At 43.3% G+C, this 72,089-nt stretch overlaps 1 protein-coding gene and 1 pseudogene across 1 annotated transcript; both read right to left on the minus strand.

The window, feature by feature from the left end:
- Positions 1-34,055: 34,055 nt before the first annotated feature.
- On the minus strand, positions 34,056-34,610 carry LOC144378907 (immunoglobulin heavy variable 3-23 pseudogene; annotated as a pseudogene).
- Positions 34,611-60,075: 25,465 nt separating this feature from the next.
- On the minus strand, positions 60,076-62,313 carry LOC118523873 (disintegrin and metalloproteinase domain-containing protein 21-like). Its single transcript, XM_036073684.2, has one exon. It carries the CDS (start codon positions 62,311-62,313, stop codon positions 60,076-60,078), a length of 2,238 nt encoding a protein of 745 aa, XP_035929577.1.
- Between the last annotated feature and the right edge of the window lie 9,776 nt (positions 62,314-72,089).

Below are 72,089 nucleotides of genomic sequence, written 5' to 3' on the forward strand. Positions count from 1 at the left end.
ACAATTACTTACTGCAAAATAATATAATAATTGCATAATACTTAATGGGATTGCACACTCAAACAGCAATTGAATCATAGGAACACTGGATCAGGGTAGAGAGGGAAATAAGTTAGGATATTCTGAAATACAACACCAGATTTCAGGTCTGAGCTTCGGCATATACTGCAGAAGGAATTTATCACACCCTCTTTGCTATAAGTAAACGAGGGAGGGAGGAAGTGTGATGGTGGAGGAGTAAGGGTCCCTACACTTGTCTCATCCCTGGAACACAGCTAGGTCGTTATCAAGTCATTCTGAGCAACCAAGAAATCAGTCAGAGGTCTGAGAGAACAAAAACTGCAGGTCTACAAATAGAAAATCAACCACCTTTTGGAAAGCAGGAGGTGTGCAGATTTGTCTTGGGGGCGATACAAGTGTGGGGATGACAGCAGGGAAAGAGCGTGCCTCCTGAAGCTGCCGACAATGTATTATAGCAGCAGAGAGCAAAACCTGCACTTTGAGAAGTCCGCTACTGTGGGGATGTGCCTGGAATAAAGGTGCTGAAGTGGCAAAGTGGGGCAGAAAACAGGGTCTGAGGCTCCCCTGAGTCCTAAGAAGAATGTGCGGCACCAACGTGATGCACAGTTACTAGGCATAGGAGCCTGAAACCTGGTCGAACAGTGAGTCTAAGTGCAGGCTTTCTGCTCTGCTTTGCCATAAACGGTGAACCACTGGGTGGTCATGGGACCTCTTCCCTGAGACCTGGAGGCAAAAGGCAAAAAGGCTATGAGACCTTCCCCTGGAGAATAGCATGGGTCCACCCCGTGGTAGTTCCTAGTTTGAAGTTTTGAAACTCAGTCATGTGCCTGAGATGGAGAAGCTCCAACACAGGCAGGGTGAACACCGGGTTCTGATGGAAACCGGGCACAGAAAAGGGTTGATTGCTATTCTGAGGGGTCTCAAGGAAGAGTGCAGCGTGGGAACTTCCAACACCAGTTTAGAGAGCAGATGCCATATTCAACGCACCCAATAGTGCAAAACAGCTCTACCTCTTGGAGGCCAGAGCCGCTTACACCAAGCCCTGCACCGTGCTCCCAAGATGTGCATTTCCACTAGGCCAAAACCCCTGAGAATAATCACAACAGGCACCTCCCTGAGATCAGCAGAATCTATTCCATCTCACCAAGTCTAATGATCATTGAGTGCTATGAAGTTTCAGCTCTAGGGGAACTTACCAGGTACTTTTCACAACAAATGCAGGAGGGAACACCAGAGCATCAGTGCTTGGGTTCATGTGTCATTCATGTCTCAGTCTGTTTGGTCTAGCTTTCTTTCTACTTTTATTCTTAAGTTTTTTATTTTTATTTTTTGATTTATTTTCCAATTCTTCTTTCTTGATATTTATTATTAATTTTTTCTTATATTTTCTTTTTCTTTTTTATTTTTATAAATACACATTTATTTCTTCTATTTTTACTTTATTTTACTTTATATTTATTTTAATTTATGTAGTGACCTATATTCTTTTTTAGAAGCAGACCAAAACAAACCCAGGATCTTCATTTCCTGATTTTTTTACCCTTTTCTTTTTTTATTTTCTGAAAAAGAAAAGAAAGGATGGAAAAGCTTACCCCAGAGGAATGAATAGGATGTAAATCTCATGGCCAGGCTTTTAATCAATACAAATATAAGTATGATGTCTGAACTAGAACTTAAAACAATGATTTTTAGGATACAAACTGGGCTTGAGAAAAGGATAGAAGACATTAGAGAAGCTTTAATTGCAGTGATAAATGAACTAAAATTGAATCAGGCCCAAATTAAAACAAGAACAACAACAACAAAAACCCCACAAACAACTAAATCCAAGATGCAATCTCAAGTGGAGGCCATAAAAAATGAGGAAGGATGAAGCAGAGGAGGAAATCCGTGGTATACAAGATAAAATTATAGAAAATGAGTGAAAAGAAGAGGGAAACCAAGGTAATGGGCCATGAAGGTAGTCTCAGGGAACACAGTGAATTATTAAAACATAATAACATTTGTATCATCAGAGTCACAGAAGATGAAGAGAGTTAAAAAGGGGGATTGGTTTTATTCCATAAAAGAATAGCTGGAAAGTTCCCTACTATGCAGAAGGACACAGACATCAAAATCCAAGTAGTACAGAGAACTCCTATTAAATTCAACAAAAGCTGACTATCTCCAAGCCATACTGTAGTCAAACTCACAATTTACATCACAGACAAGGAAAGAATCCTGAAAGACGCAAGGGAACAAAAGTGCTTAACCTCAGAGCTTTTAGTACAACAAAACTCTGTAACGTGATGATCAGACTCAAATCTCACATGGTGATCACATCCACATCTTCTGGAAGGTTCAAAAAACAGCATCCTTAAATTAAAGTTCCTCATACTCTAGGAAACCCTGAATCCCTTGTACCAAGTTTCTCCCTCTGTGTGTCCACTGTGTCTTTTCACATAGTCCTAGGATAGTCAACTGGATAGTCCTATCTGCAGGAGAGAACATGTGAGAAATCCACCCTTGAACCTCAGTGAAGGAACTTACCAGGTACTTTTCACAACAAATGCAGGAGGGAACACCAGAGCATCAGTGCTTGGGTTCATGTGTCATTAATGTCTCAGTCTGTTTGGTCCAGCTGCTGTAACAATGTACAAGGACTGGGTGGTTTTAAACAACAGACACTCATTTCTCACAGTTCTGGATTGTGGGAAGTCCAGGTCAAGGTGCAGACAGATTTGGTGTCTGGAGGGCACCCACCTCCTAGTGTGTTCTTTCCCTGACACCTCACATGGGGTCAGGGTGCAGGGAGCTTTCGCAGTCCTGTGGTAAAGGACAGAAATCCTGTCATGAGACTGCACCCTCCTGACCTAAATGATTCCCGAAGGCTGGTCCTCCTCGATCCATCACAGTGTCCTTAGGATTCAACCTGTGATGGTCGAGGTCATACACATTGACCTGATATCAGCAACTGAAAGATAAGTAGTTATTCCCTGCAGGTGGAAGGCTCCTCCCATCCAGCACCTCAGCCTGAGATTCTCATGGATCCAGTAGAACCTTCTGGTCTCTGTGTGCACACAGAGAACACAAGAACTTCAGAACCAGTTTGAGACCTTGGGGAGTGGACAGCTTCCACTGCAGACTCGGGTAGAACTCGGTCTACTTCTGTTATTATCTTTTTACTTGTGATGTTTCCGTGGATTATTCTTCTAAATTTCCAACGATTCGTATCATTTTCTACTTAGAATGGCCATTTCTCTCTTTTGTTCTTGCCATTTTCACATGTGTTTAGTTGAATTAGTCATCACAGGGTATCTTTTCATTATTGCCTGTTCGCTCCTTGACCTTCATTCCTCACTCTTCCTGCCTCACAGATGGAAACTCTAACAAGAACACACCAGTTCTGCCTCCTTTGATGCAGGTGGGAGACTGACTCCACACAAGCCCCTCCCATGAGCAGGACCCCATCCCCACCACTGACCCACAGCACACACCCTGAGCCAGTGTCCTTCCTTGGCTCCATCCAAGCAGTTATGACTTGAGGAGAGGCCTGCCCTGCTCTCAACAGACAAGATGGTGAAGGGGATGAAAGTTTTATGTTCTCATGTTTGTATGTTTGTGTGTGTGTGTGTATGATCAACAGACTCTACATCCACACCATGTCCTGGTGGGGTTCCCTCTGTTCCCCACGCTGCCACTGACACTGTTGTGAACATGGTTTAAGAGAGTGAGCCCCACCAGGGATCTTTCTTCTCTGGCTTTGGATTGTTGATGCCACTGTAGCCCCATATCCAGAGGGCACTTCTTGCACGCTTGCACACTGAGCTGGATTCTCCTATGATACACAGCTGAGTGCAGCTGGGACTCGTGAAAGTGTTCAGGGGATTTGCATGGAGATATTTGTAATTCATTCATATTTAGGTCCAGGAACAAGCAAGTGCAAGTAACACTGACTTTTGTGCTTGTTAGTATAGCAGTACTTCAGAGTTTTATTTATGTCAGAGAATGAATAGGTAGCACAGAACTATGTGTGCAGAGAGGCTCCCTGGAGGAAACAGCTTTAATTAGAGAGGAAGCCCCAGATCCTGAGAGGAAACCTGCCATATCCTCCAAATGCACCTGCTCCTGGGGTTTAAAGACAGAATTGGTGAGTAGTGTGCACCCCCTGGTGACCAGATCCCCTTCTACAGTGAGGTTTGTGTCTGGGCTCACACTGACATCCCCTCACTGCGTCCTTTGCACAGTAATACACGGCCGTGTCCTCGTCTCTCAGGCTGTTCATCTGCAGATACAGCGTGTTCTTGCCGTTGTCTCTGGAGATGGTGAATCGGCCCTTCACAGAGTCCGCGTAGTATGTGCTATCACCACTACTGCTAATACTTGCGACCGACTGCAGCCCCTTCCCTGGAGCCTGGTGGACCCAGTACATGTCGTAGCTGCTGAAGGTGAATCCAGAGGCTGCACAGGAGAGTCTCAGGGACCCGCCAGGCTTCACCAGGTCTCCCCCAGACTCCACCAGCTGCACCTCAGACTGGACACCTGCAGACAGTAGACATCCTGGTCAGGAAACTATCACACATATCCACGGTTTCTCTCACTCTTATCCACTCACATACTCAAGGGATTCATGTCTCTTGTTCTCTGTGAATTACCTTTTAAAATAGCAACAAAGAAAACCCAATGAAACACAAACTCCATGGTCAGTTGTCTGTGTTCTGTCCTGATTATGAACGCGAACGCCTGCGAATCCCAAGACTGTGGCTCCTCTGCCAGCCGCAGGTTTAGGGTTGGGCAGTTTTAATCAGCAGAGGGAGGGCCATATTTGCATGTCCTCTGACTAAATAGCCAACTTGTGATCTATGCTGACAGAGAGGGCAATGACCAGAGCAGGTGTGACTGCCTTCGATTTGTTGTTATTGAGAGAATTTGGGAAACTATGTTTTTTATTATACGATATTCCAGATCACAAACTTAGCCTCCATGTGCTACTTTTTTTTACACATGCACAGAAATCTTTAGGTGTAGATTTCATGTGACACCATTAAGATATGTGAACATATACCCGGATTTTAGAGGATTTGTGAGGTGTCCAAGAGCATGTATGGGGTAAGAGTGACCCCGGTATCTGTTCTGTGCTCCTCCCAAAGGACATACAGCATCCCTGAACTTCCTGCAAGACAGAGTGGGCAGGCTCATTAAGAATGTGGAATCCCTCCCATAATGGGGAGAGGATGATTGTGCTTGTTCTCGAGCTTACCTGAAATACAGAGCGAATCAGGTTCATGCAGGTGTATTTTCCAGTTTCTAATATTTCACTATCCCTGCATTCTGCCAGAGTCATCTCTGTGATTATCCCAAATAGCTTTGACGACTGTACTTGACACTCACTGTGTGTGTGGACCTGGACAGAGACCAGCTGACATCATTGCCCACCAGGAATAAAGTATAACAAGTGTGCTTATGTTTTAGAGGGTGCAGGTGGGTTCCTAGGGAGTGCTCATCCCCAGGAACCAAACAACAAGCATGTGGGGCTAACAGGAGTCTGTGATGTTGTGACGTTACCAATGACAACTCTGGCAGGACACTAGGACATGTTCCCCGGGTAGTGCGGGGAGCCATTAGAAAGAGGGTTGCAGGCAAATGTAAGTGCCTTTGAGTGTTTCCAGTAATGAACACATCACGTGGAACCTACCCTCATGACCACAGGACGAGTCACAGGTGCAGATGGGTTTCAAATGGGGACACGGGTTACCAACAGTACAACCAGTGACAGGCACAAACCTCGTGGCAATCAGTACAACACAACTCTGTAAGGTGATGATCAGTCTCAAATCCCACAGGGTGATCACATCCACATCTTCTGGAGAGGCTGAAAAGACAACATCCTTAAAATGAAGGCCCTCAGGGGCGCTTGGGTGGCTCAGTCATTAAGCATCTGCCTTGGGCTGAGGTCATGATCTCAGGGTCCTGGGATCGAGCCCCACATCGGGCTCCCTGCTCGGCGGGAAGCCTGCGTCTTCCCCTCCCACTCCCCCTGCTTGTGTTCCCTCTCTCGCTGTGTCTCTCTCTGTCAAATAAATAAATAAATAAATAAATCTTTAAAAAAAAAAAAAAACATTTAAAAATGAAGGCCCACAGTCTCAGAAACCCTGACTCCTTTGTTTAAAGGTCCTCTTTCTGTGTGTCCACTGTGTCTTTTCACAGAGCCCTAGGATAGTCAACTGGTTAGTCCTATCTGTAGAAGGGAACATGTGAGAAATACACCCTTGAACCTCACTGAAGGAACTTATCAGGTACTTTTCACAACAAATGCAGGAGGGAAACACCAGAGCATCAGGGCTTGGGTTCATGTGTCACTAATGTCTCAGTCTGTTCCAGCTGCTGTAACAATGTACAAGGACTGGGTGGTTTTAAACAACAGACACTCATTTCTCACAGTTCTGGATTGTGGGAAGTCCAGGTCAAGGTGCAGACAGATTTGGTGTCTGGAGGGCACCCACCTCCTAGTGTGTTCTTTCCCTGACACCTCACATGGGGTCAGGGGGCAGGGAGCTTTCCCAGTCCTGTGTATAAGGGCAGTAATCCTGTCATGAGGCTGCACCCTCCTTCCCTAAGTGCTTCCCTCTGGTCCCACAGCCTCCTCCCACCACATTCTCCTTAAGTTTCAACCTGTGATGGTAGAAGTCTTATCCATTGAGATGATATCAGCAACTGAAGATCAATTAGTTACTCCCTGCCGGTGGAAGGCTCCTCCCAACCGGCATCTCAACCTGAAGATTCTCATAGATCCTGCAGAACCTTCTGGTCTCTGCAAGCACCCAGTGAACAGAAGACCTTCAGAACGAGCTGGTGACCTTGGGGAGTGGACAGGTTCCTTCTTAGACACTGGTTAAGCCTTCAGTCCACTTCTATTATCATTTTATAATTTGTGCTTTTCCCCCGTGACATTCTTCTCATTTTCCACGGATTCAGACCATATTCTACTTAGAATGGCCTTTGTCTTTTTTTGTTCTCCAAGTTTTCATATTCTTTAGTGAATTAGTCATCATAACCTATCCTTTGATTATTGCCTGTTAGCTCCTTAACCTCATCCCTCCCTCTTCTCACACCCCACACATGGGAAATCTAAGAAGAACCCCTGTGTTCTCCCTCTTTTGATGAGTGTAGGAGATTGACTTTACACATGACCCTCCGATGAGTGAACGTGATACATTTTTATACTCTTGTGTGTGTGTGAGAGAGAGAGAGAGAGAGAGATTGAGAGAGAGAGAGAGACCATCAGAGTCCACATTCACACATTCACACAACGTCCTGGTGGGTTTTGGTCTGCTTTCACAGGCTGTCAGTGATATTGATGCGGTGACCTTGTTTCCAGACAGTGACCCTCTCCGTGGTCCTTATTCATTTTCCTTGGATTTTTGATGCCCCTGTAGCCCCATGTCCAGCATGCACTTTATGCTGCTTCTAGCAAGCTTGCACATTGAGCTGAGTGGTCCTGTGATGCACAGTGAGTGCAGCTGGGACTCCTGAAAATGTTCAGATGATGTGCATGGAGATATTTGTAACCCATTGATATTTAGGTTCAGAAACAAGCAAGTGCAAGCGACACTGTCTTTGTGCTTGTTAGTACAGTTGATGTCCAATTTTTTTACATCAGAGAGTAAATAGGTAAGCACAGAATCACGTGTGGAGAGAGGCTTCCTGGGGGAAACTGCTGTATGGAGAAGAAACCCCAGAACCTGACAAGAAACCTGCCCATTTCCTCCACCTGCATCTGCTCATGGTGTTTAAAGACAGCATTAGTGAATAGTGTGCACCCGCTGTTGGTCCAGATTCTGGTCTACAGTGTGGTTTGTGTCTGAGCTCACACTGATGTCCCCTCACTCTGTCGCTTTCACAGTATTATACAGCCTCATCCTTGGCTCTCAGGCTGTTCATTTGCAGATACAGCATGTTCCTGCCGTTGTCTCTGGAGATGGTGGATCAGCCCTTCACAGAGTCTAAATAGCTTGTGCTACTTCCAACATCATCAATACTTGAGACCCACTGCAGCCCATTGACTGGAGCCTAGAGGGCCCAGCTCATGTAGTAGCTACTGAAGGTGAATCCAGAATCTGCAAAAGAGAATATCAGGGATCCCCCCACCAGGCTTCGCCAGGTCTCCCCCAGACTCTACCAGCTGCACCTCACACTGGACACCTTCAGACACAAGACATCCTGGTCAGGAAACTGTCACATATACGCTGTTTCTCTGACTCATATCCACTCACATACTCCATGTGTCTTGTTCTCTGTAAATAACCTGTGATGTATGTACCCATTTATCACCATTTTACAGGTGGATAGGTACACATTGCAGCACAGAAGGGCTTTCTGAGTGTCCACACATCAGGTAAGCATGAACCCATGTTTGGCCCTGTGCTCCCCACCATGGGACATGCCTGCCCCCCTGAACCACCTCCAGGTCACTGTTGGTCATATGTAGTGAGGTTTGCAGGCTTCCTGAGTTTCCAGATTACCAAACTGACTGAAGGGTGGAGACCACCAAGTTTCTAAAAAACTTGGAGACACTGAGAATCCTAGAGAGGGTCACAGAATTGATGGAGACACTGCACGTTTTCAGCAACCCAAGGGGCATTTACACATGCTGTCTCTGTACATATCCATGGAAAGCCTCAATAAAAATAAAATGGTGGAATTATTAGCAAACAATGAAACTCTCAACAACTGAGATCAGAACGGATGCTGTTATTTAGGGAAATGTCCTCATCTATGAAATGGAGATCATTGTACTTCTAATCTCACAGCTATTGGCATGATCCTACTAGTTAAATTTTTCCCATAACCTGGTACATCACAAATTTGAGTATTAACATTATGATTATTGATTCAAAGAAAGGAAGACACAACTGTGTTTTGACAGTTTTTCCAAACTGTTTACAGTGTTCACGTCAGGAAGCAGTTTGCAGAGCATGGAGCTGAAAACCCTTGAGTGGAGAGCAGCCCTCAACCAACGTTTTGTCCTGGATCATGAGCTCCATGATTCCTGAGTTCCCCTGGTTGATGTGAGCGCCCCCTGATGGTTCCAGTGCACCTGTTGATGTCACAGACCTCTGGAGAGATACAGGGACACATTTTCTCCCTCCCCATTTATCGAACTGGTAAGGAGAGACCCTCCCATCTTGAGCACTACAGACTCTCCTTTTCAGAGGATGTCTCCTCAACCCATTTCCCATATTTCACCCCTCAGTATGCTCCTTGTCTTTAAAAACTCAGCTATAAATTTCTGTATTCAGAGGCGAGCAGGAATCTTGCATGAAGTCTTCCTTATCAGTTTCAAAGTGTCAGAAGAACTTCTTATTTAATATCAGAGAGAAGAAAAGGAAAGATTGCTGGACTTACAAATTCCACTGGCAGGAAACAGGCTGATAAAATGCTCATCTTTGAACTTGTGCCAGCTTCCAACAAAAAGGAAGGTTTGATCCCAGACAGAAAAACACGCCCAGAAGCTGAAGTCCAAGAAACAACTTTCTCAGGCTCTGAAACCTAATGGAGTTTGTCAAGACAGATAAAAATTGTTTAGGATTGGTGACACCTTTTTAAATTACAGTTTATCTCCTCTAACAAAAATGTCAGTACCTGCCATTATATGCTTGCCCTGCAGCTGTATTTTATGGAAAGAAATGTTTTGTGCTATCACAGGGGTACTGATGAAGAGCTTTTTACCCCAGATGGAAGAACCCCACTCTCTCACTCTACCTGAGTTGTATGTTCAGATTTGGAGATTTAGAGGTGATGATACTTGTGTACATTTTAGACTTGATTTAATGTTTAATAGGTTAATTTTTATTTATTTATTTATTTATTTATTTATTTATTTATTTATTTATTGAGAGAGGGAGAGAGAGTGAGCAAGAGAGAGAACATAAGCAAGGGGGGAGGCACAGCAGGAGTGGGAGAAGCAGACTCCCCACTGAGCAGGGTGCCTGACTCAGGGCTCGATCCCGGGACACCAGGATCATGACCTGACCTGAAGGCAGATGCTTAACTGACTGATCCATCCAGGCATCCCAACAGGTTGAATTTTTGGAGGATGTTTCTGTGTGTAAAAGTCAATGTGATGAGGGATTGAGGTCAATATTTGCAGGTAGGATTGTGTCTTGTGTTCATCTGAGATTTTCCTGAGTCTTGGATGAAATATTATGTATGCAGGGAGGATTTGTCTTGTTTGATTAATATAGACATCTTGATATTACCACCATGTGGTTTAGTCTGGAGCTGGACCTCAGGACAGAAAAGAGCGGTCATGTCATGTCAATCTTGGATCTGCAGACAGGGGGCTCTGAAGACTGAACACATTTAGGAGGTGACACCTTTCAAATCAGAGGATGAAAAGCTAACCACCAAGTGCAGCCACTTTCCTGTATAATATCTGTGATTCCTCCTGGTGGTGAGAGTCTAACTGAACCCTGATGGATACACATGGGTGAACCACACACCCCATGAGGGGCAGAGAGACTTTGCAGGTAACAGCAATGAAAAACACATAGAGGAGGGATTGCCATTGAGAGGGCACACCTGGGCCTGGTGTGCACTCATACTCTGCAGCCTTGATTGGATGATGTAGGACACCAGCCAGTGGAGAGTGGACTCAGCCTACAAGATGGAGTTGGATGCAGCCTCTGTGATGTAAGAGCAGAACCCATGGTCACCCCAAGCCTGAGTGTGATGAGAACCAAGGGGCATGCCACAGGAGGTCCCACACCTGAAGTATTACAAGAAGTTTGCTGCATCTAATTGGTGTCCAAAAGCCTCTGAGGTCTTTCCCTTCAGGGGTAATATTGTCATAGGTTCTATTGTATGGGAAATGTAGCCTCTCTCAGTGAAGTGAGGGTCAACTGCTTCTCCTGGGAATAGTTGTCTTTGTGTCGTTGTCCCTGGTATAAACCTCTGCTCCATCTTCTGAGAGTGAAGGGAAAGGTCCCCTTTCCATGCAGCTAAAATCTGAATTTGTGCCCACAGTTGTTCCCGATTATGTTTAGTGTGAATCCCTAATGAAATTTCCCTTCGTCTGAGAATTCCATTCAGAAGCAGGTAATGGAATTCATGGGTGGTGCCAGGTGGTGAAGACCAGGGGAACAGCACATGGTAAACAGGCATCCTCAGGCTTGGGCTTATTCCCTAGAGAGGACTGGGAGGTGCAAGGGAATGCCAGCTGACCCTTGTCCATGCTTCCTGAGTGCCCAGCAGCATCTTGTGAACCAGCCTGACCCATGATATCAGGAGTACCGCATGCAGGCTGGACATGGAAGGTAATGTATCTTGACAGGCTGCCCAAGAGTTGTGGACACAGATGATCTAGGAAGAACAGCTGTGCTTTTAAGTCTAATCCAAGTGGCACTTCAGTGAGACACATGGCAATTTTATTTTATTTTTTAAAGATTTTATTTATTCATTTGAGAGAAAGTGACAGGGTTAGGGACAGAAATAGTGAGAGAGGGCATGAACTGGAAGGAGAGGGAGAAGCAAGCTCCCACTGAGCAGGGAGCCTGACATGAGGCTTGATCTCATTATCCTAGATCCCAATGGTTATAACCTTTGGAGCCATAATTTCTCCCTTTCTATCTGAATAGCACAAAATCTTAAAATTATGCTGAATATTAAAACATATTTACAAATATTTGATGGTAGATTTTTTATGTCAGTTGTTAAAAATGTTTATTTTTAATAATTTTATTTAAGAAAAAAAAACACCACATGACATGTGGCATCTTAACATTTTTGAAGTGTAAAGCACAGTAGTGTTAAGCATGTGCACTGCATGATTTCACCCTGACCCACCTCCAACGGAGTCTCATTTAGTCCAGGGCACCTGACGTGTGGATCAGCACTTCTGTGCTAGAGTCTCAGGATTGGACTTTACTCCTGCTTCTCATGGGACATTTTCTGCACATTTGAGGGAGCTGCCTGGCATTACTGATTTAATTGAGTAGAGTTGAGACAAGGATAACGTTTTAACACCTACAATTCTTAATTGTTCTTTCCTTCCCTCACATAAAAGGGAATAAACAGAATGTCAATTTAGCAGGATTTAAAATAAAGTAAATTCAAAGTCTAAAAGCCATAATGAAAAAAGTCTATCTGGGGGGAGGGGTTAAGGTGGCAGAGGATTAGGGACCTTAAGCTTGTCTCGACCTTCTCACAAAGCTGGGTAGTTATCAAATCATTCTGCACACCTGAGAAATCAATCAGAGCTTGGAGAAAACAAAACCTACAGTCTACAGGTAGAGAAGTAACCAACTACCTTTTGGAAGGTAGGAGGGGCAGAGAGTTGACTTGGGGAGATATAGCTGTGGATAGAGCAGTGGGGAGGTTGACCATTTATGGAGGCTACCACCAGGTAGTGGAGGACAAAATCTGAAATTTGAGAAGTTGACTACCGTGGGGGACATGCCTGGTTTAAAGGTACTCAGGTGGTGGACAGGGCAGCATTCCAGGGGTGAGAGTGTGGTCTGAGGATCCCCTGGGTTACAAGAAGAACTGGTGGTGCCAACGTGCTGCACTGTTTTCAGGCATAGGTGCAGGGATGTCAGCTGAGAACAGTGAGTCTAGGTTCCAGCTTTCTGGTCTGTGTTGCCCTAAACTGTGTTCTGCTATGGGGTCCTGTGAGCCTGGCCAGCAAATGGCAAAAACTTGGTGAGACCCTCTCTGGGAGAAACAGTGTGTGTCCACACTGCAGGAGTCCCTAAAATTTGGAGTTTTTAGGGTGCCTTGGTGGTGTAGTTGGTTAAGCCTGTCTTTGGGTCAGTCATGATCTCAGGGTCCTGGGATCTATTTCCACATCGGGTTCCCTGCTGAGCAGAGAGTCTGCTTCTCCCTCTGCTCCTCCCCCACCTGTGTTTGTTCTCTCTCTCTTGCAAAAATACATTTAAAAAACTATAAATATTTTTTTTATTTAAATTTTTTTATTGTTATGTTAATCGCCATACATTACATCATTAGTTTTAGATATAGTGTTCCATGATTCATTGTTTGTGCATAACACCCAGTGCTCCATGCAGAACGTGCCCTCCTCAATACCCATCACCAGGCTAACCCATCCTCCCAACCCCCTCCCCTCTAGAACCCTCAGTTTGTTTTTCAGAGTCCATCGTCTCTCATGGTTCTTCTCCCCCTCCGATTTCCCCCCCTTCATTCTTCCCCTCCTGCTACATTCTTCTTCTTCTTTTTTTCTTTCTTAACATATATTGCATTATTTGTTTCAGAGGTACAGATCTGAGATTCAACAGTCTTGCACAATTCACAGCGCTTACCAGAACACATACCCTCCCCAGTGTCCATCACCCAGTCACCCCATCCCTCCCACCCCACCCCCCACTCCAGCAACCCTCAGTTTGTTTCCTGAGATTAAGAATTCCTCATATCAGTGAGGTCATCTGATACATGTCTTTCTCTGTTTGATTTATTTCGCTCAGCATAATACCCTCCAGTTCCATCCACGTCGTTGCAAATGGCAAGATCTCATTCCTTTTGATGGCTGCATAATATTCCATTGTATATATATACCACCTCTTCTTTATCCATTCATCTGTTGATGGACATCTTGGCTCTTTCCACAGGTTGGCTATTGTGGACATTGCTGCTATAAACATCGGGGTGCACGTAGCCTTTCGGGTCCCTACTTTTGTATCTTTGGGGTAAATACCCAGTAGTGCAATTGCTGGATCATATGGTAGCTCTATTTTCAACTTTTTGAGGAACCTCCATACTGTTTTCCAGAGTGGCTGCACCAGCTTGCATTCCCACCAACAGTGTAGGAGGGTTCCCCTTTCTCCACATCCCCGCCAACATCTGTCATTTCCTGACTTGTTAATTTTAGCCATTCTGACTGGTGTGAGGTGGTATCTCATTGAGGTTTTCATTTGGATTTCCCTGATGCCGAGCGATATTGAACACTTTTTCATGTGTCTGTTGGCCATTTGGATGTCTTCTTTGGAGAAATGTCTGTTCATGTCTTCTGCCCATTTCTTGATTGGATTCTTTGTTCTTTTGGTGTTGAGTTTGATGAGTTCTTTATAGATTTTGGATACTAGCCCTTTATCTGATATGTCATTTGCAAATATCTTCTCCCATTCTGTCAGTTGTCTTTTGGTTTTGTTGACTGTTTCCTTTGCTTTGCAAAAGCTTTTTATCTTGATGAAGTCCCAATAGTTCATTTTTGCCCTTGCTTCCCTTGCCTTTGGCAATGTTTCTAGGAAGAAGTTGCTGCGGCTGAGGTCGAAGAGGTTGCTGCCTGTGTTCTCCTTTAGGATTTTGATGGACTCCTGTCTCACATTGAGGTCTTTCAACCATTTGGAGTCTATTTTTGTGTGTGGTGTAAGGAAATGGTCCAGTTTCATTCTTCTGCGTGTGGCTGTCCAATTTTCCCAACAGCATTTGTTGAAGAGACTGTCTTTTTTCCATTGGACATTCTTTCCTGCTTTGTCAAAGATTAGTTGACCATATAGTTGAGGGTCCATTTCTGGGCTCTCTATTCTGTTCCATTGATCTATGTGTCTGTTTTTGTGCCAGTACCATACTGTCTTGATGATGACAGCTTTGTAGTAGAGCTGGAAGTCTGGAATTGTGATGCCGCCAGCTTTGCTTTTCTTTTTCAACATTCCTCTGGCCATGCGGGGTCTTTTCTGGTTCCATACAAATTTGAGGATTATTTGTTCCATTTCTTTGAAGAAAGTGGATGGTATTTTGATGGGGATTGCATTGAATGTGTAGATTGCTCTAGGTAGGATTGACATCTTCACAATATTTGTTCTTCCAATCCATGAGCATGGAACGTTTTTCCATTTCTTTGTGTCTTCCTCAATTTCTTTCATGAGTATTTTATAGTTTTCTGAGTACAGATCCTTTGCCTCTTTGGTTAGATTTATTCCTAGGTATCTTATGGTTTTGGGTGCAATTGTAAATGGGATCGACTCCTTAATTTCTCTTTCTTCTGACTTGTTGTTGGTGTATAGGAATGCCACTGACTTCTGTGCATTGATTTTATATCCTGCCACTTGACTGAATTCCTGTATGAGTTCTAGCAGTTTTGGGGTGGAGTCTTTGGGATTTTCCACATAAAGTATCATATCATCTGCAAAGAGTGAGAGTTTGACTTCTTCTTTGCCAATTTGGATGCCTTTGATTTCTTTTTGTTGTCTGATTGCTGTGGCTAGGACTTCCAATACTATGTTGAATAGCAGTGGTGATAGTGGACATCCCTGCCGCGTTCCTGACCTTAGGGGAAAAGCTCTCAGTTTTTCCCCATTGAGAATGATATTCGCTGTAGGTTTTTCATAGATGGCTTTTATGATATTGAGGTATGTACCCTCTATGCCTATACTCTGAAGAGTTTTGATCAAGAAAGGATGCTGTACTTTGTCAAATGCTTTTTCTGCATCTATTGAGAGGATCATATGATTCTTGTTCTTTCTTTTGTTAATGTATTGTATCACGTTGATTGATTTGCGGATGTTGAACCAACCTTGCAGCCCAGGGATAAATCCGACTTGGTCGTGGTGAATAATCCTTTTAATGTACTGTTGGATCCTATTGACTAGTATTTTGGTGAGAATTTTTGCATCCATGTTCATCAGGGATATTGGTCTGTAATTCTCCTTTTGGATGGGGTCTTTGTCTGGTTTTGGGATCAAGGTAATGCTGGCCTCATAAAATGAGTTTGGAAGTTTTCCTTCCATTTCTATTTTTTGGAACAGTTTCAGAAGAATAGGTATTAATTCTTCTTGAAATGTTTGGTAGAATTCCCCTGGGAAGCCATCTGGCCCTGGGCTTTTGTGTTTTGGGAGATTTTTGATGACTGCTTCTATTTCCTTAGTGGTTATAGGTCTGTTCAGGTTTTCTATTTCTTCCTGGTTCAGTTTTGGTAGTTGATACATCTCTAGGAATGCATCCATTACTTCCAGGTTATCTAATTTGCTGGCATAGAGTTGCTCATAATATGTTCTCATAATTGTTTGTATTTCTTTGGTGTTGGTTGTGATTTCTCCTCTTTCATTCATGATTTTGTTGATTTGGGTCATTTCTCTTTTCTTTTTGATAAGTCTGGCCAGGGGCTTATCAATCTTGTTAATTCTTTTAAAGAACCAGCTCCTAGTTTCGTTGATCTGTTCTACTGTTCTTTTGGTTTCTATTTCATTGATTTCTGCTCTGATCTTTATGATTTCTCTTCTCCTGCTGGGTTTAGGCTTTATTTGCTGTTCTTTCTCCAGCTCCTTTAGGTGTAGGGTTAGGTTGTGTACTTGAGACCTTTCTTGTTTCTTGAGGAAGGCTTGTATTGCTATATACTTTCCTCTTAGGACTGCCTTTGCTGCATCCCAAAGATTTTGAATAGTTGTGTTTTCATTTTCATTGGTTTCCATGAATTTTTTTAATTCTTCTTTAATTTCCTGGTTGACCCATTCATTCTTCAGTAGGATGCTCTTTAGCCTCCATGTATTTGAGTTCTTTCCGACTTTCGTCTTGTGATTGAGTTCTAGTTTCAAAGCATTGTGGTCTGAAAATATGCAGGGGATGATCCCAATCTTCTGGTACCGGTTGAGACCTGATTTATGACTTAGGATGTGATCTATTCTGGAGAATGTTCCATGGGCACTAGAGAAGAATGTGTATTCCGTTGCTTTGGGATGGAATGTTCTGAATATGTCTGTGAAGTCCATTTGGTCCAGTGTGTCATTTAAAGTCTTTATTTCCTTGTTGATCTTTTGCTTAGACGATCTGTCCATTTCAGTGAGAGGGGTGTTAAAGTCCCCCACTATTATTGTATTGTTGTCAATGTGTTTCTTTGCTTTTGTTATTAATTGCCTTATATAATTGGCTGCTCCCATGTTAGGGGCATAGATATTTACAATTGTTAGGTCTTCTTGTTGGATAGACCCTTTAAGTATGATATAGTGTCCTTCCTCATCTCTTATTACAGTCTTTGGTTTAAAATCTAATTTGTCTGATATAAGGATTGCCACCCCAGCTTTCTTTTGGTGTCCATTAGCATGGTAAATGGTTTTCCACCCCCTCACTTTCAATCTGGGGGTGTCTTTGGGTCTAAAATGAGTCTCTTGCAGACAGCATATCGATGGGTCTTGTTTTTTAATCCAATCTGATAGCCTGTGTCTTTTGATTGGGGCATTTAGCCCATTTACATTCAGGGTAACTATTGAAAGATAGGAATTCAGTGCCATTGTATTGCCTGTAAAGTGACTGTTACTGTATATTGTTTGTGTTCCTTTCTGGTCTATGTTGCTTTTAGGCTCTCTCTTTGCTTAGAGGACCCCTTTTAATATTTGTTGTAGGGCTGGTTTCGTGTTTGCAAATTCCTTTAGTTTTTGTTTGTCCTGGAAGCTTTTTATCTCTCCTTCAATTTTCAATGACAGCCTAGCTGGATATAGTATTCTTGGCTGCATATTTTTCTCATTTAGTGCTCTGAATATGTCCTGCCAGTCCTTTCTGGCCTGCCAGGTCTCTGTGGATAAGTCTGTTGCCAATCTAATGTTTCTACCATTGTAGGTTACATATCTCTTCTCCCGAGCTGCTTTCAGGATTTTCTCTTTGTCTCTGAGACTCGTAAGTTTTACTATTAGATGTCTGGGTGTTGACCTATTTTTATTGATTTTGAGAGGGGTTCTCTGTGCTTCCTCGATTTTGATGCCTGTTTCCTTCTCCAAATTAGGGAAGTTCTCTGCTATAATTTGCTCCATTATACCTTCTGCCCCTCTCTCTCTTTCTTCTTCTTCTGGGATCCCAATTATTCTAATGTTGTTTCGTCTTATGGTATCGTTTATCTCTCGAATTCTGCCCTCGTGATCCAGTAGTTGTTTATGTCTCTTTTTCTCAGCTTCTTTATTTTCCATCATTTGGTCTTCTATCTCACTGATTCTTTCTTCTGCCTCATTTTTCCTAGCAGTTAGCGCCCCCATATTTGATTGCACCTCATTGATAGCCTTTTTGATTTCTACTTGGTTAGATTTTAGTTCTTTTACTTCTCCAGAAAGGGTTTCTCTAATAACTTCAATGTTTTTTTCAAGCCCAGCTAGTATCTTTAAAGTGATGATTCTGAACTCTAGATCTGACATCGTACTAATGTCCGTATTGAGTAGGTCCCTGGCAGTCGGTACTACCTCTTGTTCTTTTTGTTGAGGTGATTTTTTCCGTCTTGTCATTTTGTGCAGAGGAGAATAGATTAATGAGAGAACAAAATGCTAGCAGGGTAACAACGTCCCCAGAAAATATACTCTAAACAAATCAGAAAAGACCTGAAGCAGTGGGAAAAGAAAGGGAAAGAGAGAAAAAAGAAAAAGAAAGAAAAAAAGAAAAAAGAAAAAGATAAAGGTAAAAACAAACAAAAGCAGGACAAAACAAAACAAAACAAAAACAGAATGTGATCAAATATGATCAGGCTGGATTATAGATTAGTGCCACACACTGGATTTTGGGTGTATTTTGGTCCGTTAAAAGAAAGTCCCTCCCAAAATTTTAAAGAAAGAAAAACTTATATATGTACAAAAATAAGGGTTGATATGATGAAGGGATGGAATATGACTGTAAAGATGGAAATTATAAAAAATTTATAAAAGGATTTGATAAGTTGTTTGAATAAAGAAAGAAGAGGATTAAAAAAAAAAGAAAGAAAGAAAAAAGGGAGAGAATGTGACAGGCAGGGGAGTAGAAAAAAACCATACACTAGAGATTTAGAGTATATTTTGATCTGTTAGAAGAAATTATCTCAAGATTTTAAAGAGAGAACAACTTATATATATATATGCCAAAAATACAGGTAACTACTATGAAGGGGTAGAATATGACTTTAAAAATGAAAAATAAAAATGTTTTTTTTTTAAAAAGGGATTGATAAGATGTTGGTTGAAAAAGGGAAAAAGAAAAATTCAAAAAAAAAGAAAAAAGAAAAAAGAAAAAAAGACAGTTAAAAAAAATAATTAACTTTGAAAGACTAAAGAATCATGGTAAAAAAGCCATGGATTCTATGTGCAGTGTTCCCCTAGCGCTGGAGTTCTGCCGTTCCCATTGATCGGTAAACTTGGTCTTGGCTGGCTGTTCTCGCTGATCTTCTGGGGGAGGGGCCTGTTGCCGTGGTTCCCAAATGTCTTTGCCGGAGGCGGAATTGCCCCGCCCTTGCCGGTCCGGGCTAAGTCATCTGCTCGGGTTTGCTCTCCGGAGCTTTTGTTCCCTGCGAGCTTTCCGTACAGCTTTGGAGGCGGAGAGTGAAAATGGCGGCCTCCCAGTCTCCGCCCCGGCGGAGCCGAGAACTCGGGGTCCCGCTCCTCAGTGCGCCCCCAGAGAAAAGCTGTCAGTCACTCCCGTCTCCCCGGTCTCCGGCCACACTCCGCGCTCACCCGGCCTGTGACCGCGCCTTTCTATCTGGCACCCGACCCCGGGTGGAGTCTCCAAACCCAGCAGATCCCCGCCGTGCGCTCCCGCCGCTCCTCCCGGGGGAAGAAGGTGAGTCTCCCCAGATCTGCCGCTTGTTGGGTCCCTGCTGGAGGAGCAGTGGCCCGACTGTGCCGCGGATCACGGTTTATAGCAACCCCGAGCTGAGAGCCCCCGCCTGGGCTCCGTCTCTGCAGCCGGCTTCCCCGCTCCGATCCCTGGGAGCTCTGCCGCACTCAGGCACCCCCGGTCTTTCTGTGACCCCGAGGGTCCTGAGACCACACTGTCCCGCGAGGGTTCCACCCCCTGCTTAGCCACTGGAGTGACGTCCCTCAGCAGAGCAGACTCTAAAAGTTCCGATTCTGTGCTCCGCGGCTCTATCACTTGCCAGAAGCGGCCGACGGAGGCCCCTCCCCCGCCGTCTATCCTCCCGAATATCGCCTCGGATTCACTTCTCCGCACGTCCTACCTTCCAGAAAGTGGTTGCTTTTCTGTTCAGAGAGTTGTTGCTATTCTTTTCTTCGATCTCCTGTTGAGTTTGTAGGTGTTCAGAATGGTTTGATCCCTATCCAGCTGAATTCCTGAGAGGAGATGAAATCCAGGTCTCCTACTCCTCCGCCAGCTTGCTCCGCCCCCAAAACTATAAATATTTATTTATTAAAAATAAATAAATAAAATTTGGAGTTTTAAAATAATCACTGCCTGAGATAAAAAAGCTCAGGCACAGGCAGTGTGACGATGAGGCTCTATGGAAACTAGGGAGGCAGAAGTGATTGATACTCTTCTGTGAGGGCTCCCTTAAGAGTTTGGAGCATGAACTTTCAGCTCCAGGGCTAGAGAGTGGGGTCCTGCTTTATTCCTTTCGCCCATCAGTGCTGAAATCCTTTGGGAGCAAACCAGGGCGACCGAGTGTAGGCTGGAGCTGCTCACACCAAGCTTTCTCTCCCTGTGCACTGGGGTGCATTTCCACTAGGGCAAGTCCCCCTGAGAATCAGCACAACAGACCCCTGCTCCAGAAGACAGTACAAAAAACTGCTGTAGAAAATTTACTGATCATAGAGGACTGCAAAGCTTCAGCTCTAGGGGAAATAGGGCCAAGCTTTCTTTTGACATTTCTTTCTTTTTTTTTTTTTTAACTTTTATTCTGTATTTTTAAATTCATTTTCTATTTTCTTCAACTCCATTTTTAATTTTTTATTATCTTTTTTAAAATTTTTATTTTTATGTACATATGCTCTCTCTAGTTACTATTTTATGTTTACTTTCACTTTATTGTTTTATTTTATTTGGTTTTCTTTTTTTTCTTTTTCTTTTTCCTTTCTTCTTTTTTTTTTTTTTTTTTCCTGGATGAAAGGATGAGAAGAGAATTTCATCCCAAATGACACAGAAGGAAGTAGTACTCACAGCCAGGATTTTATTTTTATTTTTTTACAGCATAAAATAAAATATTTATTTTAAGAGCCCATTTGGAAAGCATAAGACACTCTTTTTTTTTTTAAGATTTTATTTATTTATATGACAGAGAGAGACACAGCGAGAGAAGGGAACACAAGCAGAGAGAGTGGGAGAGGGAGAAGCAGGCTTCCCACAGAGCAGGGAGCCCGATGTGGGGCTCGATCCCAGGACCTTGTGATCATGACCTGAGCCGAAGGCAGATGCTTAATGACTGAGCCACCCAGGTGCCCCAACATAAGACACTCTTAAGTATTGGGAAAAAAAAAAATGAGATCTGCCAGATGGGAGGTGGGAGGGAGATGGGACAAATGGATGATGGGCATAAGGAGGGCACCCTATTCAACGAGCACTGGCAGGTTTTTTATTATGTTCAGTTACCCAGCATATAGTACATCATTAGTTTTTTATGTAGTTTTCAATGATTCATTAGTTGCATATAATACATAATCTTATCACAACACATGCCCTCCATAATACCCATCACCTGGTTACCCATCTCCCAACCCCCCTCCATTCTGTAACCCTCAATTTGTTTCCCGTAGTCCAGAGTCTCTCATGGTTTGGCTCCCTCTCTGATTTCTTCCCATTCAGTTTTCCCTCCCTTCCCCTATGGTCCTCTGTGCTATTTCTCATGTTCCACATATCAGTGAAACCATATAATAAATGCCTTTCTCTGTTTGACTTATTTCACATAGCATAATCCCCTCCAGTTCCATCCCTGTCAATGGATATGGTATGTATTCATCCTTTTGGGTGGCTGAGTAATATTCCATTGCATATATGAACCACATCTTCTTTATCCATTCATCTGTTGAAGGGCATCTCAGCTCCTTCCACAGTTTGGCTATTGTGGACATGGCTGCTATGAACATTGGGTGAATATGCCCCTTTTTTTCACTACATCTCTATCTTTGGGGTAAATACTCAGGAGTGCAATTGCTGGGTCATAGGGCAGCTCTATTTTTAATGTCTTGTGGAACCTCCATACTGTCTTCCAGAGTGGCTGTACCAGCTTGCATTCCCACCAACAGTGTAACAGGGTTCCTCTTTCTCCACATACTCGCCAACACTCGTTATTCCCATTTTATTGCCATTATAACTGGTGTAAGGTGGTATCTCATTGTGTTTTTGATTTTTATTTCCCTGATGGCTATTGATGTTGAACATTTTTTTCATGTGTCTATTAGCGATTTGTATGTCTTCTTTGGAGAAGTGTGTCTGTTCATGTCTCCTCCCATTTTTTGACTTGATTATTTGTTTTGGGGGGGTTGTTGGGGTTGAGAAGTTATTTTAGTTCTTCGATATGAGCCCTTTATCAGAAATGTCATTTGTAAATATCATCTCCAATTCCATGGATCACCTCCTAGTTTTGTTGACTATTTCTTTTGCCATGCAAAAGCTTTTTAACTTGATGAAGTCCCAATAGTTCATTTTTGCTTTTCTTTCCCTTACTTTTAGAGATGTGTCTTGCAAGAAGTTCCTGTGGGTGAAGCTGAAGAGGTTACTTCCTGAGTTCTCTTCTAGGATTTTGATGGACTCCTGTCTCATATTTAGGTATTTCCTCCATTTTGGGTTTATCTTTCTGTATAGTTTAAGAGAATTGTCCAGTTTCATTTTTCTGCATGTGGTTGTCCAGTTTTCCCAGCACCATTTATTGAAGAGACTGTCTTTTTGCCATTGGATATATTCTTTACTGCTTTGTCAAAGATTAGTTGACCATAGACTTGAGGATCGATTTCTGGGCTCTTTATTCTGTTCCATTGATCTATGTGTCTGTTTTTGTGCCAATACCATGCGTTCTTGATGATCACAGCTTTGTAATATAACTTGAAGTCTGGCATTGTGATACCTCCACCTTTGGTTTTCATTTTCAACAATCCCCTGGTGATTCAGGGCCCTTTCTGGTTCCATACAAATTTTAGAATTGTTTGTTCCAGCTCTGTGAAATATGTCGATGGTATTTTGATAGGGATTACGTTGTATGTGTAGATTGCTCTGGGCAGCATAGACATTTTAACAATGTTTATTCTTCCAATCCATGAGCATGGAATATATTTCCATCTCTTTGTGTCTTCTTCAATTTCTTTCATAAGGGCTCTGTAGTTTCTAGAGTACAGATACTCTACCCCTTTGGTTAGGTTTATTCCTAGGTGTCTTATGGTTTCTGGTGCAATTGTGAATGTGGCCAATTCCTTAACTTCTCTTTCTCAAATCGCATTTTTACTGTATATAAATGCCACTGACCTCTGTGCATTAATTTTATACCTTGCCACATTGCTAATTTGCTGTACAATTCCAGCAATGTTGGGGTGGCATCTTTTGGATTTTCCACAGAATGTATCATGTCATCTGCAAAGAGAGAGAGTTTGACTACTTCTTTGCCAATTTGAATGCCTTTTATTTCTTTTTGTTGTCTGATTGCTGAGGCTACGACTTCTGGTACTATGATGAACAAAACTGGTGAAAGTGTGCATCCCTGTCATGTTCCTGACCTAAAGGAAAAAGCTCAGTGTTTTTCCCCATTGAGAATGATGTATGCTATGGCCATTTGTAAATGGCTTTTATGATATTGAGGTATGTTCCCTCTATCCCTATATTTTGAAGAGTTTTAATCAGGAAGGGATGCAGTATGATTTCTTCCCATCTGGCCCTGGTCCCTTGTTTGGGATTACTGCTTCAATGTCCTTGCTGGTTGAGTGTCTGTTCATATTTTCGACGTATTCCAGTTTCAGTCTTGGCAGTTTATAAGTTTCCAGGAATGCATCCATTTCTTCCAGATTGCCTAATTTGCTGGCTTATAGTTGATGATAATATATTCTAAAATTGCCTGCATTTCCTTGGTGTTCACCGTCAACAAAAGTAAGAGTAAACCCATGGAATGGGAGAAGATATTTAAAATGACATTACAGATAAAGGGCTGGTATCCAAGATCTATAAAGAAATTCTCAAATTCAACACCCAAAAAACAAATAATCCAGTCAAGAAATGGGAGGAAGACATGAACAGACACTTCTCCAAAGAAGACATACAAATGGCTAAGAGACATGTGAGAAAGTGTTCAACGCCACAAGGCATCAAGGAAATACAAATCAAAACCACAATGAAATACCACGTTACACCAAGTAGAATGGCAAAATTTAGCAAGACAGGGAACAACAAGTGTTGGCAAGTATGTGAAGAAAGGGGAACCATCTTACACTATTGGTGGGAATGCAAGCTGGTATAGTCACTCTGGAGGTTCCTCAAGACATTAAATATAGAGCTACCCTATGACTTTTTTCAAAGTGCTAGAACAAACAATCCTAAAATTTGTATGGAATCGGAAAAGACCATGAATCACCAAGGAAATGTTGAAAAAGAAAAACAAAGCTGGGGGCATCACGTTTCCTGACTTCAAGCTATATTACAAAGCTGTGATCACCAAGACAGCATGGTACTGGCACAAAAACAGACATATAGACCAATGGAACAGAATAGAGAACCCAGATATGGACCCTCAACTCTATGGTCAAATAACCTTCAACAAAGCAGGAAAAAATATGCAATGGAAAAAGGAAAGTCTCTTCCATAAATGGTGCTGGGAAAATTGGACAGCTATATACAAAAGAATGAAAGTCAACCATTCTCTAACACCATACACAAAGATAAACTCAAAATGGATGAAAGACCTCAATGTGAGACAGGAATCCATCAAAATCCTAGAGAACATAGGCAGTAACCTCTTTGACATCACCCACAGCAACTTCTTTCAAGATACATCTCCAAAAGCTAGTGAAACAAAAGCAAAAATGAACTTTTGGGACTTCATCAGATAAAAAGCTTCTGCACAGCAAAGGAAACAGTCAACAAAACAAAGAGGCAACCCACAGAATGGGACAAGATATTTGCAAATGACACTACAGATAAAGGGCTGGTATCCAAGATCTAGAAAGAACTTCTCAAACTCAACACCCAAAAAACAAATAATCAAGTCAAAAAGTGGGCAGAAGATATGAAAAGACACTTCTCTGAAGAAGACATATAAATGGCTAACAGACACATGAAAAAATGTTCATCATCATTAACCATCAGGGAAATTCAAATCAAAACCACATTGAGATACCACCTTACACCAGTTAGAATGGCAAAAATGGACAGGGCAAGAAACAACAAATGTTGGAGAGGTTGTGGAGAAAGGGCAACCCTCTTACACTGTTGGTGGGAATGCAAGTTGGTACAACCACTTTGGAAAACAGTGTGGAGGTTCCTCAAAAATTTTTAAATAGAGCTACCCTATGACCCAGCAATTGCACTCCTGGGTATTTACCCCAAAGACACAGATGTAGTGAAAAGAAGAGCCATATGCACCCCAATGTTCATAGCAGCAATATCTGCAATAGCCAAACTCTGGAAAGAGCCAAGGTGCCCTTCAACAGATGAATGGATAAAGGAGATGTGGTCCGTAGATACAATGGAATATTACTCAGCCATCAGAAAGGATGAATACCCAGCTTTTACATCCACATGGATGGGACTGGAGGAGATTATGCTAAGTGAAATAAATCAAGCAGAAAAAGTCAATTATCATATGGTTTCACTTATTTGTGGACTATAAGGAATAGCATGGAGGACCTTAGGAGAAGGAAGGGAAAAATGAAGGGGGAGAAATCGGAGGGAGAGATCTACCATGAGAGACTAGGGACTCTGAGAAACAAACTGAGGGTTTTAGAGTGGATGGGGGTGGGGGGATTGGTTAGCCCAATGATGGGTATTAAGGTGGGAATGTACTGCATGGAGCACTGGGTGTTATATGAAAACAATGAATCGTGGATCACTACATCAGCAACTAATTATGTATTGTATTGTGACTAACATAACATAATAAATTAAATTAAAAAGAAAAAAAAACAAAAAATAAAACCTCAAAAAAAAAAAAAAATAGAGCTACACTATGACCTAACAATTGCACTAATGGGTATTTACCCAAAGATACAGATGTAGCAAAAAGAAGGGGCACATGCACCTACTGTTCATAGCAGCAATGTCCACAATAGCCAAACTGTGGAAGGAGCCAAGATGTCCTTCAACAGATGAATGGATAAAGAAGATGTGGTTCATATATACAATGGAAGATTATCAGCCTTCAGAAAGGATGAATACCCAACTTTCAAATCAACATGGATGGGACTGCAGGAGATTATGCTAAGTGAAATAAGTCAAGCAGAGAAAGACAATTATCATATGGTTTCACCTATACTTGGAATGTAAGGAATAGCATGGAGGACATTAGGAGAAGGAAGGGAAAAATGAAGGTGGGGAAATTGGAGGGGGAGATGAACCATGAGAGACTATGGACTCTGAGAAACAAACTGAGGGTTATAGAAGGGAGAAGGTTGATGGGATGGGGTATCCAGATGATGGGTATTGAGGATGTCACATGATGTGGTGAGCACTTGTATTATATGCAACTAATGCATCATTGAAAACCATATCAATACCTAATGATGTAGAGTAATTGAATATAAAAAATATAAAATAATAAAATTAAATTAACCACTTAGGAAACAAAAATGTTGGCTGGGTTGCAGAGAAAGGGGAACCCTCTTACATTGTTTGTGAGAATGGAAGTGGTACAGCAACTCTAGAAAACGTATGGATTTCCTCAAGAAGTTAACAATAGAGGTACCTTATGATCCAGCAGTTGCACTACTATGTATTTACCCCAAAGATACAAATGTATTGATGCAAAAGTGCACCTGCACCCCAAAGTTAATAGCAGCAATGTCCACAATAACCAAACTGTGGAAAGAGCAGAGATATCCATGAACAGATGAGCAGAAAAAGATGATGTTGTACATATATATACAATGGAATATTACTCAGCCATCAGAAAGAATGAATACTTATCATTTACATCGATGTCAATGGAATTGGAGGCTATTATGCTGAGAGAAAAATGTGAACAGAGAAAGACATTTATCCTATGTTTTCACTCATATGTGGAATATAAGAAACAGCCCAGAGGATCCTAAGGGAAGGGAGGGAAAACTGAATGGAAAGTCATCAGAGAGGGAGACAAAGCATCAGAGACTCTTTACTGTAGGAAATAAATTGAGGGCTGGTGGAGTGGCAGTGGGTGGGGAGATGGGGTAATTGTGTGATGGGCATTAAGGAGGGCTGGTGATGTGTTGAGCCCTGGTTGTTATATGCAGCTGATGAATTATTGAACACTACATCTGATACTAATGATATACTATATTTTGTATCATTGAATTTAAATTAAAAAAAAACTGTCGGGAAATGGGGATTATAATATCTCTAATGTTAATTCCAAGCAGATTGTTATTTTAAGTTCTTGTGATAATTGATATTGCATAGTAAATTCATATGTTAAATATAAGTATGTGAAGTCTGTTTAGGTTTAAAATATATTATCTGTTTGCAATTAATTTCAATAAAAATTCTGGAAGTAAAAAAATCTAGAGGTATATGGATTTACATGTCTAGTAAATCATCAGAGATTTTCAATAAATGAGTCATACTAAGGATATTAGGGAAAGAAGGACACTAAAATTAGACAATTCCTCACATTTTCTGTCGATGGTTGTATTTTTAAGCAGAACCAAATGTACAAAAACCTTACAAGTAACACAACTGAGCACAGTCTGCTGGTTATGTTCAGTAAAAACTGAGAGACTAGATTCGGGAAAATAAAATAAAATAAAATATCCAAATTCCACAGATGTTAGAATGAATTCCGTGGTGACACAGGTAAGTGAGAGAGTCTGTGAGTGTTTGCACACCTGGGATGCCTTGTCCTGGTTCATCTGGGCCAGTTCACCCAAGGCAAGTCACAGGAAGCAGATACATTAGATTAGTAATTGTTCTTAAAACATTCCTGTAATAGCTGAGATACACGCACAGGACAGCTGCCAACAGACAGTTGGCCCCCCATTGGATTTCCCTCTTCTTGGGAAAGACTATATCAAGAAGCTCCATGCCCAGGTGAGGGGCGGGCCTGACCCTCCACCTACAGGGGCACAGATTCACCCCAGGGACAGAAGATCAATTTTACACAGCTGTCCCTCAGATATTACTAGAATAGAAGGACTCTGAATGGAGGGCCATTCCTGTGACTCCCCTGAGGTCTGGACATTGGTGCTGGATTCATGGAAAATCAAGACAAAAAGCATCCCAGAAGTTATTTATGAATTCTCTAGGGAAACCCAGATCAAACCAATGGGGCAAAAGCAGGGACATGAGAGGAAATGTCAATATTGTCTCATCAGTAGTTGATATATTATTTTTCTTCTGGATCATAGTTTGGGCCATAGATCCCCATTTCAGCCCCCATTCAGGGTCGATTTTCATTATTGAGACTCACTTGTGTCTGGCACTTGGTGGGGATCTGGGAAGAGTGACAGGGCTCCAGTCCCATGGGGATCAAGGTCCAGGACAGGTTGAAGGAGAAGCCAGAAGCAAGACAGAGTGAAGTCAGGGTGGGTTTCTGTGGGATACTTGAGGGACAGCAGAGGTGGGTAGGGATCTGGGCTCTGGCAGCTGGATCTCAGGATTCACGTGGATTCCCTGTCTAGAAGCCAGGAAACACGTTTCAGACACAGCCCCCAAGGCTGCTCTCATGTATTCTCCCTCCAGAAAAGGACCCGGCAGGACTGGGATAGGTTTTCCTCTCTGGTTTGTCATCCTGCCTGTTTCATGGGGAAATCTGAGAGCTCCTCCCATCAGGTGGGCTGTGTTTCCATCCAGGAAATGGAGCGGTGCCTACAGAGGGGCAGTTCCTGATCACCAATGTCCACCCACGTGAATAATGAGCCAGAGGATTAACTGCAGCCTGGAGGACGAGGACCCAGTTGTGGCAGACGTCCTGGGGGGATGCTCATATGCACATTGGGATGGTGTGTGCCCCCTGAGGACAAAGAACAGGTACTCAGCACACAGAGAGCTTGGGCTGTGCAGGTGCTTCTCCGGGATGATGGGAATCCCAGCATGTCATTTTTGATGAAAGAAGAAAAGGGACATAGAAGAGATTGATTAAGGAAACTTCCCTAATGAGTGGTGAGATCTCATCTACATGAAGACAATGTTACCTCGTGTGGTTGGCTGCATGGAGAATATGAAAAGTTAAAGATGGCAGAGAAAACATGAAATATCTCTGTGGGCAGATGAGAGCCTAAAGAGGAAATCCCTGATCTCAAAAGGAAGCCCGTGGCCACCACTCCACCTGCTCCTGGGTTTCGTCTAATTGTCTGTGATGTCCTGAGTGCCCTGGTGTCCTGAGCACCCTTTGGTGACCTGAATGCCCCCTCCTGACATGAGCATCCCTGGAGCGCAGGCTTCCTGTGTTCCTGCAGGGAGGTTTGTGTCTGGGCTCACACTGGAATCCCCTCACTGTGTCCTTTACACAGTAATACATGGCTGTGTCCTCAGCTCTCAGGCTGTTCATCTGCAGATACAGCGTGTTCTTGCCATTGTCTCTGGAGATGGTGAATCGGCCCTTCACAGAGTCCGCGTAGTATGTGCTACCACCACTGCTAATACCTGCGACCCACTGCAGTCCCTTCCCTGGAACCTGCAGACCCAGCTCATCCAGTAGCTACTGAAGGTGAGTCCAGAGGCTGCACAGGAGAGTCTCAAGGACCCCCCAGGCTTCACCAGGTCTCCCCCAGTCTCCACCAGCTCACCTCACAATGGACACCTGCAGACAAGAAACATACTGGTCAGGAACCTGTCACACATCCACTGTTTCTCTCACTCCTATCCACTCAAATAATCAATGTCTCTTGTTCTCTAAATTACCCTGTAAAATAGCAACAAGGAAAACCCAGCCAAGCACACAGTCCATGGTGAGTTGTCTGTGTTCAGTCCTGATCACTGAATGGGAACACCTGGGGATCCCGGGGATGGGCTCCTCTCCCAGCTGCAGAATCGGGACTGGGCTGGTTTAATCACCAGAGGAAGACCCCTATTTGCATATCCTCTGAGTATATAACAAATTTTCCTGTTAGCATCCTCAAGATGGCAGTGACCTAGAACAGTTCTTTGGGACCTGGTGGAGTTTGGTCAATATGGTATCTTTGAGGAAACTGTGCTCTTTTATTTTGTGATTTTGCTAGGGCAATTACTTAGCACCCATTATCTTCCTTTTTTCACATATGCTTCCCAATCTCATGACGTAGGTACCAAATTTACCACCATTTTACAGGTGGATAGGTACACACTGCAGCATAGAGGAGTTGTGTGAGTGTCCAAGAGTACACAGCAGGTGAGAGTGAACCCCAAATTCTGGGATTCTTCTCCTCACAATGGGATCTGGATGCCCCCATGAACCACATGCAGGACAGAGCTGGACATGAGATTTGCAGACTTCCTGAATTTCCAGAAGTCCCAATAGACAGATGGGTGGAGACCAGGTCTTTCTGTCACAGAAACTTGGAGACACTGAGAAGCCTTGACAGAGACTCACAGAACTGATGGAGATGCTGTGGTTCTTCAACAACCCCAACGGGGGTTTACACCTGATCTCTGTGTACACATCAATGGAAAGCCACAATAAAGATAAAGAGAGTGGAATTATTAGTCAAACGATTAATGTCAGAACACCTGAGATCAGAAAGCATGCTGTTAGTTAAAGACATTCTTCATCTCTGCAATGAAGATTATTGTACTTCTACACTCACATTTATTGCTATGACGATATCAAGCACATACCAGTGCTTGGCCCTTGGCAAGTTTGGTTATTGCCATTTTGATGGTTTATTCAAAAAATGGAGGACTCTTCTCTGTTTCCACAGATTTTCCAAACTGTTTACTGTGTTGATGTCAGGAGGAAATTTGCAGAGCATGGAGCTGGAAACCCGTGAGAGGAGACCAACCCTCTCCCAACCTCTTGTCCTGGATCATGAGCTCCATGGTTCCTGAGTTCCCCTGGTGGTTGTGGGCACACCCTGATGGTCCCAGTGTACCTGTTGATGTCACAGAACCCTGCAGAGATACAGGGACGCCTTTTCTCCCTTCCCCATTAATCCAATATGCAAGGAGAGACCCTCCCAGCATGAGCACTGGAGACCTTCCTGTTGAACAGATGTCTCCTCTTACTTATTTCCTATAGTTGACCTCCTCACTCTGCTCCTTGGCTACAATATCCAGCCATATTTATTGTATTCAGAGGTGAGCAGGAATCTTGAATCAAGTACCTACTATTTATCAGGCACCCTCAAGCCTCTGAGGTCTTTCCCTCCAGAGGGTACAAAGTCATAGATTCTATTTTATGGGAAATGTTCCCTCTCTCAGTAAGGGAGGGTCAACTGATTTTCCTGGTAGGAGTCATCCCAGAGACCATATCTCTGGTATACTCCTCTGCTCTGTCTTCTGAGAGTGAAAGCAAAAGTCCCCTTTCTATGTGCCTGATGTCTGATATTCTGCCCACTTATAGTTCTAATTATATTTCATGTGAATCACTAATGAAATTGCCATTGGTCTGAGAACTCACTTCAGAAACAGGTACTGGATTTTCCCCATTCTGACAGGTATGAGGTGACATCTTACCATGGTTTTGATTTGTACTTCCCTGATGATGAGTGATGTTGAGCTTCTTTTCATGTATCTCATAGCAATCTGGGTGTCTTCTTTGGATAAGTGTCTATTCCTGTCTTCTGCCCATTTCCTAACTGGATGATTTGTTTTTTTGGGTGTTGAGTTTGGTAAGTTCTTAATATATTATTGTTTCTTAATATCTTGCAATTATTGAATTGATAAAGGCTCAAAAGTACCTGAACCATTTCCCCAGAGCGTGAGGTTATAAGGGAAATTGAGACCCAGAGAGAGGAAAACAGAGGGCCCATAAGCATGGATTTGATCACAGCAGAAGAAACTACAGAGCCCTGCAGGAAACCCGTCACTTCCCAGCCTCTCATTGCACCTGCATCTGGGGCTGGGACCTGTAGTCAGAGGGTCCCGAGGGCCCCAGTAACCAGATTCCCCCTCCCCTCCAGGGCTCGCTGCTTCCACTACCTGGTGGCCTGAGTGTCTCAGTTCCCAGGTGTCCTGAGCTCTGGGATGGGCACTGACATATTGTTTCCAGAGTGGCTGCACCAATTTGCATCCCCACCAACAGTGCTGGAGGGTCTCCCTTTCTCCACATCTTTGTCAACGTTTGTTGTTTCCTAACTTGTTCATTTTAGCCATTCTTACCAATGTGAAGTCGTATCGCATTGTGGTTTTGATTTGTATTTCCCTGATGCTGAGTGATGTGGAACACTTTTTCATATGTCTTTTGGCTATTGGTATGTCTTCTTTGGAGAAATGTCTGTCCATGTCTTCTGCCCATAGCTTGACTGGATTATTTGGTGTTTGGATGTTGAGTTTGATAAATTTTTTATAGGTCTTGGATACTAGCCATTTATCTGGTAAGACATTGGCAAATATCTTCTCCCACTCTGTAGGTTGCCTTTTAGCTTCATTAACAGTCTCCTTTGCTGTGCAAAAGCTTTTTTATTCTGATGAAGTACCAATAGTTCATTTTCGATTTTGTTTCTCTTGACCTTGGAGACATGTCTAGCATGTGTATAGAAATGCAGGTGACTTCTGTTCATTAATTTTATATCCTGCCAAGTTGCTGAGTTGCTGTATCAGTTCTAATAATTTTTTGCTGGAAATTTTTGGGATTTCTATATAGAGTATCATGTCATCTTTGAAGTGTGAAAGCTTTAGTTCTTCTTTCCCAATTTGGATGCCTTTTATTTCTTTTTGTTGTCTGATTGCCGAGATAGACTTCCAGTTCTATGTTGAACAACAGTGGTGAGAGTGGACATCCTGTCATATTCCTGTACTAGGGGACAAGCCCCATCTTTTCCTGCTTACAAGAGACTCATTTTAGAATGAAAGACATAGTCAGATTGAAAGTGAGGGGATGGAGAACAATTTATCATGCCAATGGACATCAAAAGAAGTCTGGAGTCTTATGTCAGACAAATAGATTTTAATCCAAATACTGTACTAAGAGATGAAGAAGGGCACTATCTCATTATAAAAGGTCTATCCAACATGAAGTTCTAACAATTATAAATATTTATGCCCTAAACTTGGGAGCAGCCAAGTATATAACACAATTAATAACAAAAGAAGGAAACACATTGATAATAGTACAAGTATACTAGGGGATAGTACAAGTATACTAGGGGATAATAGTACAATTATACCACTCACAGCAATGGGCAGATCATCTGAGTAGAAGTTGAAGAAGAAAACAAGGGCTTTGAATGACAGACTAGACCAGATTGATTTCTGATATTAGTTATTTGGGGCTTTCTCTTTTCTTTTTGATAAATCTAGGCAGAGTTTACTCATTTTTTCCCAAAGAACCAGACACTGGTTTTTTATCTGTTTGTTTGTTTGCTTGCTTTTCTAGCATTTATTTCTATTTCTTTTTGCTCTAATCTGTACTATTTCCTTCCTTCTGCTGTATTTAGGCTTCAGTTGTTGTACTTTTTCTAGATCCTTCAGGTGTAAGGTTAGGTTGTTTATTTCAGATTTTTCCTGCTTCTTGAGGTATTCCTTTATGCTGTATATTTCTGTCTTAGCACCGCCTTTGCTGCAGAGAAATTAGGTGAAGGTGATAAAGAGTTTATACTCGTGTGTGTGTGTGTGTGTGTGTGTGTGTGTGTGATCTTCAGATCACACCCCTGGAAGGGGATCCACTGCTTTCCCATGAAGTCACTAAAATTGAAACTATGAGCATGGTTTAAGACAGTGACCCCCACCGAGGCACTTTCTTCTCTTGCTTTGGACTGTTGATGCCTCTGTAGCCTCATGTACAGCATGTACTTTTTGCTGCTTCTAGCAAGTTAGCACATTGAGCTGGGCGGTCCTGTGATGCATACTGGGTAACTCTGGGATTCCTGTAAGGGTTCAGTTGATGAGCATCAGTGTATTTGTAAATCATTGATATATTGGGACATGAATAAACAATGTGACTCTGTATTTTGTGCATTTTAGTGTAGTTGTTTTCCCATTAGTACAAATTTTCTAAGTCAGAGAGTGAAGAGGTAAGCAGAGTCATGTGTCCAGAGAGGCCCCCTGGGGGAAACTGCTCTATAAAGTGGAAGCCTCGGACCCTGACAGGAAACCTGACCATAACATCCATCTGCAGATCCTCTTGGGGCTTAAAGGCAGAATTGATGAATAGTGTGCCCACCCTGGTGGTCCAGATCCCTTCTACAGTGTGGTTTCTGTATGGGCTCACACTGACTTCCCCTCACTGTGTCCTTTGCACAGTAATACACGGCCGTGTCCTCGTCTCTCAGGCTGTTCATCTGCAGATACAGAGTGTTCTTGCCGTTGTCTCTGGAGATGGTGAATCGGCCCTTCACAGAGTCCGCGTAGTATGTGCTACTTCCATCATCTACAATACTTGAAACCCACTGCAGTCCCTTCCCTGGAGCCAGACGGACACAGCTCATGGCATAGCTACTGAAGGTGAATCCAGAGGCTGCACAAGAGAGTCTCAGGGACCCGCCAGGCTTCACCAGGTCTCTCCCAGACTCCACCAGCTGCACCTCACATTGGAAATCTGCAGACCAAAGACATCCTTGTCAGGAAACTGTCACACACCCACTGTTTCTCTCAATCATATCCACTCACATACTCAATTCTCTTGTTCTCCACCAATTACCTTTTAAAAGAGCAACAAGGAAAACCCAGCCAAGCAAGAACTCCATAGTGAACTGTCTGTTTTCTGTCCTGATCACTGAATGGAATGCCTGGAAATCCTGGGGCTGGGACTCCTCTCCCAGATACTGGGTCAGGGTTCAGCTTCTTTAATCTTCAGAGGAGGGCCCTATTGGCATGTCCTCTGATTATACATTCAACTTGGGACCTATGTGAACATAGAGGGCAGTGACCAGAGCAGGTGTGACTGCCTTTGTTTGGTGCTATTGACCACTTTTGAAAGAAATATAATTTTTCATCATATAACTTTCCAGCGTATGTACTTGGCCTCCATGTGCTACTTTGGTTTTACATATTCACACAGAATTGCAGGATAGGTGTCCTGTTATCCCATAAAGAAATGTAAACCTACACCCAGAATTGTAGAGGGTCTGTGAGGTGTCCAAAAGCAAGTACAGGTTGTGAGTGAGGCCCCGGATCTGGGCATGTGCTCATCCCCACAGGACATACTGCCACCTGAACAACCTGGAGGACAGAGTGAGCAGGCTCATGAGGAATGTGAAATCCCTCCTGTGATTGGGACAGGATGATTTACATGCTCTAGAGTTTACCTGAAATATAGAGAGAATTGGGGTTCATGCAGGTGTCTTTTCTACCATTTCAATATCTAGATATTCCACTGGAGTCATCTCTCTGATTATTTGTAATTCTTTTGATGAGTGTACTTGTCACAGGATGAACTGCACACATGCAGAGTGTGTGCAGTGGTAAACACTGGTGTCAGTACCCACATTATCCAGAGTGAGGAAATCAATTCTCCATAAAACATCCTGTATTTTCCTTGAAATTCCTCCTCCCTCATCCTTTCTTCATCCTGTTGCCATATAACTATGTTTATGTCTCATGTTACATAGACTAGTTATAATTTGGGAGAATTTATGAATGTGCCATTATATTGTATGTAATTTTATTTGTAGGTCTTCTTTTTGCTCTGCTAATTCCTTGAAAATCCATCCATATTGCTGTGTGTAGCAAAAAGCATTTGTTTTAATCATCGATAGCTTGTTTGCAGTTTCTGATATCGCAATAAAGTTGCTTCTCACCCTGCAGATGTCAATATGGATTTCAGAGAATGTATTATTTATGTGCTTTCGATAACAACTGACCTGAAGAGGATGAAGAAGAACAAATTTCCATCAATGTAGGAACTTCTAGTCCCTATTGTGTTCCTATATTATATAGATGTCTTTGAAAACTCAACTTCAAACATGAGAATGTAATTAAAATACAATTAGAACTGCAAAATCCCCTGAGAAGCCATCTGGCCTGGACTTTTGTTTTGGGGGAGGTTTTGATCACTGCATCAATTTCCTTGCTTGTTATGTGTCTGTTCAGATTTTCTATTTAAACCTGTTTGAGTTTGGTAGTTTATACTTTCCAAGAATGCATCTATTTTTTCCATATTGCTAAATTTGCTGGCATAGAGTTGCTCATAATGTGTTCTTAAAATTGTTTGTATATCCTTGGTGTTGGTCATGATCTCTCCTCTTCCATTCGTGTTTTTATTAATTTGGGTCCTTTCCATTTCTTTTTGATAAGTCTGGCTCTAGGTTGATAGATCTTATTAATTCTTTCAAAGAACCAGCTCCTAGTTTCATTTATTTGTTCTACTGTTCTACTAGTTCATATTTCATTGATTTTTGCTCTAAGCATGATCATTTCTCTTTATTTGGCAGGATGCTTTTAACCCCCGAGTGTTTGAGTTCCTTTAAAATTTCCTCTTCTGATTGAGTTCAACTTTCAAAGCATTGTGGTCTCAAAATATTCAGGGCATAATCACAATCTTTAGGTATAAGTTGAGATCTGGTTTGTGAACTGTTATCTGATCTATTTTAGATAAAGTTCCAGGTGCATTCAAGAAGAATGAGTAATCTGTTGTTTTAAGATGGAATGTCTAGTATATATCTCTGAAGTCCATCTAATTCAGTGTGTCATTTAAAGTCCTTTCAGTGTGTCATTCAAAGTCCTTTTTTCCTTCTTGATTTTCTGCTTAGATAATCTGTCAATTGCTGTGAGTGGGGAGTTCAAGTCCCCTGCTAATATTGTAAATTTATAAATCTGTTTCTTTAATTTGGTTATTAATTGGTTGATATAATTGGGTTGCTCCCAAGTTAGTAGCATAAATATTTATATTTGTTAGATCTTCTTGTGGGGTAGACCCTCTAAGTATGATATAGTGTCCCTCTTCATTCCTTACTACAGTCTTTACATTAAAATCTAATTTATATTTTATTTTTAATTTCATTTGATTATGTTATGTTAGTCACCATACATCATTAGTGTTTTTTTTTTTTTAATTTTATTATGTTATGTTAGTCACCATACAATACATTACTAGTTTTTGATGTGGTGATCCACGATCCATTGTTTTCGTATAAACCCAGTGCTCCATGCAGTACATGCCCTCCTTAATACCCATCACTGGGCTAACAAATCCCCCCTCCTCCCTCCCCTCTAAAACCCTGTTTGTTTCTCAGAGTCCATAGTCTCTCATGGTTCATCTCTCCCTCCGATTCCCGCCCCCCCTTCATTTTTCCCTTCCTTCTCTTAATGTTCTCCATGCTATTCCTTATGTTCCACAAATAAGTGAAACCATATGATAATTGACTTTCTCTGCTTGACTTATTTCACTTAGCATAATCTCCTCCAGTCCCATTCATGTTGATGTAAAATTTGGGTATTCATCCTTTCTGATAGCTGAGTAACAGATGAATGTATAAAGAAGATGTAGTCCATAAATACATCATTAGTTTTTGATGTAGTGATCCAGGCTTCATTGTTTTTGTATAACACACAGTGCTCCATGCAGTACGGTCCTCCTTAATACCTATCACCGAGCTAACCCATCCCCCTACCCCCTTCCTCTCTAACATCCTCAGTTTATTTCTCAGAGTCCCTAGTTTCTCATGGTTCATCTCCCCTTCTGATTTCCCCCTCTTCATTTTTCCCTTCCTTCTCCTAATGTCCTCCATGCTATTCCTTATATTCCACAAATAAGTGAAACCATATGATAATTGACTTTCTCTGCTTGACTTATTTCACTTAGCATAATCGCCTCCAGTTCCATCCATGTTGATGGAAAAGTTGGGTATTCATCCTTTCTGATGGCTGAGTAAATTCCATTGTATCTATGGACCACATCTTCTTTATCCATTCATCTGTTAAAGGGCATCTCAGCTCTTTCCACAGTTTGGCTATTGCAAACATTGCTGCTATGAACATTGGGGTGCATATGGCCCTTTTTTTCATTTAATCTGTGTCTTCAGGGTAAATACCCAGTAGTACAATTGCTGAATCATAGGGTAGCTCTATTTTTAATTTTCTGAAGCACCTCCACACTGTTTTCCAAAGTGGCTATACCAACTTGCATTCCCACCAACAGTGTAAGAGGGTTCCTCTTTCTCCACAACCTCTCCAACATTTGTTGTTTCTTGCCTTGTCCATTTTTGCCATTCTAACTGGTGTAAGGTGGTATCTCAATGTGTTTTTTAAATTTTTTTAATTTTATTATGTTATGTTAGTCACCATACAATACATCATTAGTTTTTGAGGTGGTGATCCACAATCCATTGTTTTCGTATAACACCCAGTGCTCCACGCAGTACATGCCCTCCTTAATACCCATCACCAGGCTAACCAATCCCACCTCCCCTCTAAAAGCCTGTTTGTTTCTCAGAGTCCATAGTCTCTCATGGTTCATCTCTCCCTCCGATTTCCACCCTTTCATTTTTTCCTTCTTTCTCCTAATGACCTCCATGCTATTCCTTATGTTCCACAAATAAGTGAAACCATATGATAATTGACTTTGTCTGCTTGACTTATTTCACTTTGCATAATCTCCTCCAGTCCCATTCATGTGGATGTAAAAGTTGGGTATTCATCCTTCTGATGGCTGAGTAATATTCCATTGTATATATGGACCACATTTTCTTTATCCATTCATCTGTGGAAGGCCATCTCGGCTCTTTCCACAGTTTGGCTATTGCAGATATTGCTGCTATGAACATTGGGGTGCATATGGCCTTTCATTTCACTACATCTGTGTCTTTGGGGTAAATACCCAGTAGTGCAATTGCTGGGTCGTAGTGTAGCTCTATTTTTAATTATTTGAGGAACCTCCACACTGTTTTCCAAAGTGGTTATACCAACTTGCATTCCCACCAACAGTGTAAGAGGGTTCCCCTTTCTCCACAGCCTCTCCAACATTTATTGTTTCTTTCCCTGTCCATTTTTGCCATTCTACCTGGTGTAAGGTGGTATCTCAATGTGGTTTTGATTTGAATTTCCCTGATGGCTGATGATGATGAACATTTTTCATGTGTATGTTAGCCATTTCTATGTCTTCTTTAGAGAAGTGTCTTTTCATGTCTTCTGCCCATTTTTTGACTTGATTATTTGGTTTTTGTGTGTTGAGTTAATGAATTTCTTTCTAGATCTTGGATACCAGCCCTTTATCTGTAGTGTCATTTGCAAATATCTTGTCCCATTCTGTGGGTTGCCTCTTTGTTTTGTTGACTATTTCCTTTGCTGTGCAGAAGCTTTTTATCTTGATGAAGTCCCAAAAGTTCATTTTTGCTTTTGTTTCACTAGCCTTTAGAGATGTATATTGAAAGAAGTTGTTGTGGCCGATGTCAAAGAGGTTACTGCCTATGTTCTCCTCTAGAATGTTGTTTTGATTTGAATTTCCCTGATGGCTAATGATGATGAACATTTTTTCATGTGTCTGTCAGTCATTTGTATGTCTTCTTTGGAGAAGTGTCTGTTCATGGCTTCTGCCCATTTTTTGACTTGGTTGTTTGTTTTTTGGGTGTTGAGTTTGAGAAGTTCTTTTTAGATCTTGGATACCAGACCTTTATCTGTAGTGTCATTTGCAAATATCTTCTCCCATTCTGTGGGTTGCCTCTTTGTTTTGTTGACAGTTTCCTTTGCTGTGCAGAAGCTTTTTATCTGATGAAGTCCCAAAAGTTCGTTTTTGCTTTTGTTTCACTAGCTTTTGGAGATGTATCTTGAAAGAAGTTGTTGTGGCCAGTGTGAAAGAGGTTACTGCCTATGTTCTCCTCTAGGATTTTGATGGATTCCTGTCTCACATTAAGGTCTTTCATCCATTTATTTTATTTTATTTTATTTTTATTTTTATTTTATTTTATTTTATTTTATTATGTTATGTTAATCAACATACATTACATCATTAGTTTTTTATGCAGTGTTCCATGATTCATTGTTTGCATATGACACCCAGTGCTCCATTCAATACATGCCCTCTTTAATACCCATCAGCAGGCTAACCCATCCACCCACCCCCTCCCCACTAGAACCTTCAGTTTGTTTCTCAGAGTCCATAGTCTCTCATGGTTTGTCTCCCCCTCCAATTCCCCCCCCCCTTCATTTTTCCCTTCCTACTACCTTCTCTTTCTTTTTTTTTTTTAACATATAATGTATTATTTTTTTCAGAGGTATAGGTCTATGATTCATCAGTCCTAAACAGTTCAGAACGCTCACCATAGCACATACCCTCCCCAATGTCTATCACCAGCCACCCATCCCGACCACCCCCCACCACTCCAGCAACCCTCAGTTTGTTTCCTGAGATTAAGAATTCCTCATATCAGGGCGCCTGGGTGGCTCAGTTGATTAAGCGACTGCCTTCGGCTCAGGTCATGATCCTGGAGTCCCTGGATCGAGTCCCGCATCAGGCTCCCTGCTCGGCAGGGAGTCTGCTTCTCCCTCTGACCCTCCCCCCTCTCATGTGCTCTCTCTCATTCTCTCTCTCTCAAATAAATAAATAAAAATTTTTTAAAAAAAGAATTCCTCATATCAGTGAGATGACATGATACATGTCTTTCTCTGACTGACTTATTTCGCTTAGCATAATACCCTCTAGTTCCAACCACATCGTTGCAGACAGCAAGATTTCAGTTTTTTTGATGGCTGCATACGGACTTCAAACTCTATTACAAAGCTGTCATCATCAAGACAGTATGGTACTGGCACAAAAACAGACACATAGATCAAAGGAACAGAATAGAGAGCCCAGAAATAGAATCCCAACTCTATGGTCAATTAATCTTCAACAAAGCAGGAAAGAATGTCCAATGGAAAAAAGACAGTCTCTTCAACAAATGGTGTTGGGAAAATAGGACAGCCACATGCAAAAGAATGAAACTGGACCATTTCCTTACACCACACACAAAAATAGACTCAAAATGGATGAAAGACCTAAATGTGAGACAGGAGTCCATCAAAATCCTAGAGAACACAGTCAGCAACCTCTTCAACGTCAGCCGAAACAACTTTTTCCTAGAAACACTGCCAAAGGCAAGGGAAGGAAGGGCAAAATGAACTATTGGGACTTCATCAAGATAAAAAGCTTTTGCACAGCAAAGGAAACAGTCAACAAAACCAAAATACAACCGACAGGATGGGAGAAGATATTTGCAAATGACATATCTTTCATCCATTTAAGTTTACCTTTGAGTATGGTGTTAGAGAATGGTCGAGTTTAATTCTTCTATATGTAGCTGTTCAAGTTTCCGAGCACCATTTATTGAGAGACTGTCTTTTCCATTGCATATTTTTTCCTGCTTTGTCAAAGATTATTTGACCATAGAGTTGAGGGTCCATATCTGGGCTCTCTATTCTGTTCCATTGGTCTATATGTCTGTTTTTGTGCCAGTACCATGCTATCTTGGTGATCACTGCTTTGTAATATAGCTTGAAATCGGGCATTGTGATGCCCCCAGGTTTGTTTTTCTTTTTCAACATTTCCTTGGCAATTCGGGGTCTTTTCTGATTCCATACAAATTTTAGGATTGTTTGTTCCAGCTCTTTGAAAAATGTCATTGGAATTTTGATTGGGATGGCACTGAAGGTCTAGATTGCTCTGTGTAGAATAGACATTTTAACAATGTGTATTCTACCAATCCATGAGCATGGAATATATTTCCATCTTTTTGTGTTTTCTTCAATTTCTTTCATAAGTATTTTGTTGTTGGTGTATAGGAATGCCACTGATTTCTGTGCATTGATTTTATATCCTGCCACTCTACTGAATTCCTGTATGAGTTCTAGCAGTTTTGGGGTGGAGTCTTTTGGGTTTTCCACATAAAGTGTCAAGTCATCTGCAAAGAGTGAGAGTTTGATTTCTTGTTTGCCAATTTGGATGCCTTTTATTTCTTTTTGTTGTCTGATTGCTGTGGCTAGGACTTCGACTACCATGTTGAATAGCAATGGTGATAGTGGACATCCCTGCCGTGTTCCTGACCTTAGGGGGAAAGCTCTCAGTTTTTGAGAATGATATTCTCTGTGGGTTTTTCATAGATGGCTTTTATGATATTGAGGTATGTACCCTCTATCCCTAATCTCCGAAGAGTTTGATCAAGAAAGGATGCTGTAGTTTGTCAAATGCTGTTTCTGCATCTATTGAGAGGATCATATGATTCTTGTTCTTTCTTTTGTTAATGTACTGTATCATGTTGATTGATTTGCGGATGTTGAACCAACCTTGCAGCCCAGGGATAAATCCCACTTGGTCGTGGTGAATAATCCTTTTAATGTACTGTTGTATCCTCTTGGCTAGTATTTTGGTGAGAATTTTTGCATCCGTGGATATTGGTCTGTAATTCTCCTTTTTGATGGGGTCTTTTTCTGGTTTTGGGACCAAGGTAATGGGGGCCTCATAAAATGAGTTTGGAAGCTTTCCTTCCCTTTCTATTTTTTGGAACAGTTTCAGAAGAATAGGTATTAATTCTTCTTTAAATGTTTGGTAGAGGGGCGCCTGGGTGGCTCAGTTGGTTAAGCGACTGCTTTCGGCTCAGGTCATGATCCTGGAGTCCCAGGATCGAGTCCCGCATCGGGCTCCCTGCTCTGCAGGGAGTCTGCTTCTCCCTCTGCCTCTCCCCCCTCCCACCCGCCTCATGGCTTGTGCTCTCTCACTCACTCTCTCTCTCTCGCAAATAAATAAATAAAATCTTTAAAAAAAAAAAAATTTGGTAGAATTCCCCTGGGAAGCCATCTGGCCCTGGGTTTTTGTTTGTTGGGAGATTTTTGATGACTGCTTCAATTTCCTTAGTGGTTATAGGTCTGTTCAGGTTTTCTATTTCTTCCTGGTTCAGTTTTGGTAGTTGATACATCTCTAGGAAGTATTTCTTCCAGGTTATCTAATTTGCTGGCATATAGTTGCTCATAATATGATTTTATAATTGTATTTCTTTGGTGTGGGTTGTGATCTCCCCTCTTTCATTCATGATTTTGTTGATTTGGGTCATTTATCTTTTCTTTTTGGTAAGTCTGGCCAGGAGTTTATCAATCTTGTTAATTCTTTCAAAGAACCAGCTCTTAGTTTCATTGATCTGTTCTACTGTTCTTTTGGTTTCTATTTCATTGATTTCTGCTCTGATCTTTTATTTCTCTTCTCCTGCTGGGTTTAGGCTTTATTTGCTGTTCTTTCTCCAGCTCCTTTAGGTGTAGGGTTAGGTTGTGTACTTGAGACCTTTCTTGTTTCTTGAGAAAGGCTTGTATTGCTATATACCTTCCTCTTAGGACTGCCTTTGCTGCATCCCAAAGATTTTGAACAGTTGTGTTTTCATTTTCATTGGTTTCCATGATTTTTTAAAATTCTTCTTTAATTTCCTGGTTGACCCATTCATTCTTTAGTAGGATGCTCTTTAGCCTCCATGTACTTGAGTTCTTTCTGACTTTCCTCTTGTGATTGAGTTCTAGTTTCAAAGCATTGTGGTCTGAGAATATGCAGGGAATGATCCCAACCTTTTGGTACTGGTGGAGACCTGATTTGTGACCTAGGATGTGATCTATTCTGGAGAATGGTCCATGGGTACTAGAGAAGAATGTATATTCTGTTGCTTTGGGATGGAATGTTCTGAATATATCTGTGAAGTCCATTTGGTCCAGTGTGTCATTTAAAGTCTTTATTTCCTTGTTGATCTTTTGCTTAGACGATCTGTCCATTTCAGTGAGGGGGGTGTTAAAGTCCCCCACCATTATTGTATTGTTGTCGATGTGTTTCTTTGCTTTTGTTATTAATTGGCTTATATAATTGGCTGCTCCCATGTTAGGGGCATAGATATCGGCAATTGTTAGATCTTCTTGTTGGATAGACCCTTTAAGTATCATATAGTGTCCTTCCTCATCTCTTATTACAGTCTTTGGTTTAAAATCTAATTTGTCTGATATAAGGATTGCCACCTCAGCTTCCTTTTGGTGTCCATATCATGGTAAATGGTTTTCCACCTCCTCACATTCAATCTGGGGGTGTCTTTGGGTCTAAAATGAGGCTCTTACAGAGGGCATATCGATGGGTCTTGTTTTTTAATCCAATCTGATAGCCTGTGTCTTTTGATTCAGGCATTTAGCCCATTTACATTCAGGGTAACTATTGAAAGATATGAATTTAGTGCCATTGTATTGCCTGTAACCTGACTATTACTGTATATTGTCTGTATTCCTTTCTGGTCTATGTTACTTATAGGCTCTCTCTTTGCTTAGAGGACCCTTTTCAATATTTGTTTAGGGCTGGTTTCGTGTTTGCAAATTCCTTTAGTTTTTGTTTGTCCTGGAAGATTTTTATCTCTCCTTCTATTTTCAATGACAGCCTAGCTGGATATAGTATTCTTGGCTGCATATTTTTCTCATATAGTGCTCTGAATATATCCTGCCAGTCCTTTCTGGCCTGCCAGGTCTCTGTGGATAGGTCTGTTGCCAGTCTAACGTTTCTACCATTGTAGGTTACAGATCTCTTCACCTGAGCTGCTTTCAGGATTTTCTCTTTGTCTCTGAGACTCGTAAGTTTTACTATTAGATGTCGGGGTGTTGACCTATTTTTATTGATTTTGAGAGGGGTTCTCTGTGCCTCCTGGATTTTGATGGCTGTTTCCTTCCCCAATTTAGGGAAGTTCTCTGCTATAATTTGCTCCATTATACCTTCTGCCCCCCTCTCTCTTTCTTCTTCTTCTGGGATTCCAATTATTCTAATGTTGTTTCGTCTTATGATATCACTTATCTCTCAAATTCTGCCCTCGTGATCCAGTAATTGTTTATCTCTCTTTTTCTCAGCTTTTTTATTTTCCACCATTTGGTCTTCTATATCACTAATTCTCTCTTCTGCCTCATTTATCCTAGCAGTTAGCGCCCCCATTTTTTATTGCACCTCATTGATAGCCTTTTTGATTTCTACTTGGTTAGATTTTAGTTCTTTTATTTCTCCAGAAAGAATTTCTCTAATAACTACCATGTTTTTTTTCAAGCCCAGCTAGTATCTTTAAAATCATCATTCTGAACTCTTGTTCCGACATCATACTAACATCCGTATTGAGTAGGTCCCTGGCAGTCTGTACTACCTCTTGTTCTTTTTGTTGAGGTGATTTTTTTCCGTCTTGTCATTTTGTCCAGAGGAGAATAGATGAATGAGAGAACAAAATGCTAACAGGATAACAACGTCCCCAGAAAGTATACTCTAAACAAACCAGGAAAAAACTGAAACCAGGGGAAAAGAAAGGGAAGGAAAGAAAAAAAGAAAAAGATAAAAACAAATAAAAACAGAACAAAACAAAACAAAACAAACACAGAGTATGATCAAGTATGATCAGGCTGGTGCATAGATCAGTGCCACACACTAGATTTGGGTGTATTTTGGTCTGTTAGAATAAAGTGCCTCCCAAAATTTTAAAGAAAGAAAAACATATATGTACAAAAATAAGGGTTAATATGATGAAGGGATGGAATATGACTCTAAAGATGAAAATTATAAAAAATGTTATAATAGGAATTGATAGGAAGTTGTTTGAAAAAAAGAAAGAAGAGGATTAAAAAAAGAAAAAGAAAAAGAAAGGGAGAGAATGTGATCAGGCAGGAGACTAGAACAAAGCCATACACTAGAGATTTAGGGTATATTTTGATCTGTTAGAAGAAACTGTATCTCAAAATTTTAAAGAGAGAACAACTTATATATATGTATATGCCAAAAATAAGGGTAACTACTATGAAGGGACAGAATATGACTCTAAAAATGAAAAATAAAAATGTTTTTTAAAAAAGGGATTGATAAGATGTTGGTTGAAAAAGGGAAAGGAAAATTAAAAAAAAAAGTTAAAAAAATTAACTTTGAAAGACTAAAGAATCATGGTAAAAAGCCATGAATTCTATGTGCAGTATTCCCCTAGTGCTGGAGTTCTTCCCTTCTCATTGATCGGTAAACCTGGTCTTGGCTGGCTGTTCTTGCTGATCTTCTGGGGGAGGGGCCTGTTGCCCTGGTTCACAAATGTCTTTACCGGTGGCAGAATTGCCCCACCCTTGCCAGTCTGAGCTAAGTAATCTGCTTGGGTTTGCTCTTGGGAGCTTTTGTTCCCTGCAAGCCCTCCGTACAGCTTTGGAGGACGAGAGTGAAAATGGCGGCTTCCCAATCTCTGCCCCGGAGGAGTCGAGAACTCAGGACCCCACTCCTCAGTGAGCCCCAGAGAAAAGCAGTCAATCACTCCCATCTCCCTGGTCTCTGGCCTCACTCCCTACTCACCCGGCCTGTGACCGAGCGTTTCTATCTCTGGCACCCGACCCCGGGTGGAGTCTCCAAACCCAGCAGATCCCTGCAGTGCGTTCCTGTGCCACTCCTCCCGGGGGAGAAAGGGGAGTCTTCCCGGATCTGCCATTTGTTAGGTCCCTGCTGGAAGAGCAGTGGCCCAACTGTGCCCCAGATCATGGTTTATGGCAACCCCGAGCTGAGAGCCCACTCCTCGGCTCCGTCTCTGCAGCCGGCTTCCCTGCTCCGATACCTGGGAGCTCTGCCACACTCAGGCACCCCTGTGTCTTTCTGTGACCCCGAGGGTCCTGAGACCACACTGTCCCACGAGGGTTCCACCCCTCGCTTAGCCACTGGAGCGACATCCCTCAGAGAAGCAGACTTCTAAAAGTTCCAATTTTGCTCCACTGCTCTATCACTTGCCAGAAGCGGCGGAGGAGGCCCCCTCCCCCACCGTCTATCCTCTCGAGTATCACCTCGGATTCACTTCTCCACACGTCCTACCTTCCAGAAAGTGGTCGCTTTTCTGTTCAGAGAGTTGCTGCTATTCTTTTCTTCAATCTCCTGTTGAGTTCGTAGGTGTTCAGAATGGTTTGATCCCTATCCAGCTGAATTCCTGGGACCAGACAAAATCCAGGTCTCCTACTCCTCCACCATCTTGCTCCTCCCCATACCTCACTGATAGCATTTTTAAGTTCTGCTAGATTAGCTCTCATTTCTGCCCATAGAGACTCTATGTTGCCATTAATCAATTTCTCCATTCTAGCTATTGTCTTAATAACTGTTACCCTGAACTTTATTTCCGACATCTTGCTTATATCTATATCCATTTGTAATTCTGTGGCAAAATTTACAGTCTCTGAGTCTTTCCTATTTTGGGGGTTCCTCCTTGTAGTCATTCTGTTGAGGGGTGGTTGAAGGAATGTACAGAGTCCAAAGTACTGACCACAACCTAAACACAATGCACCTGTTTTATAGGGTCCTAAGGGTTGTTGGACTCTTGTTCTTGCAGCCTGTCTTCTGTGGGAGGGGCCTGCCGTGCTGTTACCCAGGCAACTCTGTTTGGGCAGAGGTGCCCTGCCCCCTGTGGCGGGGGATGGGCTCAGTGAAAACCATTTTTGGGGGGCTTTTGTTCTCTGGTTGCTTTCCCTGGCAACTTTACACCTCTCTTTCAAGAGTCAGAGCATAAGTGACCATTTCAAAACCTCTGCCTCAGAACAGGGAGATCGTAGTCTGTTCTTCAGTGAGCTCTCCAGGCCACACTGTCTCCGTTTCTGTCTGTGCTGCTAAAATCGCAGCATCCTTGGATATGTGCCCCACAACAGCACTCCCAGCCCTTGCTTCCAGGTCCAGGCATGTCTCTGCCCTTTGTGCTTCTAAAACCACCAGCCACCCCCGGTTTGCATGTTTGCCTCCACAGCTCCAGGTTTCAGTCCAAGGGGCTGCCCCAAAGTCCTTTCCCCACTGCTACTGGTGTGCGAGTCTGTGCCTGGTCCCCTGCATGGGAGGCTTTTGTGCTCCTGTGTTATTTCACCTTCCTGGCTCAAGTGCTTAGGGCAGCTCCCTTCCCCTTCCATTTATCTTCCAATATCTTCCCACAGAATCACGGCTCCCTGCTTCATACCTCAAACCAAACCAGTTATATTCTGTTTGTAGAGATCCAGATATATCTTCTTACATCTTAGGCTGATTTCATGCATGTTCAGAGTGGTCTGGTAGATATCCAGCTCAATTCAGGGGACCAGTTGGAATAGGGTCCCCTGCTCCTCTGCCATCTTTGCTCCTCCCTAATCCTTCTTTTAACATTTTCAACAGATTCTTATACATGACACAAAAACAAGAGCTACAAAGAAAAATATAATTATTTTGGCATTCATCAAAAATAAAAGCTTTGGCATTGTAAAACCTTATTAGGAAACTGAAAAGATAATGGACAAGTTTTTCCAATCTGATCACCATCTAGTATCCAGAACATATAAACAGCACTTACAGGTCAACCACTAAATGGTAAACCAATCGCATTAACATGGAGAGGGGCAAAGGATATGAAGAGATACTGATCCAAAGAAGATATACAATAGTCAACAAGTACAAGAAAATATGCTCAGCATCATTATTTTTAAGGAAATGCAAACAAAAACAATACAAAACATTATGTACCACTCCCAACCCACTAGGATGGCTCTAACAAACGAAATTAAAGTAAGTGTTCAGCAGGGATTGGGAGAAATGGGAATCCTTGTACATTTTGGGGCCTGAGGGATGCAAAATGATTCAGATGCTGGGGAAAACAGATTGAAAATTCCTCAGAATGTTACAGATGGGATTACCATGTCACCTGAGAAGTACACACAAAAGAATTGGGGGCCAGTACTGAAACACATGTACATAAATGTCCATTTAGGCATTACTCACAATGACCAAAAAGGGGGCAACAGCCCAAATGTTAAGTAATGGATACGTGGATAAATACATTGTGGACGATACTGCCCAGTTAGAACAGAAATGAAATGTCATTACACAGTACATTGTAGGTGAACCTCGGAAACATTAGGATAAGTGGAAGGAGACAGACACAAAAGGTCACACAGTGTATGACTCCACTCCTGTGAAATACACACACAGGTGAATCCAGAGAGACAGAACACAGATGGGTGGTGAGCAGAGATTGGGAGGCAGGAGGGAAGCAAGCAACTGTTGAAGGGGACAGTGTTTCTTTTTGGGGTGACAGAAAGTCTTTGGAATTAGATCAAGGAGGAGGCTGAACCTCATTGTGAAATATTAAGTGCTACTTGGTTGTTCAGGTTAAAGTGGTCATGTCTTGTCATGGGAAGGCTGTGTCCATTAAGGAAGAGTCACCCATGTCTTATCGCCCCTTGAGAACTCATTTCTCCTAAGAATAGGATTCCGTCATATGTGGACCCCAGACTGTTTATTGATTCACCTGTGAAAGGACATCATACTTGATTCCAATTTCAGCCATCATGAATGAGCCTCTACAATCATTTGTGTGGACATAAGTTTTCGAGTTAGACAGGTAAATACCTCAGAGCATGACTGCTGGGTCCCAGAGCAAAACTGTGGTGGAGGCTTTTCCAAGCTGCCAAACAGTCTCTCAAAGTGACTGAATCCATTTCTTCCCACCAGGATGACAAGCACATTGTTATTCTGCATGATCACCAACAATCACTATTGCAAGGTTTCAGGATCTTAGCCCTTCTAGGAGGCCAGTAGTAGCAGGGAGGAGGGGTCTGGGTTCACTCTAATCCTGACACTCTCAGAGATGTGGACTCCAGGGCTGTGCACACCTTTCAGTAGAGCAGTAGAAAGGGACCCTCACTCTCCTGAACATCTGATGCATTATGACTCCTCATGGAAGCACAGGAGTGGTACAAGCACAGGGCTCCTGTCCCTCATGTAGAAAGCCTGATCTTTCCTGCACACACCAGTGTGACCCAAAAAGACCTACTTCCAGGGACCCTGACACATGCTCACAGGACAGCTTGGACATGGGTCCCAGAGGGAGGGACAAAAGGTTATCAAATCCCCTCTGCCCGTAGCCCCTCCACAGAGCAGGGGCACAAACCAGTGGAACTGAGGTAGGGAGTTGGTGTGTAAAGTGAGTCTCTCATTGTGGATGTCCTAGTCCCCTTGTGTCCTGTCCTGGCTGAAGATGGAGGAGCCAGTCATGGGGGAATTGGGCTAAAGACTCAGCTCTCACAGACCCCCACCCTCCTCTGCCCTACTCCTGCCAGCATCCAGAGACAGGCTGGAGGTCAGGGGGTGGTGTGGGTGCACGGCCCACCCTGGCCATGCAGATGTGGTCCTGATAAGGAAAAACATACTCGTGTCACTAGTTGAAGATGGTAAAGCAGAGGGTCTCCCAGGAGGGCTGTCATCATAGGTGTCAGGGCCACTGAAATGGGGTCTTGATTGAGGTCAACTCTGAATGGGGCATGGGCAAGTAGGGATTTATAACCAAGGAGCACAAAGGTCAGTGGGTGGATAGTCACTAAGAAGAACCATCAGGGGTGGGGGTAGGGGTTCTGGCGATCTGCACCGAATGGGGTCCCTGCTGAAAATGGCCAGGGTGATCCCACATCACCTCAGGTCCTGGGGGGGGATGAGAAGACAGCCAAATAGCAAGGTGACCAGATGCCCAGGTGGGAGGTTCTCACTTTTCTGACTTGGCAAGTCTTTTAAAGGTGGACAATGAAGAAGTCCAAACGTCAGGCCTAGTTGAAAACAGCACAGGGGTCTGAGTAAAGGAGGGAGTCTGTCATTCCTCAACCAGTGTTTCCACCAGCGATTCCACCATCTGGCTCCCAAAGGCAGCGACACCTCCGTCCTGTGTGACCTTGTGAGAAGCACCACCAGGGAGGCAGGGAGCATTGACTCAATGCTTCCCTCCTGGGCAGGTGACATATCTTCCTGAGGGCTCACTTGAGGAAGAGCCCCTAAGAGTCAGGCTGAAGAGTGAGGGGGGTCAGACATGCCCTCAACAGCCACATGCTAGTTTGGTGTATTGATCATTCTGAGCTGAAGGCAGAAGCAGGAAAAGCCCTTTGCCTCTCCCAACGGCCTAAAAATAAAGCACACATTTCCAATGTGTAAAGGAAAATTACTTTGACAAAAGCCAAATTTTGCAATACTGCCTCCACACCAAAAAGGAACTACTCTGGAGACAACCCTTACCACCTGAGAGACTCTTGTGTGCCTCACAGAATAAAGGGGATTTTGTACACTTTCTCTCCCTCTCCTCCACATATGGTGCCTCAAAAGGTAGGTAAACCTCAACCATCTGGGCTCATTTCTTTGTAGAGCACTACAAATGGGTTTGTGAATGGCTACTAATCACTCCGACCCTCTGTAGGTATTGTGCTAAGGGAGTTCTTGCCCAAGACTGCAGGGGAGTTATCAGGCAACCTGGCGTGCCCCTGGGAGCCCTACCCAATCCCAGGAAGACCATGGCACACCTGCAAAGACATAGAAGGGGCATCGCTCGAGTCTGGCCTTCTGTGCCCTCAGGTGAGCTGCTCTGAGTTCAGACTGTGTGCTCAGCAATAAGGGGGATGTCCCTGGACCTTGAGGTGATGCTGCATGCAGGGTGTTCAAAGGGGTACTGCATTAAAACAAGGGCTCTGTAGCATAGAAACCATTTAATTTCTGCCTTAGTCAGAAACATTCTCCCTCATATAAAGAGGAAAATCTGAAAGAGGGTAGTTGGATGGGCTATGCAATCTCTCCATGCTATCATAAAAGGTGTGACTCCATTATTTGGAAAGAGCTTCAGGGAATTAGAAGGAAAGGAACAGAAATCAGCCACCCTAGTGCTATAAACAGAGTCTCTACCAGAGTAAAAGTGGGGGTCTCGGGTTGCTCAAGGTCCACTCTTGATCACCAATCACAGAGCCTCCCTATTTGTCTCAATGTTTCAAGATATTATCAAAGACAGGACAGTGAGAAAAACAATCGCCCGGCCCTATAGAGAAAGGAAAACTTGCAAAATGATCTGTCCAGAGGCCAGCACCCATAGAAGGTTCCAAGACCCCTCCCATGGGACAATTCTCCATGTCCTGAAGGGACGAGTTGGTCCACAGTCACACCACAGGGCCCACCATTAATTACATAAACAGAGGGATGGGACCTGGATTGATCTCTTAGCTGACACCTCGTGGGACTCTGTTGTTTTTCAGAGGATATAGCTCTCCCTGTCACCTGATGCTGTCAGAGCTGCCATGGCCCCTTGATCCCCGTCTCATAGCCAGCACCTCAGCCACCCGGTCCTAAGGGTCCCTAACGGTCATGCCTTTCTGGCCACTGATTCCTGGCTAGCAAGCCATGCAGGCAGAGAAGTGTTCTGCAATCTTCTGCCACCTACAGTGGAAGGGTAACGGAGTTCTCATTTCCTGCCCTCAGACCAAACCTCAAGCTTCCTCCTTTCCCTAATGGAGACCCACCTCCATTTAAAGTGCTCTGCAGAGGATGCATCTTTAAAAGATGTGCCCAGTGATGTCCAGGCATCCCATGCACATGAGGCTGGATGGTCTACAGTGCAGAGCCTGCATTCAGGTGGCCTGGGAAAGGAACAGCCACCTCCCACCAGATGCCCAACTTCCTGTCCTGGTGCAGAGGGAGGACCTGACCCTATGATATAGGCTCTGCTACAACAGGATATTCTTGCTTTTCCTCTGCACCCTGTAACACCCTAATCTTGTGATTCAAAGAGCAGAATTTGATTCAGGTGGCGACCAAAGCTACTGATTAGTAGGAGATGTAGGAGCCATAGAGTCGTTTGTCATCTCTCGGCTCCCTTGGTCTTGAACCCAGCTGCCATTGACCCCTTCCCCCAGTTACTGGTGATGGGACTGCATTACAGCAACAGACATCTGCTCAGATTTCTTGTCAATCCCATTGCAACCTGATTCACACTTTGTCTTTGCATGTCTGTTTCGAAGAGATCATTAATTTGAGCTCAATTATCTCCCCAAGTTCTTGAAGCCAACTTACCTTTTATAGCTTCACCAAGACTGCACTTGTTCAGTATGTCCAAGACTTGTCCCTCTGTTACCGAATGAGTATTACAGACTCCACTGTCCTTCTGAAGACATCAGCTAGACGAGGACACATGCCTTCCCATCTTAATGTCCATGGACGCAAACAAGGGTACCAACAAAGACAATCTCACTGTACTTCAAAGCTCCCCAGAAAATGTCTTGTCAGTTCTGTAGATCACTCTCCCTAAAACAAAAACAAATCTGAGTGAACCCTTAGGGAAACATGGCTTCAGCTGCCATTGGACTCCACACCTCTGCCCTTTCAAAATCTCTATAAGACAGAGTCCCATCCCTGCAAGATGCCACCTCAGAGTGCTTTTCCTGGTCCTCAGAGGCATTCATCTCCTTTAAAGCCTTACTATTAGCTCTGTGCACACCCTGGGTCTCAGTTAAGTCAATGTAAATAACACATGTCACTCCATGGAAATGATGGCAGGTCAGCAGGTATCCTGGGACAAGTTGTGCCTTTGGGATATATGCTATAACTTCCTTCCCATATGCCAATTAGACCTTGGGCCATCAGGAAGTCCTGCATACTTACACTACTGCAGCAGATGTCTGGATACATGAAGAGTCCCTTTCCCCTCTGTTCCTCTCTGACAACTTCGTCTTTCCCAAGGCAGCCACAAGCCTATGAGCAGCCCACTGAACCCATCCCTCCATCAACTTGTATCATGTTAACACTTTTAAAATCCAGCTACTCCACAAACCTCCTGATGATTGAGACCCTATTTCAATCCACGTGACTGCCTTCAACTATGGAAATGATTTCTAGGACACCTCGTAGTCAACTGTGTCTTCTATTCTGGACAGCTACTGAATGTGGGGAAACATAACTAGTCATGCCAGTTTGTCCACTCAAACACTCAAGCATACTCTGCCTACCGCAAAATCAGTCTAAGCCACCCAGCTCCCAGGTCTTCCCAAAGCTTGTTCATCTGCAAAGGGAAAAAATTACCACCATTTACAGCCATTCCAGACATATCTCTGGGATCTACTGGGCTGTTGGCACCATCAGAAGTCCCACTGCTCCTAACCACTGTGGTTACTGAGGACATATTGCCAATGTCCTATACATGCTGCCCTGTTACAGGCTACTGATTCTGCTGCCAAAATGGATAATGATCCCTTCTCAGCAAAAACTGTAAGGAGACTGACACTATCTCTCCAAGAACTGATAAAGCTGACAAGGCTGGCAAATTCACAGCCAAGAACAGAGTCCCCTGTCTTTTCTCCCACTTCGGAAACCTAACTTTATCCCTGACTTATATCATTGGTTATCATGTAATGTTGCCACAATGTGAAGAAGACACATGGGTACCACAGGTGGACAGACAATTCTCAGATGGAGTGTGCATCCGGTTGTGTCGACTTCCTGTCCCCTTTCTTCTGACCTTTGGGCTTGCACTGAGTCCATCAGATGGGATAATGAAGAAACCAAGAGACAACAGGTTCTTCCCGGGCATCCACAAAACCTCTGACCAAATTATTTCCCAGGGCATTACTATAAACCTCACCCAGTTTCTGTAGGAGTTCAGCAGACGCAGGGAGTCCCCCTCAGTTTTCAGTGCCCTTTGGGGCTCTCCCAATGCATTTGATAGATTTGCTCCCTCTTTGGTTACTGTCTGCATGTTTGGTGGATGGACAGATGCTGTCTGACAATACATGACATTGCTGCACAGTGGTTAAGGATGGAGTACCTGAGATATCCCAGCTTTGTCATTGTGTTATGGATTCAGCCTGACCAAGGAACTCACATTAGCAGTGAGACAAATCACATGCTTGCAAAGACTTGGGGGTAGTCCTTAGAATTCCATAACCCACGTCATCCTCAGTCATCACAGATGAGGATGAGGTTGATGAGGAGGATGATGGGAACAGATGTGCAATATGAAAATCTAGACACCAAAAGGGACTTTAGGAAAAATCTGTCAGGAAACTGGACTTAAATGGCCAGAATCAGTTGCACTTGATGCTTACTGAGATGTGGAATTCTCCAAATAGGAGGTATGGACTGACCCTCTTTGAAATAGTATTTTATAAAGGAATCTTTAACCCTTTCACTCCTGGGTTGAGAAAACTTGGTGAGGATTTCACTGAAGAAGATGATGCCATGACTAACTATGTCCAAGAACCAGCTGGAGAACTTGGATCATATCTTCCACAGATAAAGAAGATGTGGCCTCTGCCCCTGGAAAGCCTTGCCACCCCTTTATACCAGGACATGTAAGGTGCATTAAGTCTTTATAGAGTGCAAAGTACCACCTTGCTGGAAAGGACCTTACCATGTACTGCTAACCATCTACACTGCCATCAGAATGAAAAGAAGATGCTCCTGGATTCACACACACTGCACAAAATAGACCCAGATCACCACTGGCAAGACCATGGACGGCCATGCCCATGGACAACCACAGATAGGGATACCCAGAACCAATTCCCAGGCTCTGGAAGCACATGGCATCACAATGTAGGTCACTGATTAAGAAACTGGATGTCTACCACCTCTTTTCTTGTTTCAGTCTCTCTCTTGTTCAGAGAACAAACTTTATGAAATGAAACCTGCCCTTCCCCCACTATTGAAAGACTGACTACACCTCCTGCTCTTACTCTGACAGTCTACTGATGGCCATCCTTCTGACTGTGTCTGCCCCATTCCCTGTGCTGTTTGCTCAGCAGGTCAGGCCCAGACCCTACTCCAATTTTCAAGTTCCATCTGCATTGTATAATCAGTCTGATGGTCAGTTGTGTTGACATCAGGATTGTGAGTACAACTCTGAATTAGTTTCCATGCCTGTGCACACGAGGAGGTGAGCCCACCACAGGGATGGATGAACGGAAGGCTGTAATGTCCAGAACCAGAACAAAAATGTCACTCTTCCTTTCCTTCCCTGACTTTGTGGGACCCAGAAAACACAGGGGTTCCAGGGCCGGCCCTTGCTCAGGTGATCTATTGAGACAGAATATCCTCCTTTGCACAAATGCATACATGGTGCTCGGTCCTCTCTCTCTCAGGGACATAGCAAGACAACATGGCAGTCAGACCCTTGGGCTGACGTCCACACCACTCCGGAGTGTCACTAGATGTTCCAGCATAACTCCCATGGCACAAACACTCTCCAGATCACAAAATGTGTCCTATGGTACTCAGGCCACCAGTGCATGAGCTGGCATAGCTCATCACTTCCGTGATAAGGCTGCATTACAGTTGAGTCACTTAAAACTGGGCCAAAATCTGCACTAACTTGGTCAGGTGACAAAACCTGCCTAATACCTGCCAAAGGACTGCAGGCCTCCCATGTCTCAAAAACTGGCAGAAGCCCATAAGAATGGGGGTGTGCTGACAGTAACATGAGCAGTGACAGGGGGCCTCAGTCGCCCAGGTCAGGAGAACTACAGGCCCCTCCCCTTGACCTGGGGGGGGTGGCAAACATCATGGTGATGGTGCAGTTGACAGGGTTGTCCACAAGTGGGTGGGTACAGGTGTACAGGGTGAAAACAAACCTTGGCTGAGACTCCTCTGACATCAATGCTGAAAGGAACATACTGGTTAGATCAATCACTTCAGTGTGGTCCCCTGCAGCCCTGCAGCCCTCAGCTGCCTGCACAGTGTTGGGGATGCATGCCATAGGAGGGGACATGGGTATTTAAATTTCAGTAGTCAAATGTAAAGGGCCACCTGCTAATAGGGGCTATAATTCCTGGCAAATGGGGAAACTGAAAGGAGACATGGTGTGTTTAATGACCTTTCCCTTGAAGGACCTTACATTATGGGCTGACCTTGCTCAGTCCCCTATTACAAACAACATTGGTGGGTATATATAGTCTTGATCTGGGAGGGGTAGGGGTGGCCATCCTACAGCCTCCTGATGTGCAGATCCCACCAGAGAGGTCAGGTACAAGGTTCATTCCCACTGGCCTTGCGGACATCAGGTCTTATGTACCTTTACCAGGAAAGGGCAGGGCCAAAGTGGCCACTGTTGCTCAAAAACTTTCAGTAAATTTTGCTGCAAGAGTGATCCCAGGGAAGTTGAACACTTTCTACTATTCTGCCTGTTCAACCTAGTAAGCTAAAGGGCACCCCTCGCTTATGTTCAGAGGGGTTCCTGGGAAGCACTGTAACTTGGCTCCAGGTCAATGAGAGCAGTAGAACTTGTGTATGAGTGTGTCCAGAGGTAACTAGAGATGTACACAGGTGGATGTCATGGGAGGAGCAACAGGCTCCAGAACTGCCAGGTCCTGAGGCAGGGGCCTTGGCAGCAGCCCCCCCGCCCCCTGGTGGTCAGGGTTGGAGTCCCATCAACTCCCAACAGGCTGAGACTGTTGTGTTCAGAGGGGTGATGGCACCCACCTGAAGGTTAAGGCCAGCAGTCTCTGCACGAACCCCAGGAGACTGAGAAAAGTTCTGACTTGTGTTTCAGCCGTCCTGAGATGAACTCATTAGGGAACCCTGATCTCAGAGCTGCCCCTGCAGAAATGTGTGGGAGTCATCCATCTCCAGAGGAAAGGAGCTGGAATGAAGTGCCACCCATTGACTGAGGCTGATAAGAGGCCACAAAGCCCCTTATTCCCTTGGCACCCTCCACTCGGTTCTTGTCTGTAGAGGCGGTGGGCCCATTGGCCTCTGTGGCAAACAAGTCTTGGGCTTCAGGAAAATTCTCCTGGCTATTGCATCCATGCTTTCTAATGCCTGCTGTCCTGAATCTGGTATTACTATGAATTATAAAGGCACAGGGTTATAATTAGGGATGTGCTTTATGAAGAACTCCTCAGATTCTGGCAACAGTGGTGTCTCCTCAGGGTTGGAAATTGTCCTGGGTTCTTGGGACCCTGACATTAGGCAAAAGGACACACCCATTTAATTGTCCCAATTCTACCTAAGAGGAGGCATGCCTCACCTGGGCTTGTCCCCTGACAGTGGGCCTGAGCTGTCATGCCACAAAAATCCAATCCCAGCAATCAGAGCCTCTTGCTTCTTATCTCAGGGACTCTACAAACTCAGGGAGGCTCTTCCTCAGTTCACTTCCCCTTTTTATCTGGTCTGCATCTCCTGCCCTGGTGGCTTGGTGTGCTTGGAATTGACTTTGGGAGCAGCGACAAGTGTGGAGGCTCCTCCAAGATGTCCCTAAGAAAACAGACCTGTAGTACTTCAGGGTTCTCAATGAAGGTTGAATTTAGGGGATTTTGCCCACCCCAGGCAGTGGGCACATGACAGGTGCTGTAAGCAAGAGTGCACAGGCATTTCCAAAGACTCACAAGAGTGAATCAATGTCCTTGTCTCTCTCCTTGAGGACAAATAATTCCAGGAAACCCTGTGTTTCTGTGATGGTGTAGTTACCTATTTCTGTGTCTCAACCATGCTGGTCCTTGGACATGTTGATACAGTATATGGTGACAGGGAACACCTGGGATGGATGTTGTCTCTTCCTCAACTCATGTGTGGTGTCTTTCTGCACTGAGGTGTTCTTCTCAACCCCTGAGACGTTGGGGATGATTGGTGGCAGTACCAAGGATTGCATCCACAGGGGATGCCTGCCTTGGCCATGTTCTCCACCCAGGCTGCCATGATGCTCTTGGTAGAGTTGCCACTGTCATGGGCTAGGGCTGTTGCTCTAAGCTATACACCTGATTCCCAGCTGCCACACAGTGTGTCCAGTAGCTGGTCTCCCTTTTGGCACTAACTTAGGGATACTGTCCTTGGTTCCTAGGACTAAATAAGCTCCACCTGAGGTCCCTTCTTGGGGAAAGAGGCAGAGCCCTACTGTCCACATTAGCTCCCCTCTTGTCAACCCAGGACAGTCCCATATGATTATAGCCCATCTCAACCAGACCCGACACCTAGCTCGGTCTTGTGTAGAGACAAATAGGAAGTACACAGATCTGGGGCCCCCCAGACTGGTTCCTACTGGTTGGTCTTGGCCAAGAGTCTGACCTTTCACAGCATCAGCAATTTAGGGTGGGTTTTCTTGGCACCACCTGGCATCAGCCCAAGCAAAGCTACAGACCACCACCAAGCAGCAGCTCCTTCCCAGAAAGTCTTAAGGGTCTTGGTGAGGAAGTGAGTGAGCCATTCTCAGCTCCAAGACATTATCGGGGGCCTTGGCTGTGTTACCAAACACATCCTTGTGGACAATTGTGTTGGGGACCCACAGCTGCTGTACTGAATTAAGAACATGCAGACTGTATCCTACTGAAGGAATAGGCATAACTTACCCACACTGTGTTAACAGGTGGCTTCCTCGGCATCTGAGCTCCCACCCTGGGGACGTGAGACCCACATGGCCATTCTGACTGAAGGTGGGGTTTCAGTACACCCCGCAATGGAAGTGGAGTCTCAGATTTTATGATGAGCAGATCCCAGAAGCAAGGGGGCACAATGACCTAGGGAAGGGCTGGACTCCATCCAAGGTCACCAGGGTGCAGGAGATAGAGAATAGGGTAGCAAGCACCTAATTACATAGGAGGCAGATAGGGCTGAGGTCCATAATGCTTCACAGGCTCACCACTGCCTGGTTATTTGAAAAGGTGCCTGGGAGAACCAGAGTGGGAATCCCAGGCAGGCACTTATCTAAGGGTGATGGGAGGTGAGTGTGCATGGGACTCTGTGTCCCATGCCCAGGCAACAGCTCAGAACAACAAGTTGATTTTCTCACCACACCTGCACAGCAACTGTCACTCCTCAGCACCCTGAAATGCAGAGTAAAATGACAGGTAGGGATGAACTTTCCTAGGGCTCCAAATGAATGTCAGAATCATCAATGGTCTCTTCTTCCAAACTTTCTGATTTCATGGGATGCAACATTCAGGATCAAGGTCTCAGTTTCCCGTATTCAGAATCATGCTCTCTAGTGTGGCAAAGCTTGCACTAGGTGGGATCACATCCCAGTCACCCTCCCCTACTGCCCACGGCCACCCCAGTGTGGAATAGGCAGCATGGGTGGGGAGTAGCCTTCCATTGTCCTGAACCCTCTTTGGGACTGGAGAATGAGAGATTACCTGGACAATGAGAAAAACCTCAGTGTTCATGAGCACTCTTTTGGAGAAATGTCAAGAATTTGCCCCTACAGGATCCTGTGGCAACTCCCCTTAATTCTGCACCCAGGCACCCCAGCCCAATCCCAGATGCTGACTCAGGTACTCTGGACAGTGTCTTGGGCTCAATGTGGGCTCTTACAGTCTTACAAAAATATATAAAGGCCAGCACGTGTGCTTTTCATAATTTATTTCAGAGTTCTGGTCAGTGACCTATCACAGACTTAGTGTGTCAGGTGATATGTGTGGGGCCACTGTGTCTTCTGCAGACCCATGGAAACGTGGATGTCAGCTTTGCTACCTCCTTACTGTAGTTTCACTCATACTCTTGTGAATTGCCTATTTTTGGTTATGGGTCTGGACACTGATTTCAGGATAAGCTTCACCAAAATTCTCTTCCTTAACTCTAACTGTCTTTATAGTTCTTACATTTGTGGCAACGCCAAAGAGGAATGCAGCTATTAAGGCATAAATGCGAGCAAAAACCACTCTCAGATATATCACAGATTCATCACTTTGCCTGACTGACCGCATTCTACTTGGAGGGGGTCCACTGTCTATGCTCCCACCAGCACCTCTATCAATGCATAGCGGAGGTTCCCAACCTACGTGGCAATGACAGTTCCTATTATTGTTGCAAATCCCCCTGTGACTGCATTTCTTAGGTAAACAGTCATAATTCAGCTGAGCCACAGTACCATTGCAGTAGGTATTGCTACAGAACTTTCCAGGAGCACAGGGTGTACCAGGTCTCACATGACCAACATCATTTGCTCCTGTGGAGCGATGTGAGTCCAGCCCAAAACACAAAAACCCTGAGATGAGAGACTGATGGAATCCCACATGCTCTTGCAACCGGGGGAGATGTGTGACATTACCACACTGCAGCCTTCCACACTGCACGTCTTCTGGGGCACAGGCAATACTCTTCATTTTCACAGCATTTCTTCTACAGTGTCCATATCTACTTGCTCTAACATTTATGGTATAGCAGACATCTGCACCTTTCACAGCATTTTTACCAAAGATTTCTTGGCAGTGCACAGTGCGGTCAGTGCAATTTCCATGATAGCAGTAGCCCTCTTCAGTGCACGGGGTTCCATCTTGCATATAGAAATCATCAGGGCATGCCAAGGACTGCCCACGGCAGTACTCGGGAAGATCACATATAGTTTGGATTGGCCTGCACAGTGTCCCAGCAGGGGAATAGGTGCAGTTTGTACAGCATCTGCCTGTATTACATCTGCTGCCAGAGGTGAAGATACAATCACTGGTACAGCAGGGGTTGCTGTAACACTGCTTGAAGGAGCCACAGTCACACTCCTCGCCTTGATCCACTATGTAGTTTCCACAACGATCATGGGTCAGGCTTTTATTTGAATACACAATGTTGGTTGTGTACATGCACTCAAGTCCCTGACCAAGGACTATGTGCTGCATATGCTTAAAGGAACAGTTACTGAAGGAATCTGTCAGACCAGGTGATCTGTTCATAATGCAAGTGGACCTTCTCTGGCAAAAACAGTATAAATCATCATAGTATATACCAAAATTTCTTCCCACTTTTTGTGTTGCTGTGATAGACAAAAATAAATACTGTCTGCCTAGGTAACCAACCATGATGAGGTTTCTATTTGTGCATATACCATATAAGACGGGTTCATAAACAGAATCCTGTGGCCCTTCTTTAATCATGATTATAGATGAATGTGGTTGAAGATGTGGAAACACATTACGCTCATAATGTCGAGTGTATGGATTCTGTGTCACGTGGTAATTGCCCATGGAAGCTGGATCTCTCTGATTATAAATGATCATGAATGAAATATAATAACCTACATCAACAGCTTGAAAGAATGAGTCAATTAAACTACATATCCTTACCAGGAATTGGGCACATTTTGACACGTTGTTGAACACAGTATACATTGACTTGGAACTTAGGGCAAGTGCTTTCACATTTCCATGATGGGATGAATACATCTTACTAGAGATCCTGGGGACAACACTGGCATTTGCTTGAGAGAATAGGAGGTCCCTAACCTCCTTATGTCCCAATTTATACGTAGGTCCCGTTCCATTGCTGTTTGCCACTATCTGAGAAACAATGTGTTCAAACCTTCGGGAATTGCTGAGGGGTTTGATTTCATAGGTAAGGTCATCCAACTTCATGATACCTTCAAGACCCCCATAGCACGTGTCCACAGTGACCATGGAAAGAGGAATCTCCTCCAGGTAGCCGAGGTAGTAACAGTCTGGAGGGATGAAGGGGTAGTCCATCTGCAAGGCTCCTTGGTCATCCTGAGTCATCATCAGCAGATGTCTGGACCAAAACAGTTTCTTGCGCCGCATATGGATAACGTGTCTCTTACCCCCAAAATGCAGGGTGTAGGACAGCCAGCCTGGCAGCTGAAAGCCTTTGCCATGGTGCAACTCCTTCCTGGGAATGACCACCTCAGAGGAGATGTAGCGCCATGAGGGACGGCCTTGAGAACCCTGGACAGGAGCCAGGCTTGCCCAGAGTGCAAGCAGCAAAAGGAGTGCCCTCATGATGACCTGGCCCTTTGCCAGCCTCATGCCCCTGCTCAAGGACACCTGCCGCAAGAATGGATAAAGGGAGGATCCTGAGTGAGGGCCAGGTCTAGAGCAGCTGACAGAACAGAGGGCTGCCTCAGACTGCCAGCACCCTACACCTGGGGGCCACCTGTGGGGATTATGTCACAGTCACAGGGTGTGGCAGTGGGTGACCTGCACATCAGTTCAGCTGGGGTGGATGTGGGATAGGTGGGTGGGCCATGTGCATGAGTGCTCACATGGGCATGGGAAGGGAGTTCAACCCAGAGGTATCCTCATATTCAACACGTTCAATCTTTTCTCCAATTACTTTAATATGTGATATACAGTTATAATACAATTAACTCCTTTACCAATTCCATCTCCCATGGTACTGCTGGGTCACTTTCTGTGGATTACCCCCATCCCTCACTGTGGAGACACTGCTTCCTACTTCCTTGGCATGTGGAGGTAGACATTGCAAATTATACGTTAGAGGTGTTGAAAATAACGGTTTTTTAATGTTGTGTGTCCTAGCACATGTCTTATTCTGGTTTGCCATTAATTTACAAGTCATTTGATCCTTCGGTTTTTGCTTTGACGCTTCCTTTGAGCTTACTGAATAAAACATTCCCTAGTATTCCATGTGATGATCAGTGAGTTACAAGTTTGTATTTTTTCTTACACCAGCTGGTGAGAACAGAATGTACTGCTGACTACATGGTAAGACCCAGGGATTGTTCCCTCTAATCCTCTATTGTGGTTGTTCCCTCTAATCCTCTATTGTTGTTCTTTTCTGGACTTTGGCAGCATGTGTGGTTCCCTTCTCAGCTGAAGGCACGGGGGACTGAAGTTACTTTTGTAGTTGGCATCATGTAGCCTGGGTGTGAACAAAAAATGTTGCCACTGCACTCCCTTCTTTCATCATCTACCCTAAACCCCTTTAAAATCCCCTGGGTCAGGCAGAAATCTCACTGTTGGCTTTTGAAGAAGACTGTGCCTTCTGCCCAAGTGGCTGGCCTCCTCAATAAAGCTCACATTCCTTTTCAGTTAAAACTCATCTCTGGAATATTGGCCTTTCCAACAATGGGCAGCTGAACGTGGGTTTCGGTAACAGTAAAACAGAGAGTGGAATGGCAGTTGCCAGGGGCTGGTGAGAGGGACAATGGGGAGTTGCATCTCAAGGGATATGATTTTCTGTTATTCAAGATGATTAAGTTCTAGAGGTCTGCTCCAAAACCATGTACCTGTAATTAACAATACTGTGCTGTACAGTTAAAATTTTGTTAAGTGGTTAGATCTCAGAGGCGAACGCTGCACTCCAGGTGCTGCAATCCCAAGGACACGGCCTCTCCAACACCTCCAGCCATGGAGAGTCAGCAGCATCATCGGCGGGAACGGTCGCAGCTGCCTCGGCTCCTCTCTTGAGTCCTTCCCATCACCTCGCTGAGACCCTGTCCTGGCCACGGGGACACCCCTTTTTGTCCTGCCCCTGAGGCTCATGGGACCAAAGGACGACGCAGGGATCCAGGGCCGGACTGCGGGCAGTGGCAAGCACCTTGTGAATGGTGCTCTGGAGCACTTTCCATGATTACTATTCATATCTCTTCCTGGGACACTGTTGAAAGGACCAGCAAATATCCGGTTTCCTCAGATATAATCTCAGATTAATGGAGTTGTGGAACAGATTAAACTCGTCCCACTAAGATCAGAACAGCTGAGCATCACATACCAAGAGTGACAGCCAGTTTTTTAAAAAAAAAAGAGAGCTGCAAAGTTTGGATCTTTTCCTGCCTTAGAAGTAAGAAAAATGGAAAATTGATAATCAAAGCTAAAATGAACATTAAGAATAAGTGACCCTGGGAAGAAGGAAAGATGGCGGAGGAGTAGGGAACCCTATTTCAACTGGTCCCCGGAATTGAGCTGGATATCTACCAGACCACTCTGAGCACCCACGAAACCAGCCTGAGATGTAAGAAGATCTGAATCTCTATAAACAGAATACCGCAGGCAGTTGGTTTTGAGGTACGAAGTGGGGAGCCCTGATTCTGCGGGCAGATATCAGAGGATAAACGGCAGTGGGAAGGAGCCTGGCCATGGGGATCCTACACCACCAGTGAGTGACAGCCTTACGTGCTGGGGATGGGGCGCAGACTCGCAGACTGGTAGCGGCGGGGAAAGGACTTTAGGGCAGCCCCTGGGGCAGAAACCCGGAGCGGCGGGGTTGCGTGGGCGAACTGGGAGCACCTACGGTTTTAGAAGCACAAAAGGCAGAGACGTGCCCTGACCTCGAGGCAGGACTGGGGGCCCTGCGGAGGTGCGCACAGCCCAGGCCACTGCAGTTTATGGCAGCACAGACAGAAATGGAGACAGTGTGGCCTGGAGAGGTCACTGAAGAACAGACTGCAGTCTCTCTGCTCTGAGGCAGAGGGTTGGAAATGGTCTCTTCTGCTCTGACTCATGGAAGAGACCAGAAAGCTGCCAGGGAAAGTCGCCAGAGAACAAAAGTCCCAAAAACTGATTCCCGCTGAGCCCATCCCCTGCCACAGGGGGGCAGGGCAACTCCACCCAAACAGGGTTGCCTGAGTAACAGTGCGGCAGGCCCCTCCCCCAGAAGACAGGCTGGGAGAACAAGAGGCCAGCAACCCGAAGGTCCCAAGAAAACAGATGCATCTTGCTTGGGTTCTGGTCAATAATTTGGACTCTATACATTCCCTCAAACACCCATCAACAGAATGACTAGGAGGAGGAACCCCCAAAATAGAAAAGACTCAGAGATTATGACTTACGCTGCAGATTTACAAATGGATGCAGATATAACCAAGATGTGGGAGATGGAATTCAGGCTAGCAATTGTGAAGACAATGGCTAGAATGGAGAAATCAATTAATGGCAACATAGAGTCTCTAAGGGCAGAAATGAAAGGTGAATTGGCAGAACTTAAAAATGCTTTCAATGAGATCCAATCTAATATAGATAATCTAACAGCTAGGGTAAGTGAGGCAGAGGAATGAATAAGCGACCTGGAAGACAATATAATAGATAAAAGGGGAAAAGAGGAGGCCAGGGAAAAACAACTCAGAATCCATGAAAATAGAATCAGAGAAATAAGTGACACCATGAAGCATTCCAATGTCAGAATAATTGGAATCCTGGAGTGAGTGGAGAAAGGGAGAGGACTAGAAGATGTATTTGAGCAAATCATAGTTGAGAACTTTCCTAATCTGGGGAATGAAACAAACATTCGAATCCTAGAGGCAGAGACAACCCCTCCCAAGATCAAGGAAAACAGGCCAACACCCCGGCATGTAATAGTAGAACTCACAAAACTTAGAACCAAGGAAACCATCTTAAGGGCAGTTAGGGGGAAGAGATTCCTTACATACAGAGGGAGGAACATCAGAATAATGTCAGACCTATCCACAGAGACCTGGCAAGCCAGAAAGGCCTGGCAAGACATAATCAGGGTACTAAATGAGAAGAACGTGCAGTCAAGAATACTTTATCCGGCAAGGCTGTCATTTAGAATGGATGGAGAGATGCAGAGCTTCCCAGAACGGCAGAAACTGAAAGAATATGTGACCACTAAGCCAGCCCTGCAAGAAATATTAAGGGGGGTTCTATAAAAGGAGAAAGACCCCAAGAGTGATCTACAACAGAAATTTACAGGGACAATCTATAAAAACAACATCTTCGCGGGCAACATGATGACAATTAATTCATATCTTTCAATAATCACTCTCAACATGAATGGCCTAAATGAGCCCATAAAATGGCACAGGGTTGCAGATTGGATAAAAAGACAGGACCCATCCATATGCTGCCTACAAGAGACTCATTTTGAACCTAAAGATACATCCAGACTGAAAGTGAAGGGATGGAGATCAATTTTCCAACCAGCGGACCTCAAAAGAAAGCTGGGGTAGCAATTCTTATATCAGACAAATTAGATTTTAAACTAAAGTCTGTAATTAGAGACACAGAAAGACACTACATCATTCTTAAAGGGTCTATCCATCAAGAAGATCTAACAATTGTAAATATCTATGCCCCCAACATGGGAGCAGCCATCTACATAAGCCAATTGTTAACCAAAATAAAGAGTCATATTGATAACAATACGTTAATTGTAGGAGACATTTGGGTTGCTTCCATATTGTGATATTGGCAGAAATTAGAACACTTGGAAGCTAAAGACCACTCTGCCCAAGAATGTTTGGGTCAACCAGGAAATCAAAGAAGAACTGAAACAATTCTTGGAAATCAATGAGAATGAAAACACATCAGTCCAAAACCTATGGGATACTGCAAAGGCAGTCCTAAGGGGGAAATACATAGCCATCCAAGCCTCACTCAAAAAAATAGAAAAATCCCAAATTCACCAACTAACTCTACACCTTAAAGAACTAGAGAAAAAGCAACAAATGATGCCTAAGCCATGCATTAGAAGAAAAATAATTAAAATTAGAGCAGAAATCAATGAATTAGAAACCAGAAACACAGTAGATCAGATCAATGAAACTAGAAGTTGGTTCTTTGAAAGAATTAATAAGATCGATGAACCATTGGCCAGACTTATCCAAAAGAAAAGAGAAAGAACCCAAATTAATAAAATTATGAATGAAAGGGGAGAGGTCATGACTAACACCAAGGAAATAGAAACAATTATTAGAAATTATTATCAACAACTATATGCCAATAAACTGAGCAATCTGGATGAAATGGAGGCCTTCCTGGAAACCTCTAAGCTGCCAAGACTGAAACAGGAAGAAATTGAAAACCTGAATTGGCCAATAACCAGTGACGAGACTGAAGCAGTGATCAAAAACCTCCCCCAAAACAAGAGTCCAGGGCCTGATGGATTCCCTGGGGAATTCTACCAAACATTCAAAGAAGAAATAATACCTGTTCTCCTGAAGCTGTTTCAAAAAATAGAAACAGAAGGAAAACTTCCAAACTTAGTCAATGAGGCCAGAATTACCTTAATCCCCAAACCAGGCAAAGACCCCTTCAAAAAGGAGAATTTCAGACCAATATCCCTGATGAATGTGGATTTCAAAATCCTCAACAAAATCCTAGCTAATAGGATCCAACAATACATTAAAAGGATCATTCACCACGACCAAGTGGGATTCATCCCCTGGATGCAAGAGTGGTTCAACATTCACAAATCAATCAATGTGGTAGAACACATTAATAAGAGGAGAGAGAAGAACCATATGGTCCTCTCAGTTGATGCAGAAAAAACATTCAACAAAATACAGCATCCTTTCCTGATTAAAACTCTTCAGAATATAGATATAGAGGGAGCATTCCTCAAGTTCATAAAATCCATCTATGAAAAACCCACAGCGAATATCATCCTCAATGGGGAAAAGCTGAGAGCCTTTCCTTTAAGAGAAGGAAAACGTCAAGGATGCCCACTCTCGCCACTATTGTTCAACATAGTACTAGAAGTCCTAGCAACAGCAATCAGACAACAAAAAGAAAAAAAAGTATTCAAATTGGCAAAGAAGAAGTCAAACTCTCTTTTCACAGGCGACATGATACTTTATGTGAAAAACCCAAAAGACTCTACCCCAAATTACTAGAACTCATACAGCAATTCAGTAATGTGGCAGGATACAAAATCAGTGCACAGAAATCAGTGGCTTTCTTATACACTAACAATGCAACTGTAGAAAGAGAAATTAGAGAAATGATTCCATTTACAATAGCACCAAAAACCATATGATACCTCGGAATAAACCTAACCAAAGAGGTAAAGGATCTATACTCTAGGAACTACAGAACACTCATGAAAGAAATTGAAGAAGACACAAAAAGATGGAAAAACATTCCATGCCCATGGATCGGAAGAATAAACATTGTTAAAATGTCTATGCTACCCAGAGCAATCTATACCTTCAATGCCATCCCGATCAAAATTCCAATGACATTTTTCAAAGTGCTGGAACAAACAATCCTAAAATTTGTATGGAATCAGAAAAGACCCCGAATTGCCAAGGAAATGTTGAAAAAGAAAAACAAAGCTGGGGGTATCAAGCTATATTACAAGCTGTGATCACCAAGATAGCATGGTTGGCACAAAAACAGACATATAGACCAATGGAACAGAATAGAGAACCCAGATATGGACCCTCAACTCTATGGTCAAATAATCTTTGACAAAGCAGGAAAAAACATGCAATGGAAAAAAGACAGTCTCTTCAATAAATGGTGGTGGGAAAATTGGACAGCCACATGCAGAAGAATGAAATTCGACCATTCTCTAACACCATTCAAAAAGATAAACTGAAAGTGGATGAAAGACCTCAATGTGAGACAGGAATCCATCAAAATCCTAGAGGAGAACATAGGTAGTAACCTCTTTGACATCGGCCACAGCAACTTCTTTCAAGATACATCTCCAAAGGCTAGCGAAACAAAAGCAAAAATGAACTTTTGGGACTTCATCAAGATAAAAAGCTTCTGCACAGCAAAGGAAACAGTCAACAAAACAAAGAGGCAACCCACCGAATGGGACAAGATATTTGCAAATGACACTACAGATAAAGGGCTGGTATCCAAGATCTAGAAAGAACTTCTCAAACTCAACACCCAAAAAACAAATAATCAAGTCAAAAAGTGGGCAGAAGATATGAAAAGACAGTTCTCTGAAGAAGACATACGAATGGCTAACAGTCACATGAAAAAATGTTCATCATCAGTAGCCATCAGGGAAATTCAAATCAAAACCACATTGAGATACCAACTTACAACAGTTAGAATGGCAAAAATGGACAGGGAGAGAAACCACAAATGTTGGAGAGGTTGTGGAGAAAGGGGAACCCTCTTACACTGTTGGTGGGAATGCAAGTTGGTACAGCCACTTTGGAAAACAGTGTGGAGGTTCCTCAAAAATTTAAAAATAGAGCTACCCCATGACCCAGCAATTGCACTACTGGGTATTTACCCCAAAGACACAGATGTAGTGAAAAGAAGGGCCATATCCATCCCAATGTTCATAGCAGCAATGTTCACAATAGCCAAATTGTGGAAAGAGCCAAGATGCCCTTCAACAGATGAATGGATAAAGATGTGGTCCATAGATACAATGGAATATTACTCAGCCATCAGAAAGGATGAATACCCAGCTTTTACATCCACATGGATGGGACTGGAGGAGATTATGCTAAGTGAAATAAGTCAAGCAGAGAAAGTCAATTATCATATGGTTTCACTTATCTGTGGAATATAAGGAATAGCATGGAGGACATTAGGAGAAGGAAGGGAAAAATGAGGAGGGGGGAATTGGAGGGAGAGATGAACCATGAAAGACTATGGACTCTGAGAAACAAACAGGGTTTTAGAGGGGAGGGGGGAGGGGGATTTGTGAGCGCGGTGATGGGTATTAAGGAGGGCACGTACTGCATGGAGCACTGGGTGTTATATGAAAACAATGGATCGTGGATCGCCACATCAAAAACTAATGATGTATTGTGTGGTGACTAACATAACATAATAAAATTTAAAAAATAAATAAATAAATAAAAAAGAAAAAAAAAAGAGGTTAGCTCTCATTTTTAGTGATGTCTTAGCACCATACAAATGTGAAAGACAGGAATTCTGATTCTCTCATGACAGCATGCTGAGTTCCATGGACATGCTCTCTACTGAAAATGTGAAAATCATTATTACAGGCTACTTACATATTTTGGATACTAGTCGTTTATCAGATATGGCACTTGCAAATATCTTCTCCCATTCCATAGTCTGACTTTTAGCATTGTTGATTATTTCCTTCACTGTGCAGAAGTAGTGGTTTTTTGTTTTTGTTTTTGATGACATCCCAAAATTTATTTTTGCTTTTGTTTCCCTTGTCTCTCGAGATATACCTAGAAAGAATTTATATGGGTGATATCAAGGAGGTTACTGCCTGTGTTCTCCACCAGGAATTTGATGGTTTCTTGTCTCACATTAGGCCTTTGAACCATTTTTTTAAAATTTTTTATTGTTATGTTAATCCCCATACATTACATCATTAGTTTTAGATATAGTGTTCCATGATTCATTGTTTGTGCATAACACCCAGTGCTCCATGCAGAACGTGCCCTCCTCAATACCCATCACCAGGCTAACCCATCCTCCCACCCCCCTCCCCTCTAGAACCCTCAGTTTGTTTTTCAGAGTCCATCGTCTCTCATGGTTCGTCTACCCCTCCGATTTCCCCCCCTTCATTCTTCCCCTCCTGCTACATTCTTCTTCTTCTTTTTCTCTTTCTTAACATATATTGCATTATTTGTTTCAGAGGTACAGATCTGAGATTCAACAGTCTTGCACAATTCACAGCGCTTACCAGAACACATACCCTCCCCAGTGTCTATCACCCAGTCACCCCATCCCTCCCACCCCACCCCCCACTCCGGCAACCCTCAGTTTGTTTCCTGAGATTAAGAATTCCTCATATCAGTGAGGTCATATGATACATGTCTTTCTCTGTTTGACTTATTTCGCTCAGCATAATACCCTCCAGTTCCATCCACGTCGTTGCAAATGGCAAGATCTCATTCCTTTTGATGGCTGCATAATATTCCATTGTATATATATACCACCCCTTCTTTATCCATTCATCTGTTGATGGACATCTTGGCTCTTTCCACAGTTTGGCTATTGTGGACATTGCTGCTATAAACATCGGGGTGCACGTACCCTTTCGGGTCCCTACTTTTGTATCTTTGGGGTAAATACCCAGGAGTGCAATTGCTGGATCGTATGGTAGCTCTATTTATGGAGGTAGGAACCGCCATACTGTTTTCCAGAGTTGCTGCACCAGCTTGCATTCCCACCAACAGTGTAGGAGGGTTCCCCTTTCTCCGCATCCCCGCCAACATCTGTCATTTCCTGACTTGTTAATTTTAGCCATTCTGACTGGTGTGAGGTGGTATCTCATTGAGGTTTTGATTTGGATTTCCCTGATGCCAAGCGGTATTGAGCACTTTTTCATGTGTTTGTTGGCCATTTGGATGTCTTCTTTGGAAAAATGTCTGTTCATGTCTTCTGCCCGTTTCTTGATTGGATTCTTTGTTCTTTGGGTGTTGAGTTTGATGAGTTCTTTATAGATTTTGGATACTAGCCCTTTATCTGATATGTCATTTGCAAATATCTTCTCCCATTCTGTCAGTTGTCTTTTGGTTTTGTTGACTGTTTCCTTTGCTTTGCAAAAGCTTTTTATCTGGATGAAGTCCCAATAGTTCATTTTTGCCCTTGCTTCCCTTGCCTTTGGCGATGTTTCTAGGAAGAAGTTGCTGCGGCTGAGGTCGAAGAGGTTGCTGCCTGTGTTCTCCTTTAGGATTTGGATGGACTCCTGTCTCACCTTGAGGTCTTTCAACCATTTGGAGTCTATTTTTGTGTGTGGTGTAAGGAAATGGTCCAGTTTCATTCTTCTGCATGTGGCTGTCCAATTTTCCCAACACCATTTGTGGAAGAGACTGTCTTTTTTCCATTGGACATTCTTTCCTGCTTTGTCAAAGATGAGTTGACCATACAGTTGAGGGTCCATTTCTGGGCTCTCTATTCTGTTCCATTGATCTATGTGTCTGTTTTTGTGCCAGTACCATACTGTCTTGATGATGACAGCTTTGTAATAGAGCTGGAAGTCCGGAATTGTGATGCCGCCAGCTTTGCTTTTCTTTTTCAACATTCTTCTGGCTATGCAGGGTCTTTTCTGGTTCCATACAAATTTTAGGATTATTTGTTCCATTTCTTTGAAAAAAGTGGATGGTATTTTGATGGGGATTGCATTGAATGTGTAGATTGCT

This window comes from Halichoerus grypus, chromosome 8 (genome assembly GCF_964656455.1).
Source record: "Halichoerus grypus chromosome 8, mHalGry1.hap1.1, whole genome shotgun sequence".
Taxonomy (NCBI): domain Eukaryota; kingdom Metazoa; phylum Chordata; class Mammalia; order Carnivora; family Phocidae; genus Halichoerus; species Halichoerus grypus.

Coding starts and splice junctions, on each gene's coding strand:
- LOC118523873 (XM_036073684.2), bottom strand. CDS start 62,313: ATGAGGCTGGCAAAGGGCCAGGTCATCATGAGGGCACTCCTTTTGCTG.